Source organism: Dipteris shenzhenensis, chromosome 20 (assembly GCF_047967505.1).
Source record: "Dipteris shenzhenensis isolate YYH24624 ecotype China chromosome 20, Dip_SZ_1.0, whole genome shotgun sequence".
Taxonomy (NCBI): Eukaryota; Viridiplantae; Streptophyta; class Polypodiopsida; order Gleicheniales; family Dipteridaceae; genus Dipteris; species Dipteris shenzhenensis.
The window spans coordinates 31,411,177-31,483,265 of NC_141615.1; the positions used below are offsets into that span (position 1 = coordinate 31,411,177).

The window sequence follows — 72,089 nt, forward strand, 5'->3', positions numbered from 1 at the left end:
GCTAGGCTTTGGATAGGTAACATACAAATAATTATATTTTTTCATTTGATGGGCATCCCAAATCAAAGGCTAAATTTTTGTTTTGGGTTAGATTTGTAACTTGGGCTACTAATTATAATTTAAGGATTTCATCAAGCTTGGGCTATATGATTAGGTGAAGCATAAGCATGTACACTCTTTGTGAGCAAACATGTACACACACACACACATGCTCGTGTGTGTGTGTGTGTGTGTGTGTGTAGAGAGAGAGAGAGAGAGAGAGAGAGAGAGAGAGAGAGAGAGAGAGAGAGAGAGAGAGAGTTGCATATTCAATAGATTAGGAAGGCCACCATGGAGGGTAGGTTTCATTTGTATAATACATCTTACACTAGGACATAAAAAATCAAATGTGCAAAGTCTTCAAATCACATGTTTGCATTTTCCAAGAGTCAAAAAAATCATGCTTGATGATTGTGCAATTTGATCATATAGTCAAATAAAGATCGTCCAAATCATACGAGCATTTTGTGCTTGCAATAAAGATGATGATGGTATTGCAATTAAGTACACTAATATACTACTAAGATGTTAATATATGTTATGATCCAAGTTTTGTTCTATAATTAATAAAATCATATTACAAAAGACTATCATGCAAATAGAATGACGTATCGTCAAGGGCTATAACCTATTAAAAATGCTTTAGAGCAAAACTTGATTTTGCAAAATGCTTGTTTGTGTGCTAGCCCAAAGAAGTCTCTAAAATGGCATACAACAAGTAGTGATACATGGAAACCAATAGTTTAGCCAAAAGAATTCTCCAAAATGGCATAGCAACTTTCCTAGCAAAACAAGTAGTGATACATGGAAATGAATAATTTAGTTTTCTATTTCATACACTTTGTTGCATAAAGGCATCACCATAATGGACAAAACTAGGTGAACTTACATGGATTAAGGATTATTCCATAAAAGATGAATAGGATGCACTTAGGGACAACTTTGATTGACTAACAAAGTGAAACTTCTCTTTGCACCATCCAATAAGGCCATAGTGAAACCTTTCCACCTTGGTCCACTCACTACATGAGCCCTTGGGGTCCTTATTCCACCTTGTGAGGAAATAAAACATAGCAACTATATAAAGCACATTATCCTCAAGCATGAGCAAATTGGGGCCACACTCGCAGACTGGGTCGATCGACCAAAGTCCAGGTCTCATTGCGATCAATGCTCTCAAGCTCCTGTATCATGGCACGATGCCACAAATTTTTGAAGATGATGTCTAGTTTAGAACCTCCATGGTTGCATGATATTAATTGGCATATAAAAAGATGTGGTTAGAGGGGGCCCTCCAATGATGATTGAGATCTAAGCATCCACTTTATGGAATGCCCTTTATATATGCATGCAAGGGGGCAAGCAAAGATTCTATTAGCTTAAGAGGGTGACCTTACCGTCATTGCACGCCCACCATCAGGAGTGCATGTGAGGTGCTTTCCATGAGAATGATGCAAGCAAACACGATGGTGCTAGGGGGGTATGGATGAGATCATAACTATAGAATTCCCACAGCTTATGTAAAAGGTGTGGGGAACATTGATACCAAAAAGAAAGCCTTGTCTAGAACTAGGGTGATCCGATTAGCCTGGCCAAGAGGTTAACCTAAAAACAAGAGGGATCATTGGATGGTGACCCCATTGTACTTGGAACCTCGTGGACATGGTGTTGACATGAGATGGGCATGTAATGGCGATGGAGTCATCATCATGGACTTCTTGTGAGGTTAAGGATGATGATGGATGAGATCATTGTTACCCATGCTATTTGAATTGTGCACAATGCTAGGTGCTTGCAATGATGTACTATCATGGGAGTGTTGAGGGACTAACGTCATCGAGGGAAAAGAGGGGAAATAGATATTTCCTTTTTGCTTTCCAAATGCTAGGGGAAATAGAGGGGACCATGGGAAATAACTCCCTAAGCTCTGAACCTCATGACACTTCTCTACTAATGATTTGACATTTCTTTATAGCTTGAATTGTTGTGCTATGCACAAAGGGAAAAATGTCCAGAATATGCTCATTACATCCAAAATATCCATCCTTATTTCCCTCCCTTTCCCCCTCCATGGCATACTCCCCTACTCACATATCCATGGGCAGTTAACTACAAGAGGCCAAACCACCCGTGGCCTACGTTGATGCTTGCAGAGGAGCTTCCCAAGAGAGTTGAACATGGGCAGCCAATTAAAATGCCCAAACCGCTTGAGCTACCCTTGCTCCGCTAAGTTGAGTCAATAGGACATTCCCACGCTCTTGAAAAAGGCATGCTATGTCTAAGGAGTGCCCCATTCCCACGGGTAGCTCCTCTTTCCTCGCTTGCAAAGTAAGACCTCCAAGAGTGTTTGTAGGCTATGCCTGAGGTTGAACAAAGTTGTAGAAAAACAATTTGGCGACTTTCTCGAGAGCAACAAGCAGAAATCAGGGAGTGGAGGGATCCAAAGACAAGGGGAAGACGAACGAGAATACAGGAGTGTTGGATGACGTCGGGATGTGCAATGTGACATCAAAAGGAGAAAGTTCAAAGGAGTGGAGCCAAAGTTTAGGGAGTGGCTTGGATGTGGGTGTAAAAGGTGCGGTAAACGCAAAGAAAACGCAGTAGAGTGGGGGGGTGTGTGGAGCGTGCGTGTGTAGATGGTACGTGTGGTAAGTTCGTGCAGAAGCACCATCCAATTCCATAGTCGGAGAAAAAGAGAGGGCGATTTCCGGGCTGTCAGCGGTCAGCAGAGCCTCAGAGGCCCAACCTGCGTACGATCCCCTTTTGATCCTCCCTCGATACCCCTCCTCGCTTGCCTGGACTCTTCTTCACACCTCCACGATATCATGAGTTGATTTGGGTTGCCTTTGATGATCCGCAGCACCAGTCGCTGCGTCTCTTTGGCCCGAGTTCTTGATGTGGGTTTGTGGGCGTGACACACAGCGCAAAAGAGAGAGAGAGAGAGAGAGAGAGAGAGAGAGAGAGGGAATTGAAATTTGGAATGCACGAGTGAATGCGAATTTGGCTCTGCGGACGTTTGTTCGAGCATGCGACAAAGGGGACAAAGGGACAGAGAAGCCTGACAGAGGGAAGGTCTCCTGTGTTCTTCTCCGCTTCAATTCCGATCATTCTTGTACCCACAATCAGCCCGGCAATTTGGGTCGCGTGCCTACTTGAGAGAGAGAGAGAGAGAGGGAGAGAGAGAGAGAGAGAGAGAGAGAGAGAGAGGCCAGGGTTCGGAGCTTTGTTCGCAGCTCCGCAAGGATTCAGAAAGCATTCGATTTCGAAGGACGCCTAAGCATGCCCCATTCCCCGTGATTAACGCATGTACTGTAAGGACCCATCTCTTATAACGAACTGTAAGATGAATTCCATGCGTGGTCCCTCCAAAAGCAATGTTTGTGTATGAAAAATGTGCGAACGACCTTGTCCAAGAATGTACGAAAGGAAAGCTCCTTTCGTGCTTTGGGCCAATTTTATCATTCTGGTCTAGGTAGCTGCCACACATTTCTCAATATACTTTCAGCCTTATTACATTGCCCCCCCTTTTGTTGCTTGCAGAATTGATGTGCTAGGCTTGCCACACGATTTATATGCAAGGCGCTGCTGGAAACCATTCGTTTTCACTTCATTAATGCCACTCCTGCTGTCCAGTTGGACAAGTTTTTATTTTCTTCATAGTAATCCAACCTTCAATGGAAGCGTGGCGGTGATTTGTTTTTGTCTCCTTGTTCTTGCCTGTTTTCCTGGGGAAGATACAGATGAGGACGACGATGTTAACTTTAAGCAGACTGGATACAATTTTTAACCATGTACAGGAACTGGAACCGCATTGATCTCTGTGGATAATTCCTGTTTCAAATGAGAGGGATTTGGCAAGTTATGATGTAGGCAAGAGGTTGCCTCTAAGTCGAATCCTTCTATAAAAATTCTTTCCAAAATCGTGTCTGTTACTTTGAATCTTGACATAATCAGCTATGATGGAAACAGCTGGATTTACTTTGGGGGCTAAACAGGGTATTGGTCGGAAGGCAGCAACTCCACCCAAGGATTTATGGGTTGCTGTTAGGAGTGGTACACCCCACGATGTTGATGCTGCATTGATAGTGCTTAGAAAGAACAACGGTAACATAGATGCACGGAATACTTTTGGGTCAACGGCATTGCACATTGCCGTATGGAGGAACCATGTCCCGATAGTCAAGAGGTTGCTAGCAGCAGGAGCTGATGCTGATGTCCGGGTACGCCACGCTTTGACTGTCTTTCCCCTGTTTTTCTTTTCAGTCCTGGGTTTTCTTGGTTCACTCTCGATGACGTTCTGCACTGGTTTGGAAGCTTGGCTTGCTGCTTTATGAGAGGACATGACTGAAAGTAATGAATCATAGCATCAGTAGAAATACTGATTCTCGTATGTTCTGCAGAGTAGTCCGATTTCCGGGGTTTAGTGAGACACTTTTTAGACTCCTAGAAAGGTTCTGGAAAGGTTCACACAGTTGGAAAACTGGTGCTCACATTGGTATACAAGAAAAGTAAGAGGAATTTTTGGGAATGGTTGTTGGAGAGGGAAACGATAAGGAGTTCCATAATAAGATTAGACTCTACCTAAGATTGTGGTGCTCTATAGCAAGCTATGTGGACTGTCGACTTCTGCAAGTGGACGGTTAAGATATCAAGATGCATGCTCTAACTTGATAGGTCGTTGGTTGTAAATGACCATGCTGTGTTCGAGTGTGTTTCAAATATGATCTTTGGGAGCAGATCCTATGTACTCCATTTAACTTTTTGGCTTTTTTTGTCTGGGTGATTTTCATGTTGTGATGGCTTATCTTCTAGAAGACCTTTGTCTGAATGGCAGATTGAAAACTTGTTCATGTGCTGATGACAATACTCCATGCCAACAGGATGGGGAATCAGGTTGGAGTAGCCTTCACAGGGCACTTCATTTTGGTCATTTGACAGTTGCAGGAGTTTTGATTGAAGCAGGTGCTTCACTGCTACTGGAAGATTCCAAAGGTCGAACTTCAATTGACCTTCTTTCTGGGCCAGTGAAGCAAGTAGTTGGTGATCTGAATAACGCAGGTGTGTCTGCTACTTCAAGATTATGATTGATCGGTTATTTCTTGTTCTAGAAACATGGGAGAAAGATGGACTTCTAATCATAGGATTTGGTGTAGTAGTTGCGTTTATTTAGCTTTGTTACACCTGCATTGACTTTATTTCTTTTCTGTAACATATGTTGGAAAAATTCATGTCTGTGAAATCTTTCAAACCTGCCTCTTAAAGTGGTGAATCCTTCAGAAGCCACTCTCTGATGATATTGCGAAGCTACAAGATTGAAAACTCTCCTTGTTTAGTAGCTCTAGTTAAGTCCCCGTTCTTTGAACATTGTCCAAATCTTTTCACAGAGAGAGAGAGAGAGAGAGAGAGAGAGAGAGAGAGAGAGAGGTCAACTGAGGACATGTACAGTTCATCCTTTGAAAGCAAAACAAACAGCCAAAACTTCATGATAGTCACCTTGTCATGATTCATGAATTCATTTCTTTCCTACCTTTGACTTATGGATAGATATGTGGATACTCTTGGGAAAGGGTATTCCTTTTCGGAAGTTGATAACTACAACCCTATGCCATATTAGATAGTGTTGCATTCAATTGAGCACTAAGTGTTATACCAATTTTAGGATCCTAATAATTGGTGTCACTGCCACCTTCTCTCACCCCTTTGAATCTCTTGTGGGCTGTCCTTTTGCAACAAGCACAAGAATAATGACTCCTGTGGGCAGTCTTGTGAGGAGAGTGAAACGCTTTAGTTGCTTGCAACTGCTTGCTTCTTCAGCTGAAAACCAGAAATCAGAGATTTGTCGCGAAGAATCGATGTGACATGGAGCCTACCACAGCAAATTCAAATCGTTTGGGGGCTGAAAACAGAAGAAATCTGCTCCGATTGCATTAATTACCATGCATGGACCCATATAGTATTGCGGACCACTCGCAACAACATTTATTGCTGCTTAGACATGCTGCAATTGCATTTATTGCTGCAAATTCTTGCATCTGAATGACTTTGGAGGTGAAATTTGCAAGTTGCAGATCAGCATGTATCTGAATTCAGCCGGGAACAATGCTGAACTGCATTTATTGCATTAGCTGACCACATGTTGTGTGCCTACAGCAGTATGGATATGCATGCAGCTGTCCTAATAGGATGAAACTGCCTTGAATTGCCATCGAAAGGTCCTGCGAGCTGAATTTGCAAGATATTTCTGAGGAATTTGAAGAAAAATTGTACTTCTGGTCACTTGTATGAATTCCCACACTTTGTTTGCATCCGATACTAAGCAGTTATCTTTGTTTGAAGAAAGACATTTTGATTTATTGGAAAGTAGCTCTTTTGGTGAATTTGGAATAATTTATGGGGGATAGGTACACACATGTGCACAAAAGCACCGTTCCAAGCAAGCACAAGCTAGTGTAAGTGGGAGATGGCATTCATAATGTCAGAAAGTAACTTGAGTCTAACCAGAAGTTGGTTGGTACCAGCTACGACATGTGGAAGTTCAACCCGATTATGCTTTAGCCAGAAGGCTATGGAAGGCAAACAAAAGTAGCTCGTTGAGGGATATGTCTATTGAAATTGAATTGCAAAAGGGGGAGCAGAAAGATGGTGGTGCATTGTCTACAATAGTTTTATCAATGAACAAGTATCTTGCTGTGCATATGAAGAGTGCAAAAACAGCCCATGCTGCCTGGGAAATACTTCAGAAGAAGTATGAACTCTCAAACACACTTAGAATTTGGACTTGAGGAACCAGCTGTATGCCTTGGAGATGCATGAGGGTAATTCATTGAAGACAAAGCTGAACTATATTGTGGAACAGCTTGGAGCTAGCAGGGATGAGATTAAGGATGTAGATCTAATCCTTCCTACCTTAAACAGCTTGATGCTCAATTTTGGGGTTTTGATTGTGAGCTGGAAAGGATCGCAAGCTGATCGATATACCAATGTATCCAGGTGAGAAATTATTGAAATATCAACAGGAATGTCAAGGAAACCTGGACTCATGGATTGAGTACAACAGAAGCAATGATCTTAAAATGTTAGGGTCTATCGATAATGATTGGGCAGGGTAGGTCTACTTTTGGATATTGCTTCAACATTGGATCTGGCCTGATATCGTGGCAGAGTTACCATTGCTTTATCCTCCATGGAAGCCGAATATAATGCATCCACTGACGAAGCTTGTAAGGCTATCTGGTCGAGATCAATCTTAAATGATATTTGGACTTATTAAAAACGAGCTAACTCTATTATTGATAATCAAAGCTCTAGTAAATTGCATTTCATGTACAAAGCACATTTAGGTGCAACATCAATTTATACATGAAAACGTACTAAGCAATGAAATTGAGCTTATCTACTGCTTGACATAAGATTAGGTGGCTGATATCCTAAACAGACCTCCTGCCAAAGTTCCAATCCATTATTCATCAAGGGAGAGTGTTGGAAAAGGTGATGCGTGTTAAGGTTAAACCTTAGTACTGGAATAGGGCATCCAGGATGTCATGTCATGGACAAGGGTCAGAGATTTGTAAGGAGGCACTTGATGTGGCAAACCCCCACAGATATCCATCATGGAGGAAGGGGATGGCTACCACATGGCACCGATCCACTGGTCTCTCTTGTAGCCTTGCCACGTGTCACACAAGCATGCACTCACCACACTCCAAGGCAGCCAATCAGATGCAGGTATTGCATCTATGGCGTGTTCTTGATGCATTTTGATTGGGCATAGTATATCAATGTGCCACATTTGATGGGCTTGAAGCCTTGGCTTTTGTGAGAAGCCACCAAGAAGCTTTTCCCCCTCAGCTTCCCACCTCCTTAACTAGGGCTTGCTAGAGGTGACGTTCATTGGGTGTTTGCTCTAAGTTGCTGCATTTCAGGTTGTATGCTTTTGGCATTTCCATTGCAGCAATTCATGTCTGTGTGTGTGTGCATCTATTCCTACCTGTGCATGTGTGTGGAGGGCACTTCAGTCTAGAAGACCACCTCTTTTGTAAAAAAAAAAGGTTATGCTTTTGTGCCCAAGGAAAGGAGAAGAAAGCTTGATGATACTACAATAAAATGCATGGTGGTTGGATTTACAGTCAATCAAATTCCCAACCATTTCATGACAAGCAAAAGGGTGTTCAGGAATCAAACAGGATTGGCACAACGGTTTTCTGCTTTGTGTGGGTTCTACCTTCCCCTACAAACATGCACGTTGTGCATAGCTAGGTACTTGCAGGACGAGTCCCCAACCGATAGACACGGCTGTTTCACTTATACAATTGAGGTGCAAAAGAAAGAATAGATGCAAATCAAATGGTAAATGAGTTATAAAGATTTGCTATTATATGCACTTGTGGTGGAGTAAAGTGCAAGATTGGGAGAGAGCAAACAAAGACCCTTAGAATGCAGAGGGCATTCAAGGTAGTCAAGACGCTTATGACTTTTAGGGCTTACGTGGCCCATATAGGACTCCAAAGCATGTAAGGCACTTAGGGTAGTTAATGTCAAACCTAAAGAATCTAAGTCTAGAAATTGCAAAATGAAATTAAGGCAAAATGATCATAGACAGATGGCTATAGGAAGTAGCGGGCACAATGGTGAATGACGTACGGCAAGCATCTATTTGCCAATCTGTATGGACAAAGCAAGTTTGGCTGACAAGTTGTTGGGTTTGTATAACAAATTGACTGACAGACGTACAGTTTCACAAATGGTTATGTATGGATATACTTAGTGGCTGATGGATGTATGGCCACGATAGGAGCAGCTTCAACAGATGGGCTGAGTAGGGATGGAACAGGAAACTTGTTGATGGTGTTCCTCTGCTCCTGCTCAAGTGCCTGGTGGGTTTCATCTTGTAATGGAAGCCCTCCTGTGCAACCTGTTTGACAGTGTCCTGTGTGGAAAAAATGAGGAGGTGCTGAAAGAGCCCTTCCTGTAGGCATGTTCCAGCAAGGCCTTGCGAGCGATGATATGATGATTGGGTGAGGCTGAATTTGTGTAGCTGCTTATTGTTAGAAACATGGTGGAGATGGAGGGAGAGAGAAGGTTAGGGTGTGAGGAAATGATACATAAATGAAGACATGATGAAAGGCTATCTTATTCATAATCCTGAGAAGTACAAGCCTTATAGGCTACACACTCACACACTTGCACCAAGTGAGATGGGATAAGTCCCATATTGACACGTGGCACTCACACATGACTCACACACATGAACTAGTACTTGAGCTATTGAGCTCTTTATTATTTCGTTTCAGCTTAGTACTAAGAAGGGTCTTAGCGCGCCCTTTGCTCCAGGCTTGTACGAGTTTTCCCTTTTGGTGTACTTTGCATTTTGTCCCATAGGCCTATGAGGCCCCTCGAAGATGTTAATACATCTTTGTTTCTTTCTTTCTCAGTGCTCTCTAGCTCTTTATTCTAGTTTATGGAAAAGATTCGCAGGCATTTTGTGCATGTGAATGATTGATTGACATATAACTTTGTTTGAAGGCGATGTAAATAGCAGAATGAGAATATGAACTTTGAGTAGGCCATACTTCCATTTGACTACAAAGTCCATATTGTCTGAACCAGGAGAATCATGAATAGTAGATGGATTGATAGCATACCCACAAGCATGACTGAAATGATTTAAATTGAAGATTCATTGTTATGTACACGATTCGTTTTGGTTAACCTCTGTATGAAGATGCCTTGATAGAATGATCTAAATGCATTTCTTCCTTTGTACAGCATATTTTGATATTGGAGTGGTTATCTGCTTGAAAGACCAGCATGAAGAATATGGAAAACAGTCTTTGTGTGGTGTGTTGTGTGCTTAGTCCTCACAAAGCATTGCAAAAATGGTTGTTAGATTTTATTTTCAAAATTATAAATTGTTGCTGACTGTGCCACGAAAGCTAATGTGCAAGGCACAATCCTAGTGAGGGGCATAAACTCCATGGGAAATGAGGATTCTGTTTGAAATGCATGTTCTAATGACACAGCCTTGACGCACAGGCAGTACTGAAGTTTTCAGCTGGGGGAATGGTGCAAACTATCAACTTGGTACTGGCACGGCTGGAATTCAGAAACTGCCTTGCCGAGTGGATGTTCTTCAAGGGCTTAACGTGATCACTACAGCTGCTGCAAAGTTTCATAGTGTGGCTATGACTGCAGATGGGAAGCTGTATTCTTGGGGATTTGGAAGAGGTGGTCGATTAGGGCACTCTGAATTTGATATTCACAGGTTTGTGACTCAACAAGAAAGTACAAAAGTGCTGTTTCAAAGATACTACTCTTGATTGAAGATACTACTCCTGACATCATCCTGTAAAGCTGCGTGTGTCTCTCTTTTCCCTCCCCCAAAAGATTAAAAGAAACGAAGAGGAGCTAGTAAAAGATATGTATGGCGTCATTGAACAAGATAAATTCAAGGAAGGTCTAGTGAGTCTTTTAAATCTTTATAGGAACATAACAAAGGATGTCACCTATCTCATGGCAATGCTTAGGCATAACCTTTTACAAAATTTCAAATGGTAAAGTTTGGAACTGGATATGTGTGTATGCTAGAGCACTTTAATGCTGGATTAGTTTTTATCATACACCTTAATCTGGTTTGTATCACTGATAACACTTTTGATAATTGTCTGCAGTGGCCAAGTTGCGGTTATTACACCTAGGCTTGTTTCACGCGGTTTAGGTACATACCGGGTGAAATCTATTGCTGTGGGTAAACACCATACCGTTGTGGCTACAGATGCGGGAGAGGTGTTTACATGGGGCTCAAATAGGGGTAAGGGGATGATCAACTTTTGGTCATTTGGTCATTGTAACATTTTCCTATGAGTCCTTCAGGAATAACCATTGTTTCGGTGCTTTGTATTCCTGAGATCAACAAATGTGTTCAGTTTTATCATTCGTCTGTGAAGGGCGAGCACTAATTGTTTTGGGAAGTAAGTCCAGGCAAACAGAAAAGAGCGTTTTCAAAGCTGCTGTTGCTTCAATCAAATTGCCCTGATGTGTAAAAGCCCACTGTTCCTGAAAATGAAAAACATAAGTCAATTAACATATGGAAGACTGTATATTGTATTGTGTGGAGTTATTTACATGAAAGGTGGGTGCAGCGCATTGCAGAAAACCTATCAGGGTATCCTTGTAAAGGTTGATGTAAGGAGAACAAATTCTACATCTGTAAGATGTCATAAAGCCAGCTCTTGGTTTTTGTTGTTTAAGAACACTTGGCAATAGTCTTTGAGGGTCTCATGAAACTCCCAGCAAAGCTTGTTCTGCCATGAGGTGTACTCTTATGTGTATTTAATGTGCAGAGGGCATCCACTCAAAGTTCTGCTAAAACTAGGGTGAAGGGGTTACCGAGGGCTTTTTTTTTTGGGGGGGGGGGGGTTGAGGGGTTTTGGGTTTTGGGATGGTCCCTCTCATTACCACATGCACTCAATTGCTAAATGTGCTCCTCTCAGTCTCCCTCTCCATATCATTTCTCCAAACTGCGTCCTTTTGCCTGCGCACAGGTTCTATCAACTCGGATGCTGTGTGACTAGACCCTTGCAAGCTGCCTGGCTCACTGCTTATGAGGACTGAGTTTAGTCTCTATCAATTTGAAGTTTGTATTTTTGCCAAAAAAAAGTGGAAGGTGGGATCACAAGCATCACCTTAATTACTGCAAATGTAAAAGTCCCATTAATCAAAATATTTTCATTTCCATCAAAAGGATTGGATATGATGTAGGACTTTCATTCCCAACAGTGAGTGTCATGACAAGGAAAATGAGTATTTTGGTTAATATTTCTCATTAGAACATTATTACATTAGGTGCCAATTTGATGGGGCGGCATATGCTCGTTTTGTTAAATAAACATTCCTTGTATGAGCGGGGAGAGCTTCATCAAGGAACTTTCGAAGATCTTAAGAAAACATTGGCCACTGCACTAGTGTGAACACTACTTGATATGGACAAGGAATTCTTTGTTGTATGCCCAAGTGAGCCTCTATGATGAGAGCACATAGATTCCTAGATATCTCTCAGCATCCCGAAATCTTCAGCTTTCATAAGCCACTACATGGCCATTCTGATGGTCAGACCAACACATTCCCCACAAGCATCGCAATCCACATCAAAAGACTTGTATGAATTGGGGACTACCAGAATTGGTTCTGTAGTCACCTTGCTTTTGAGTGTATTGAATGCTGTCCTTTGTGGCTCATGCCATTTGGAGGCTGCATTCTTTTTAGTCAAGTCATGAAGTGGGGCAGCTATATCACAAAATTGCCTAATAAACCTTCTGTAGTATGAGAAAGACACAGAAAGCTGCATACTTCATGAACACTTTTCAACTCAGGCCATTCCTGAATAGCTTGAATCTTAGTAGATTCCATCTGAATTCCATTCTTGGAAATGATATGCCCCAAATAGTGGATCTCTTCTAGGAAGAATTCACTCTTCTTGCTATTGGCATAGAGCTGATGGTTACGCGGCTCCTAAAAACAATAGACTTTGAAAATACTATAATGTCATTGAAGGAGGTACCAATGAAATGCCAATACGGTCGGAAGATGTGATCCATCATTGTGTTAAAAGTGGCAGGGGCATTTGTAAGTCCAAATGGCATCACTAAGAGTGGGTAGATGTGTGAGTGCCACGTATCCCCATGGGGCTTATCCCATATGCACTTGGTGTTTGAGTGTGTGTGTGTAGAGCCTATAAATTCTGGTTACTTCACTTGTCATGTCATACTTGATGAATGAATGTGAGCCTTTCCATTATATGTCTTCATTTGAGTATCATTTTCTTCCTCCCTAGTCTCTCTCTCTCTCTCTCACACACACACACACACACACACACACACCCCATGTTTCTAACATGGTATCGGAGCAAGTCAGCCCTGCCCTAACTCATCCTGCCACGTCATCATCTTCACCTAACCCTAATTCTGCTCAGCTCCTTCTTGTGCAGTCGCCTCTAGCTGTCTCTTCCTCTCAGCTCATTTCGGCCTCATTCATCCTTCTTCATTTAGCACCTGTTCTTGACTTCACAGCGTGCCACCTCTACTCCCCTCTTCCTTTCGCCTTCATTCAGGTAATTTTTGAGCTATAGGTGCCTATTGCTTGCTGGTCGGCACCCTGTTCTACAAGTGCCTGCACGTGTGGAGGTTTTCATCGCCAAAAAGCAGCCCTTCCATTGCTGCTGCAACATAGTCAATCACCTGTTTGCATCTTTTGCAAATAGGTGATTGGACTTATTCTAAATTTGCAAACAACAAAAATTCTAAATTTGTATGATTGGACTTATTCTAGTCTTACAAAGGTATATATGTTTGCATCTTTTGCAGAAGTTTGAAGGCATTTCCGAGGTGTTCTGAGGATGCTACTGCATAACTGCCTACCACAGGCATTTTCGAGTAGTTTCCTGGCTTCTAGCATATCTACATCAGCCGCCTTTCACATAGGTAACCTTCTGTTGCACTTCGGAGTGCCTTGGTGAGCCATTTAAGGATTGCGGACCTACTGCAACACTCAGTTCTGCATTTCGGGACATATACTTGTTGCTTTTTGATTTGGGTTCACATTTGGAGCAGTACTAGGCTTCTATTTCTTTCCTCTTGCATACGTGGAGTCTCCTATTGTGTTTTGAAGCCCTACACCTGCCCATTCAGCTTGCTGCTCGCCTCCACGAAGCCATTTGTTCATCATGACTTCCTTGTCTGCTAGCTCCTTGCTCATGGAGAAGTTCAAGGGGGAAGGCTTTCCCACATGGCAAACCAAGATGCAGCTGCTTCTTATGCGTGAAGGAGTTTGGGATGTTGTTGAGGACGACAAAGTTGATATACTTGATGAGCAACAACGCAAGCTTTGGAAGCAGCAGGATGCAAAAGCCATTGCCCTCATTGGTCTTTGCTTGGCCGACTCTCTCTGTTGGGGTAAAGGCACTGGCCACCCTATGTAAATAGTACTTTATGTTGTACTTTAGTGTAGGACACTTAAGTACGCTAAGTACACATTTGTACTTAGCTGTACTTAAGGGTTACTACCTTATCCATAATATAAAAGTGTGTACTTGGGGAGGTACCACTCACTCATTGTGATTATCCCCACAAGTGTGTGTCTACAGTGAGTCACTCCCTACTCCCTACTCTCTCCCTCACAATCTATCAACTGGTATCAGAGCCAACGGGCTCTCTCCCTTCCTTTCATCCTCACGGGCTTTCTCTCTCTCGCAGCCAACGGGCTGGAACAGCGACGTATTCCAGATTCTCTCTCCCTTCCTTTCATCCTCACGGGCTTTCTCTCTCTCGCAGCCAACGGGCTGGAACAGCGACGTATTCCGGATTCTCTCTCTCTCTCAGCCAACGGGCTGGAACAGAGAGCTCCTTCTCTCTCAGCCAACGGGCTGGAACAGAGAGCTCCTTCTCTCTCATCGCGATGGCAAAGGCGCTGGCACACGCGTAGACAGCGCGAGAAAGGAGCGGGAGAGGCGTGGGCGAGCTCGCGTAGACAGCGCGAGTAAAAAGCGGGAGAGGCGTGGGCGAGCTCGCGTAGACAGCGCGAATAGCGAGCGGGTCAGCGCTGCAAGGCTTAGTGGGAGAGGCGTGGGCGAGCTGCAGCACGCGGCCCAGCGAGCACGGCTGCAAGGAGGGGCAGCACAACGCGTGGCCCAGCGAGCACGGCTGCAAGGCCGATAGTCGTCGGCCACCAGGGCCGACACCAAACGGCCAGGCCATCGCCAACTTCAAATCCACCCTCCCTCGTCCTCGATTACAATTTCCAGGCGTCGGCCGACAGGACTGACACCAAGTCAGCCAAACCATCGCCTCCTTCAGCCATACGCCGTACAAGCCCTTTTCCTCCTTTCTTGGTACATCGCTTTTCTTTTTTTTTCGTGACGCAAAGGCACATTGCCGTATCGTGCAAAGGTACGCAGGATAAGCTGTACTTTCTTGCACTTCGACAGCAAATTTTTTTTATTTTTTGTGCTTTCCCGCACGTCGAGGAGGATCTTTGAGTCTCATTGGGCTCATACATTGAGGAGAAATTCTTTCCTGTTTATTCGTTGTCCACGGGACAGCACTGTATTTCGCCATTGGCATATGAGCTAGGTGTTCTACTTAAGGCAGGGCTTACACTCGCACTGAGGCATTATGCCGCAAACAGTGTTGAGACAGGTCTTATCACTTGGCCAGTGATTGTACACAGTGTTGGCACTGGGTATATGCATGGTCAGATCTGTTTAGACACATGCAGTGTATGCCATTGGATGCAGGTCAAACCACATGCAGTCACATGCCTTGTGAGCAGTATCAGTTGATGCCATTTACTGTGTTAATGCATGAAATGTGCCGTCCATTCAAGGGGCTTTTGATGCTATTCTGCGTGGGACATATGCTTTAATTTGTTGCTGCAAGTACATCCACATTTGGTACAGATTTGGTCGATTTTGACCAAGTTTGACTTTCGTCAAATTTGGGGCTTTTGTTGCCTGACCGGCAATCTGTCAAGTGGAAGCACTCTACATACATCAGACTATCTCGTGGAGCACTACTATGCTTTGAAAGTGCAAATTTGACTTACAGTGTTTGGTCAAAGGTCAATCTTTTCAAATTGTATGTTAAATCTCTGATTTTCTTCATGCATTCAAAGGGCTTTTGAGCCACCTCACTTCCAAACTGTAAATTCAGTTGGGGGGGAAGTTTATGAAGCATATGGAGGTCTAAAATCAGGGATTTTCATCAAAAAATCAGAGATTTACAGTTTCTTTTTTTTGACAGTCCGGGACTGTCAAACATCAGGTTTGGCCATCTTTGACTATCAACAAAGTCAAAAATACTGCTGTTTTCTATTATATCAGTTCTGGGATTTTTCTGGAGCGATTTGACGCAGCCGTACCGCACTTTCGCCAGCGAAAAACACAGGAACAGTTTGCTGTACTGTTTCTGCAGCAAGTGGGAGAAAAATATTCAGTTGGTTTTGTGCCACTGAAACAGTACCAAATTCACTTTTGATCGTACTTCCGCTGCGGGGGAATTTTCTTGGAGTGACTAGTGCTTAATTGCACGACTACAGGGAGTCAAACTCTACTTTCTTTACCATGAGTTCCGGCAGCGACGTGTCGTCCTTGTTCCAGATAAAGAAGCTCGAAGGAGCTAAAAACTACGACATATGGAGGACACAATGCTACAATGTGTTGATGCAGAAGGACCAGTACAAGCCTATAAAGGAGAAGGGTGTTAAGCCCTCCAACGTTACTGATGAGCAGTGGGAGAAGATGGACAACTTGGCCATGTCGACCATTATGCTTACAGTTGTTGATTCACTGGTTGTAGGCATCAGGGATGAACCTACTGCGTGGAAGATGTGGAAACGTCTTGAGGATACTTATGCCAAGAAAAGTGCCACGGGAAAAGCTTACTGGCTAAAAAAGCTTGTTGGTCTTCAAATGAAGGAGGGGACACCTATGTCCACTCATATTATTGAGTTTAACAGCATATTCAGCCAGGTGATCAACCAGGGGTTGAAGCTTGATGATGAGCTGAAAGCTACACTCATCCTATGTTCTCTACCTGAGTCATGGGACACATTCAGGACTTCTACCAGCAACTCAAATGCCATTCTGTTATTTGCAGATGTGGAGAGTGCTCTTCTACAGGAAGAGATGAATAGAAAGAACAATGCTGTTGGGAAGTCGAATGCTTTGAATGCACGCAGCAGGTCCAAGACACGTGGAAACTACAAAGAAAGAGAGAGGAGCAAGTCCCGCTCTAAAAGTGATCTTGTATGCAACTATTGCGGCAAAAAGGGACATATTGAGAAAAAGTGTTTTCAAAAGAAGAACGACCTGAGAGCCAAAGAAGGCAAGACTCAAGGCAAGTCTAAGGGCAAGGAAAAAGAGGAGCTGCATGTTACTTATGTTAGTGACAGTGACAGTGGACGTGAGATATGTTTCACCTCTTCACTGGAGGCTCATACACTTCATGCTGGTGATGGATCAGATATGCTTTCCTGGATTATAGATTCAGGTGCTTCCTTTCATGTTACACCCTACAGAGATCTGTTTGTCAGATATGCAGGAGGGCAGAAGGGAGTTGTCTTTCTTGGTGATAACCATGCATGTTCGATCATTGGCATAGGTGATGTAAGGCTTGTTCTTGAAAATGGCCAACAGTTAATGCTCAAAGGAGTCAGGCATGTCCCTCAAGTGAAGAAGAACTTGATTTCCACAGGTTTATTGGATGACGATGGTTATCAGACCACCTTTGGCAGTCAGAAATGGAAAATCAGCAAAGGGGCAATGGCTATTGCCAGGGGTCCTAAGGTTGATACTTTGTACTCACTTCATGCTGGACATTGTCCGCATTCCGATGTAAATGCCGCCGAGCTGCCAAAGATTTCATTGTGGCATAGCCGGCTTGGCCATATGAGTATTAAGGGAATGGAGCAATTGGCTCATTTTGGTTACTTGCCGAGTCTAAAATTTTCAGATTTAAAGAAATGTGAATTTTGTCTCTACGGTCGTCAAGTACAAATACCTCATAAGAAAAGGTCAGATCAGAAATTACAGCTCTTGGAGCTTGTACATACAGATGTGTGTGAGATGCCTACACTCTCTTTAGGAGGTTCTAAGTACATACTGTCATTCATAGATGACGCCACTCGCAAAGTGTGGGTCTACACTCTCAAAAAGAAGAGTGATACGTTCAAGGCTTTCACTAAGTTTGTTGCACTGGTCGAAAATGAGACAGGCAATAAACTGAAAGCTTTACGATCTGACAATGGTGGAGAGTATTTGTCCAAAGAGTTTCAAGAATTCTGTGAGGCAAAAGGTATTCAAAGGGTGTTGTCTGCACCATATGATCCTCCACAGAATGGTACCGCTGAAAAAATGTTCAGGACCATTCAAGAGAAAGTCAGATCCATGTTGTCACATGCTGCATTGCCCCACACATTTTGGGCTGAAGCTGTAAAGACAGCTGTGCACCTTATTAACAGGTCACCAAACAAGAGACTATGTGGCGGTGTGCCTGAACAGGCATGGACGGGTAAGCCTCCGTCTTACAAACACCTACGGGTCTTTGGTTGTGTCGCGTATGTGCATGTACGCAGGGAGGACAGAACTAAACTGGATCCAAAGTCTCTTAAATGCATATTCCTAGGTTACGGTGACAAAGGTGAGATGGGCTACAGGATTTGGGATCCCAAGAACAGAAAACTTATACGCAGCAATGATGTCGTGTTTGATGAAACCATCATGTTCAAGGAACCTGTTGTACAGCAGGGACCTTTAAAAGTAACTATTGATGATGACAGGCATCATGGGCAACACGAACAGGCTGTAAATCAGCCACAACAGCAGCATAACCAGCGATTAAATGATGCTGCAGCAGGTCCTAATGGACAGCCAGGTATGGCAGAAGACATCCCAATGGATGAGGCACAGTTAGGTGATCTTCCTGACATGCAAATGCAGCCAGGAGACATGGGACAGCCACCTTATCTGGGTGATGAACAGGCTGGACAGCCAGCTCAAGACGATGGTCATTGGGTTAGAAGGTCAACTAGACCGACGCGGCAGCCAGAAAGATTTGTTCCAGGCATTGATTATTTGATGCTCACTGATTGTGGAGAGCCTTCATGCTACAGAGAGGCTAGGCAGAGGGCAGACAAGGTTCAATGGGATCTTGCTATGAAGGCTGAAATGGACAGCCTTCACAAGAATGGCACTTGGGAATTGGTATCCTTGCCTACTGGTAAGAAGGTACTGCCATGCAAATGGGTTTATCGACTTAAGGTCACACCTGGTGAAAAGCCAAGGCATAAAGCCAGACTGGTTGCCAAGGGGTTCAAGCAGGAATATGGTGTTGACTTTGATGAGATATTCTCTCCTGTCGTTAAGATGACAACACTCAGAACTGTATTAGCATTGGTTGCATATGCAGATATGGACTTGGTCCAAATGGATGTCAAGACGGCATTTCTTCATGGTGATTTACATGAAGAGATTTTTATGCAGCAGCCAGAAGGCTTTACAGTAAAGGGAAAAGAGAAGCTTGTGTGCAGGCTGAAGAAAAGTCTTTATGGTCTTAAGCAGGCACCCAGAGAATGGTATCATAAGTTTGATACATTCATGCGAATCCAAGGATATAGGAGAAGTGACATTGATCACTGCTTGTATACCAAGAAAGCTTCAGATGGCAGTTTACTGATCCTCATTTTGTATGTGGATGATATGTTGATTGCTGGAAAATCTCATAAGGAGATCAATGCCTTGAAGAAAAGATTGCACCAAACCTTTGATATGAAGGATCTTGGTGATGCCAACCATATACTGGGCATGCGGATACTTCGGGATAGGGAAAAGCGGTTGCTATACTTGTCTCAGAAAGAATACATTGGCAAGGTCTTGCAGAGATTTCACATGGAAGGGGGAAAGAGTATTGGTACTCCATTGCCTCCTTATGTGAAAATCAGTGCTTTGGACAGCCCTCAGACAGATGCTGAGAGAGTTGAGATGTCAAAGATCCCGTATGCATCAGCGTGTGGCAGTCTCATGTATGCTATGGTTGCAACCAGGCCCGATATTGCGTTTGCAGTGGGAGTGGTTAGTAGATACATGGCAAACCCCGGCAAGAAGCATTGGAATGCAGTGAAAGGTATCATGAGATACCTGAAGGGTACACAAGATTTGTGTATATGTTTCGGCAGTCAAGATGCAAAAGTGCAAGGTTATACAGACTCTGATTATGCCGGTCACCCTGATACTCGGAAGTCTACTACCGGATACGTTTTCACTTTCACTGGAGGTGCAGTGTCGTGGGTATCTAGAATGCAGCAATGCGTTGCATTGTCTACCACAGAAGCTGAATATATTGCAGCCACTGACGCATGCAAGGAGGCTATATGGCTATCTCGGTTAGTGGCAGATTTGGGTTATCCATTGGAGATTCCATTGTTGCATTGTGACAGTCAGAGTGCCATACAGTTGGCACGTAATCCTGTCTTTCATGCAAAGACGAAGCACATAGATGTGAAATATCACTTCATCAGGGAGGTGCTTGAAAACAAGCAAATTCAGCTTGTTAAGGTGCATACAGATGACAATCCGGCAGATCTGTTAACCAAAGGGTTAGCTGCAGAGAGGTTTGCACACTGCAGATCTCTTATGGGTATTGGTTGAGGCCAATATTCTTTCTCTCCTTGAGGGCACACTGCCTTTAAGTGGGAGGTTGTTGGGGTAAAGGCACTGGCCACCCTATGTAAATAGTACTTTATGTTGTACTTTAGTGTAGGACACTTAAGTACGCTAAGTACACATTTGTACTTAGCTGTACTTAAGGGTTACTACCTTATCCATAATATAAAAGTGTGTACTTGGGACTCACTCATTGTGATTATCCCCACAAGTGTGTGTCTATAGTGAGTCACTCCCTACTCCCTACTCTCTTCCTCACAATCTATCACTCTCATCCATCATGTGGACTCCGAGTCAACTGCTAAGGAGATTTGGGATCGCCTTGAGACGTTATTTGGTAATAAATTTACCAACTCCAAAGTATTTTTGAAGCTCAAGTTCTATGATTTGAAAATGGAGGAGAGTGATGAGTTGAGTGATCATCTAGCAAGGTTCCAATCTCTTGTTCAACAATTCTTAAGTTTGAAAAGAGCGCTTGATGATGAAGATAAGATGGTTGTCCTCACGAAGAGTATGCACGGGATATCACACAACTCTTGAAGTACTACGCCTTGCCACTACCACGTTTGATGATATGGTGGCTCTACTCATTGAGAAGGACCGTCGTAACAAAGAAGCCATTGTTGCCTCTTCTGGTGATCGAGCATTTGCTTCCACAAGCAAATGGAAGACCAACAAGAATATTATTTGCAGGTTTTGCAAGAGAAAAGGACATATTGAGGCTAATTGCTTCAAGAAGAAGGAACATGAACAAGAGAAGCACCATGCCAATTTGCTTGCTAAAGAACAGACCGAACCTGAAGAGCCCTCTGAGGAGATACATGCAGCCACAGCTGAAGTTCATAGCCTCTCTCTTGAGGAGCCTTATGACTCAGATTGGGCTTTTTAGGCCCCATATGCTATGTGTTTTTGTGTTGAGTCAATAAAGGTTCCGTGCCTTGAGTTGTCCCTCTAAAATAAATGTATTTGGAGTCAATAAGAGGTACTCTGCCGTGGGTTGTCCCCCAAAAATGATTGTATGGTTTTTTACTTTGGTGTGATGGTATTGACCATCCAATTGAGAGTAAGGGGGGGTGACGAGTGATGGTTTACCCTTGCCGGTCTCAAGGTGCGGTCTCAAGTTGACACCTGGTGAAGTTTTCGTCCAAGTTGTGGTCTACTGGTATTGCGATAATTCTTTCTTTATTAAATGGTGCGTTGCCCTATCAGCTAGATTTAGATGCTCGTTTGGGAGAGACTAAAATGAAATCGTTTAGACTTCACAAGAAGTTGTAGCTTGAATGAAGAGATTTTGGACTACCTTTTGATTAGCCTTCTCCTTTAGTGCTAGCCTTCGTCATGGCTGAGTCTGCCCTTCACCTCCGGAGTGCCGATAGAAACTCAGCACGAAGACTTTGTATAAATGGATACTCAAGTATGTGTGGGTGTGTGGATTTGTATGTGTGAGAGCATATTTTTATACCATGGTCTACACCCACTGTTGGGTGCTGATGGCGTCAGGGGGGATGTCATAGTAGCTAGTCCCTGCTATGCGTAATGGAGTTTATGGTTTTCAACCTTGTAAGTGACTATCATGAGATTGAAATTGCACTATGTTGTGTTTTTAGAGGATGAGTTTGGGAATGTTCCTGGATTCATCTAGGTATATGAGCCTTTCTATTGTATCTTCATTTGAGTATCATTTCCTTCCTCCCTAGTCTATCTCTCTCTCTCATAAGCCATGTTTCTAATAGTTGTATGCGAACTTGGTGGTAACCACTTTTCAAATTTATCCTGCTGAAAACTGAAGCTTCATTGAGTTAATCCAGCACATCATCTATGCGCGGAATTAATAATCTATTCTTCTTGTTTAGTGCGCGATAATCAACACACATACAAAATGAAACATCTTTCTTCTGTATAGCAAGTCTTGTACTTGGTTAAGCCTTTGGACAGCAAGGCCTGTACTTGAGCCATAATGTCATTTCTCTGGGTAACTTTGACCCTATAAGGCAGTCTATTGGGTGGCTCACTACTAGGCATCAGCTCTATACAATGGTCTTCTGGTCTCTCAGGGGGTAACTCCCCTAGCAATGCATCTGGGAAGCAATCTTTAAATTTTCAAGAATGTGAGTTTTCTCTATCAACATAATTCAAATCAGCATGCATTTTGAAATCTCTTTCTTTAATGAAGACCATGTACGTTGAAACTGTAGACTTAGAGACAATGGGGGTGGTCTGCCCTTTTTTTATGGCAACATTACGTTGCACTTTACCCTTGTGTACGAACCAAGCTCTCTTTCAAGAAGAGAGAACGCCAATACCTTACGATGAAACTAAGGCATTCCTAGAGCTACATCATGATGCTTACGAGGGGTAATGGAGAAGTCCTGATCTACGTAATTCTGTACATGGACACGAGGTTTCCCAATCAAGGGAGTAACAGGCACATGATCTCCATGAAACATTTGATCGGCATCTAGGGCCTTGCCCAACTCTTCGGTCTTTATTCCCAGTCTCAGGGCTAAGTCTTCTGATATGGAGTTATCAGTAGCATCTGGATCAAACAGAATAATTGCTTGCTGGTCTCTTATCTTGCCTTATGAAAGTAATAGCTCTCTTTCCTCCCGATTTGACACTCTTTCCAAAACATCAGGAATTCCACCTGCAACGGGTCTGGGCGGTACTTGGGGCTTACTTTGCTCCTTTGAGCCCGAAGTCTTCTCAGGGCACTTGGCAACCACATGCCCATCCTTGCCATGCCTAAAGCATCTGCCCTCTTTTCGCATAATGGCAATCTGTTAAACTACGGTTAAGCATTTTGCGCTTGGTTTCCCCTCAGCTTCTAAATCTGAAATTCCCTCTTTTGAGCCTTGGAAAAATCTTTTTTCTCAAACTGGGGAGTGGCTGACATGTTCTTCTCTGCTGTCCTGGCCTGCAAGGAAGGTACAGTGGTGGGATCTTGCATATGCATTAAGCTGGCCACAGAGACTGACTGTCTTGAATGCTTTTGATGTGCTGGGTGTTTACGACAACCTGGATCTTGGGAGTCAGGACAGCCCTATATTTTTTGAGTTGGGTCTTCTTGGAGCCCTTAAAAGTAGATATGCACTGAAAACTTCTGATTATAAGTCTCCACGAGTCCCCTTCATCCATGTGCAGACTCTCCCAACTGAGGAGGACTCTTGCTTTGGCACAAATTGCTTGTAAAAAGCTTTCTTAAGTCCTTCCACTGCCTAGGAGCTGAACCTTCTGTGATCTGCGCACTTCACCATGCACCGGCTGTACCTGTCAGATGGAGGCTGACCATATGCAATTTTGATGACTCATGGAAGTTCTTGTGACAAAGGCGGCATCAAACTGCCTTATGAATTGCATAACCTTTTCACTATGGCCATATTGGCGATTGAAAGTCGAAAACTTTACAGACTTTCCACCTTCCTTCAATTCCCGAGGCTTTGCATGCCTTCCTTTGGATGATCTCTCCTTTCTGGTCCTATGAGTGGATGTTCCAGAAGAAGAAGATGAAGAAGTGGAACTGGAAGAAGAGGAGGAAGAACTCAGAGATCTATGATGATGCGTGGATGTTCCTAGAACGAGTCTTCTCTTCATGGACATCTGTTTTTCTCTTTTTCTTGCCCTCATGACGAGGCTTCTTACTCTTCCTGGATGCATCATTTGAGGAAAGAGTAGGAGTTGAACCCAGGGATCTCTTCCTGCCAATCTCCCCCTCCCTCTGTGTTGCTCCAGAAGGGGCTTATTCTGGCCCTTCCTCTGCACGAGGATTTTCCAAATTGCAAAATGGGGGATCTCTCCTAGCCTGTGCTAGCTGTGCAAGCAACTTTTTGTAGGAGTTCTTAACATTGAACTGTAGGCCCTCTTTCTGCCTGACCCTGGCAGTGTCTGCAATCCCCTCATGGGGTGAATTGCATGATCCTGTGAAGCCATCACTGCAATCTTGGCCTGAGATTTGTCAACCCTTACACAGAGAGTTTGATACCAAGGCACACAGCAAAAATCCGTCAACAAGAGGTATATTGCTAAGCTGCAACTTTGTCCTGACTTGTGCCAATAGCTGGCTGTCTGCTCAAGGCTTTTCCCCCCCAAATTTTGATGTCTGTCAGTCTGTCTTCAAAAAAAAAGAAGCAAATGACGGGCTGTTTAACTAATTGTAGTTTGTTTAAACTAACCAGGCTGAAGGTGTCTGGGGAGCTATGAGAGATTATGACTTTGGTTTTGTTAAGGTTGACCGTAAGGTCTTACTGCATGGAGTACTCTTGCAAAGCATCCAGATGCCTCTGTAACCCTCTGAGATACGCACTATGTCATTGTCGAGTTTAGGGCTTTAGAACAACAAAATCTGAATTTGTACGATTTGATATATTCTAGTCTTACAAAGGTATATCTATACTACAAGAGTAGGGATCGAGGTGTCACTCGGACTCCTCTTGGGTCCATAACCTGTCCAGTGATGAACTTGTACAATGCTGTGATACTCCATGTCCTTTCTGATTGGTACTAGGTCCTGTAATCGCCATAGAAGCCGTGCTCGAGGCATGGTCTCGAATGACAATGACTATGATGATGATCATTGTGTTAACACCCATTGGAAGCTGAATACACCATTCAGGACGAAAAACAGCATTACAAAAGTAGTAAAATGTGATGATGAGATGTGAGAGCTACCCTTGTGGGTATTGCTAGTGGTGGGTGTGATGCCATGGTATTTCTCAAGATGTATTCTGGCCTCCATGACCTGGGCGGTATATGCTGCTAGTATTTGTGCATCCTGCTACAAGAGGAGGTGGCTAATGTTGTCGTGTCCATATAGAATGTGTCTGAAACTGTCCCATACAACTGATTATGCTGTACACTCCAAAAGGGCATGTTGCTCAAGCTCAATCGATGCCTAGTTGCAGAAAAGACCAAGCCACTTTTCCCACTGTATTTGGTGCTGCCTTGGACATCGGTATCAAACGGGGATCTCTGCTGAAGCAGAGTTAGGGATACAGTTATGTTTCTATTTTTTTAATATTCTCCATTTATCGTGAAGTTGGGTATACACAAGTCAATGCTTATCCAATTGGTCCATTACAAAACATTTACGGATGAAATTAAGGATGCATATTTGGAAAGTTCAAACCTTCTAATCACAAAAAGAATTACCTTAGAGGGATATGTCTAGATGAACAGATTTGCTGGCAAACTCAATAATCAAAGTGTCTGTTTTATGTCAGACTTGTGATTTAATGAACTAAGAGTATGGTACTGATTCTTTCTCATGTGTGATTAGAGGGCCAACTTGGCTATACCTCCGTTGATACACAGCCAACACCTCGCCGTGTAACATCTCTGAAGGCCAGAGTGGTGGCAGTTGCAGCAGCCAACAAACACAGTGCAATTTTAACTGATTTTGGAGAAATTTATACATGGGGGTGCAACAAAGAAGGGCAGCTTGGTTATGGTACTTCAAACTCTGCCTCCAATTACATCCCGCGTGCTGTAGAATATTTGAAAGGGAAGAACTTTTTGTCCATCTCAGCAGCAAAATATCATACAGTGGCGCTTGGCGTGGAGGGAGAGGTATGTTGTTAAAGTTGATCTGTAATTATGATCCTGTAGTACATGAACCTTTTTTTTTTGGAACTACACAAAAGCACAGTACAGCTTATGCTTGGGTCTGAGGGATATAGTGTGGTTTTCTGTGTACTAAATATCTCCTTTGTGAGTACTCTTTGCTTGTTCTATAAAAAAATAATAATTTGTAAGATTGGATATATTCTAGTCTGATGAAGGTATATATATATATATATATACTCTTGGTTGTGTGACCCCCCCCCCCCCCCCCCCCTTCTCTCTCTCTCTATCTCAGATTTGAGTATTAGCTTTGAGCTTTGAGCTTTGAGTTTTTTTGCTTAGCTTAAAATATTACTTAGCAAAGGGCCTTAATGAGCTCTTTGCCTCAGCCCACAGAGGCTTGTATGAGTTACTTTGATGTTGTGCTTTGTCTCATAGGCCGTGAGGCCTCCCGAAGAGAGTAATACATCTCTCTGTCTCTGTCTGTCTGTCTGTTTGTCTCTCTCGCGTGCTCACTCGTTTTTTGTCTCTCTTGCTTGCTCTCGCTCTCTTTCACATCCTACTTTCCTTCGTCTGTGGACATTCAAGTGCCCCGAATTTTTATATACTTTGATATCCTAATAGGGATAAAAGGTTCTCAGTTTGTAGATAACTTATTTGTTTCTGTGATAGTTTTGTGGAGCAGTAATGTGCTTGTGTGGCTTTGTGTTTATCTGCAAGCAAATGACTGTATTTTTATATTGATGCTTTATATAGATTTGCTTTCAATAATTGCTAGGTGTTCACATGGGGATACAAAATGGTAATGCCAAGGCGCGTTGTGATCGTGAGAAACACAAGAAAGGGTGGTAATGTGCCTGTTAAATTTCATCAAGCAGAGCGTCTCCATATATTTGCTGTAGCAGCTGGAACGACACACAGCACTGCTTTATCTAAGGATGGACTTATATTCTACTGGGTTTCTGCTGATCCTCATCTTCGGTGCCACCAGGTCTGTACATCTTCAAAGTTTGGCCTTCGTTTTATGTGTAATATCTATAAACGTACATTGTAGAGAGGCTTTTGTCAGAATTATCTGGGAGCTTTTCTGTACATCTTCAAAGTTTGGTCTTCGTTTTATGTTTAATATCTATAAACGTACATTGTAGAGAGGCTTTTGTCTGAGTTATCTGGGAGCTTTTCTGAAGCAGGAAATGATTCACAAGTCTTGAAAATGTTGGCTCTCTGTTTATGTTCAAAAGCATAAAGCATAGCCTTTAAACATTTTATGTTTCCCCCCTACAACGCTCGTCCTCTAATAATTAAAATAGAAGAAAGGTAAAAAAGAAATGAAATTCAGGATGTGTTGGCAGGGGAAATTGAAATGGTTTGATTTGTGTGCTGGATTTCAGCTTTTGTCCATGGCAGGACATCAGGCTGTTGCAGTTGCAGCGGGCAAGTACAGGACTGCAGTGGTCACCGCTGTTGGTAATGTCTATGCATGGGATGGGGAAAAGACAAAAGCAGATATGCCACCTGTTCCATTTCGTATACATGGAGTAAAGCATGCCAGCCATGTTGCTGTTGGTGAAAACCACTCTCTGGTTATTGTTTCTGTTTACATACCAAAGTATCCCCCTCAGTCTGCTACAGGGATATGTCCTCCAGTTGATGACGTTGCTAGAGATCTAGAAGATGGTGAGGAGGAACTTGACATGGATGAGATGAGACTTGAGCACGTTGCAAAGAGCAGATACTGTATACAAGTAGAGAGGCAACTGTGTGATGTCCCTAGCTTAAAGGACCTTTGCCAAAAAGTTGTGGCTCAATCTATTGTGGAGCCCAAAAATGCTTTGCAACTCCTTGAGATTGCAGACTCCCTTGGGGCCTTGGAACTGAGGAAGCACTGTGAGGTGAGTGGTCACAACATACATGCTGAGGAATTAGTGGATTTGTGACTGTCTTCTGTTTTTCTGCGAGGTCTTGCTGGTTAATTGGGAGAATTGCATTTAATCCAGGCTTCAATTATAAAACTTGTCTCTGAAGCATTGCGTATACCATTTTGGGCATACAGATTTCTTTTAGATGAATGCCTGCATAGGGGCCAAATGGCGAAGTCAATTGCGTTCTAGTACTTGTGACAGTCTCAGAGCAGTCACACTGTAAAACAATGCTATATTTAATCAATAGTACATACGGTTGCTTTTTTCTCATATTGTTGGCTTAATGTGTGCGACAGGACCTGGTGTTGCACAATCTGGACTACATACTTACAATAGCTCCTATGGCATTTGCACATGTGACTCCAGTTTTATTGGCAGAAGTAGAGAAAGCTTTGGATGCAAGCTCTTCTCAGCCCTGGAGCAATCGACGCCTTCCGACACCTACTGCAGTGTTTCCGGCAGTCGTGGACAGTGAGGAGGATGAATCTGAAGCTAGTTATGTTTCTCGAATGCGTGCACTTTCTTTTATAGACACCAAAAAGTCAATTGCTGATGTGCAGAGGGCTACTGAAGGCTTTTTCCATCAGGAAAGTGAAGTAGAACAAGAAGTTGTGAAGCAACTAAGAGCGCTTAAGAAGAAGCTTCAGCAGATTGAAGCACTCGAAGCAAAGCATGCCAGAGGTCATTCTCTAGATGACCAACAACAAGCTAAGCTTAAAAAAAAACAGGCTATTATTGATGTAATTGTTGCACTTGAATCTGGAGATGTGTCTAGAGAAATTGGAGGGGCAGATAATTTAGAGCTCTCGACTGAAGAAAGCTTGCAAGGAAAGGCAATAGCTTCTCGTCGAAGCCACAGTGCAAGGAAAAAGGATAACAAGGTTGTGGAGCAGACCCTGTCTGAAGAATTGCACAGCAAAAAATCAAGGAATGGGCGAACAAACAAAGCTGTTATTAAAAAGGCACAGAGTGTTTCTACTGACTTAAATGAACAAACTGATAAGGAAGTTGAGAAGGTATGTTGTTGTGTGCTTTTTGTTCGGTCTTCCATAAGTGTGCATATAGTTTCACCTTTTGTAGTAACACTGCAATCAATTAATAAGCTATTGTACTGCAACGTGAGAGCTCAATCTATTAAATTAATTCACTCCTTGAGTTTTCTCAATGTTGTGTTTCTGTCACTTAATGCTATAACATCTATATGGCAAATTTAAGGACAGTGGTTGGACAGCAGACAAGGGCAGATGATCAGTAGAGATTATAAAACCTACGTATGCATGGCTCCCGGTGTGGCAGGACTAAGATATGTGTTCCAGGTATTTCAAAAATGGTTGGCTTTGGCTGAAAATCAATTTTGCTGCATGGTAACCCCAACCTGATGCACCGGCTGCGTTTGGGTAAAAGTGTTCACTGTCATAGCCATAGAAGCATGCATCCCTGGCTGAGTCTGCCTCCCAAAGGCATCTGTAGTAAAAGCCTGAGAGAAGGACTGACCTCACTCCTAGCTGCTCTGCAACCCAAAACCAGATCTAGGCATACTCACTGGTGTGGATGCATACTTGTAGGTCGGCCCAGTATAGATGGCTCAGCTTGTGTAGAAACATAAAATTGTGAGCCAAAAGGTGGCATGGCTTCCACAATAAAGTGCTCTACGGCACAGAAAAGGCATCACCCAAATCAATATAATCCCCATGCTAGGGTACATGCAAGGGTCCAAAAAACGGGTGCTCATAGGCACGGCATGCATCAGCCATAAACCCTCTACGTGGGTCCAAAAACTCATCATTTCTATCTGATTGATCCCCATATTGGGGTGCGGGCTGCTTACCTATCTTGCATAACAATGGCAGATGTGATCTGCTGATCAATTTGCTGTCCCATCTGGCAAGAGCAGTATCCTGCATAACCATGGCCATGGTAAGCTACTGGGGCTGAATTTTGGCGGAAAGCACCTTGGAGCATAGAAGTAAGGGCATCCAAAAACTGTGCCTACGTTGCCTGTGCTTCTTGAGATGCAGGAGAGAGAGGCTGAGTAGTAGGGATCTCTGTACCACCAACGGATGCACCCACTGTGGAACGCAATTGCTCATGCTGAGCAACCTCATCATTGTCATGAAGTGACTCATGAGGGGCACGCTTGGGTGCCATGGTGAGTGTCACGGGAGAGAGAAAGCTCGAACGTGTGGCTTCCCCTGCAAAGAAATTCCCAATGTGATATAGTGTGTAGAACCACGAAAAGGACGATGGAGAAGCTTGAGAGGAAAGGTTGATGACGAGGCATTCAAAATGGGACTCGAACGAGCCCAAATGGGACTGTGGAAAGCCTTCAAAAGAGGTTGTGAAAAGGGCCTCTCTTTTTATCCTCCTTTTTTGGGTTTTTTTTCGGGCTAAGAACCTAGGACAGTTAGTACACACCAAGCTAGGACTGTTAGGACATTGACTTAGGCTAGCCTAAGCCAATCTTTAACCCTAGTTAGCACTAACCTAACATTAGTTAATTGACCCAACTAACTACACCTAACCTAACCTAGCTAACCTCGGTTAGTCTAACCTAGGGAGTAAAACTTTGTAGGCTAAGGTTTGTAGGGCAAGGCGAAGGGTAGTGTAGCATCAGTGGCAACGAACTCATATTGCGGTGGCAAACTTGTATCGGGCGCGGCACGGCGTTGCATCGTTGCACGGGCTGGGTCGTTGGGCCGTCCAGGTGGAAAAAACGAGGAAATCGTGGATTGACGAGGTGTGGCAGAGACCCAGTTCATTGTTTGGTCGTCAAGCTCGTTGGTTCGTCAGGTAATGCGTTGGAGTGCGCTTTGTAGTTTGAAGTCGTGTTGCATTTGTGTAGGGATTCGGAATGTGAAGCTTAAATCTTTGTTCAGGCTAGTGAGCGTCATCCGCTTGATCCTGCAGTTGTAACCTGGTAATAGTTTGTCTGGCTAGCGCCCACGTATGTTAGTTGATAGACACCGATTTATTCAAGTCCCGGTCATCAACGAGCCCACAACGAATTTGTGCATGCATCGTAGGAGCCCTTGAACAATGGGTTCTTTCCCTTGAATTCTACTGCCCGTTGCTAACCAAGTTTGTTTGTCTGATTAGTGGGGAATGACCTTGGTCTTGTCGCTGTAGCCATTCCTACTGGTACGTTGAGTCTCCTTTTGTGTGCTGTGTTGTGTCACGGCCGTCCGAGTCCTCGGCGAGGGAAAGGTATAAAGCCTAAGGAACGAGGTTGGCGCTCGAAGAATGCAGGATGAAGAGTGAAAGGAAACAAAACCAAGTGTGCAAGAGTTGGGGCTCTGTTACCAATGTAGAGGAGGAGGTAGGGGCAGATTGGAGGGAGGAGATAGAAGTGGTAGGAGGGAGAGAGAGGAAGGGGGAGAAGGAGTGAGAAGTGAGGAAAGGGGGTAGAGGGAAAGGAAGAGAGAGAAGGGTGACGGGAAGAGAGAGATAGAAAGATTGGGAGAGAGAGTCTAGGCAGCACGTAGGAGTAAGGAGGGGGGAGTATATATGATTAGATGTAACATCAATAGTGTACAATGTGTGGTGGAGGAGACTCATATAGTCCCTCCACATTGCCCACTTAAAAGGCCTCTAAAGGACCCTCTAAAATAGCCCCTTTTCCATGCATGGCCTTTTCCATCTTTTATTGGGCATTCTATTTAAGAAGCTTTCTATGCCATCATGAACTGAAATGTTGGAATTCCTCCTGGCACATCGAGAATAACTCTTATGATACCACATTCAGACTTAGTTTTCACACCACCTGCTGCATCTAATGCAACCTCTCTTGTATTTTCCTAGGAATGGTTGATTTAGTACTTTTGTTATGTTGGTTGATATATGTAGCAGGATACATGCAAATACTCTTAGACCAATCTGCACTCGTGAAGGAACCCTGCGTACCTTTCAAGAGATAGAACTATGTTGCTGCTAGCAGTCTTAATTGATGTTGTTGATCATTGTGATGTTCTCCCCAATGTTGTTGATCAATGAGATGTGCCCTCCCCTCTCCCCCCACCCTCTTTTCCTTCTCTCCAGAAAAGGAGATAAAAATAAAGAAATAAAGGAGAAAAGAATGGAAAAAAAATTGTGTTTCAGATACTGGTGTCATGATAATGTCCTAGAGGGCAGTAAGCAAGCTAGAAAGCATATCTCAAACTTTTGTGTTTTTCAAGCTCTTTTAGTGGAAAATAGTAGTAATGGCAAATAGTCATCTGTGGCTTTGAGCAGATCCAGTTTTACAAAGAAGGGCATACAACTGCTGCAAATGATGCATGGGGCTCTGATTTTGCTGTAGTTCCCGAAAAAGTTGATTTGATTGTGGATTCAGTGAAGCCAAACAGCCAGGTTGGAATTCATGATTTTGTAGCAGGTGTCTCTGAGGACTCATTGCACAACTGCTCTTTGGAATCTGCACAACAGCTGCACAAAAAGAAGAACAAAAAAGGTGGACTGTCAATGTTCCTGAGGGGAGCCCTCGATGATGTTCCAAAGCTACCCCCAGAGGCACCTACTGTAGCAAAGGTTGATGTTCCTGCGTGGGGTGGAGTGCAAGTAAACAAAGGTTTAGCATCGCTTCGTGAAATTCAAAGCCAGCAAACAGCAGAAGCAAGCAATGCATCAGCAGAAAACTTATTGGTACACAAACAATCTTCTTTGAAACTTGGAAAAACCAAACAGGTTGATGGAGACGGGACCAAGGGACGAAGAACTCAGGTTGATATACCGGAGACAGTATTCGATGATTTAGAGACTGGTGGATCCCGCATTCCTCTTAGTCAGTTTATGCGTAGCTCAGCTCCAATTGCTGTCACACCGCTGAAAGCCCCAAAGGTGGCTTCCAGTGTGAGTTCTGACAGCAGCCCGACCCCATGGGCAGGAACATCTCCTCTCACATCAGCATCTTCTTTCAAAGAAATTCAAATGCAGCAGGTCAGCCACTATTTTCTGTCTTTGACAGGTTCCTTGTTTGATTACTAATTTAAGCTAGTTGAATAGACTATCAAGAATTGATGCAGCCAATGCATCCTTACATGTTCTGAAACCCAGTTGAGCATCCTTACATGTTCTGAAAGCCAGTTGAGCAGGCTATCACAAGTATTAAGTATTTAACTCTAGAATTACTAGGCTTTATGCTATATTTGAAATTCTGAAACTATGCTACATTTGAAAATCCTTCAGTAAGGAAATGTTGGGGGAGTGTGTAGCTTTAGTACCAGCAGCTCCTCGGAGCATTCGGTACATCCACAATCAACTTCAAGCTCAGGGTTCAAGGCATGGTAGTACTTTGGAATAGATTGACTCTTGAATCATGAGATTCAAGAAGGCAATGTCTTCGAAATCACTTTAGCTATATTTTGAAAATGTATGATAAAAATCTACAATATGCATCATCCATAGATGATGCAAATCCCCTTCCGAAAAAGAGAGGTCACTATACAGTTTAATGGTAGCTATTTGTCTAAATTCTATTGCACCTTGCCTGCTGACACATCATGAAATTGATTGCCACATTGAGCTTGATTATATATGGTAAGCAGCCCAGTGGTCAAAGTGCTTCTTTGGATCATTAAACCCCATCCTTCAAATATTTCACTGTGCTCGTTACAATAACAATGAAGGAATCCACAGGCCACAATCCAAGACTAAGACCAAAGATAGCAAGGCTGAAGTCTAGACATATCTGAGTGGTGTTATTCTTGGGAGGCTCATGTCCCAGTAAGATTGAAGTTAGTACTTTAAGGTAGGCTAGCCTTGAAGCAGGTGGTCCACAATGATGATGAGGCCTTGTGGTGTGGGTATGGTATTGTCCTGGCTATCTTAGCCATTGTTAAATGATAAATCCCAAGCTCGAGGGAGGCCTGATGTGACCTCCTGAGCTAAACCCAGTTACCTTGTACCTAACCTATGCTTACATCTTAATGTAGGCATGATAGGTGTTAGCTAGGTCTATTAACCCACGAGGCTAAGGACTGTTGGTCTAACCCTGTAAGAGCTGGGCTTTGGGGTGAGACCAAGATCTGTACTAATTTGGGCACACGAGCGTAGTCCAACTTGGATCTAGGAATAACCCCCTCTCTGCAGGCCATCTCAACCAAGGAAAGAACCCAAAGCTATGATATACATATGCAATGCTGTTCCAGGTCTTCTAATATTACCATGTCAACGGCACACTGCTTGCCACTCCTTTTCCAGGGGGTACAGCTATTCTTTCTATTATGCACAGACATCAACACAGAAATTACAAATGCCTTGACTAAACAGGCTTTACAATACATTTTTAGGGTGCAAAATATTTTTAGAAACATATGCATCTGATAGGAAACTATTTTTTCTCATCTAGGTGAAACACAAAAATCAGCAGAGACATGGTGGCACGCAGGGCAGCCCAAAACCTTCGAGTCCTATTGGTTCACTTAATTTTCCTGCAACCTCCAGTTCTGTGGAGCGTAGAATTGGGGAAAAGACTACAAGCCGCTGGTACAAACCGGATACAGATGCTCCGTCATCACTTCGCTGCATTCAGATTGAGGAGGAAGCAATGAGAGAGCTGCGTCGAATCTATAAAAATGTTAAAGTGGTAAGAGGTGACGATCTTTGAAAGTTGTGGTTGGAAGGATAAACAGCCTTTGTTATTTGAAGGTTTGTAAAGTACTCGTTAGATTTTATGAAGTTAGTCAACTTGGAGAACCTTCATGAGAATCTTCAACAGCTCGTTTGGTCAGTGGTCAACTTTGTATCTGGCTGCTCATTGGTTGGTTGCCCATGTTGGGGTATTGAATAAGACATTGTATCACTCCTGGCATGCCTTGAATAGCTTCATTTGCAAGACACAATTGATGTCTTTAGCAACATCTTTACTGGATAAAAGGCAGGCGTGAATAAACTCACAGAAATACAGGGTTTCTCATTTTACAGCTACTGTCGCAAGCATCAACTTGTACTCATAATATCCAGCTCATGTGTGATGATAGAGGCTCTTTTTTGGCTTGAATTAGTAGCATGTCTGCACTGTTCCTTGATCATAGACAAGAAGGTATATCTTGCGTCACTCCAGTCTTGTATGCTCATGCTTTGTTTATTTTTTGATTCAGCAATTCCAGTTGTTGTATGCCATGCACGCATGCACATCCATGCTCGCACACATACATGCACATGCATGCACATGCGCATGCATGGCGCATGCATGCACGCACAAAACCAGTCTGTAGTTTATCTTGTTGAACACTTGTTTGGTAACAAGATTGTCTTGTCAAATGAGCAAATTCCTAGAATTTTATTGACACATTGAAGATGTCTTCTACATGCATCTCTTTTGGATCATGAGCACTGCATACGAAATAACGCCAATAAAATTTTCTCTAGCACAATTGACTCGTCCATGATGCTCAATTCAATGCCAAGCTTGCTTGTCAATCTCAAAGAGGGATAAAAAGGATGGTATGTTTGTTTCCCATTTTTTCCAAGAGAATGAACAACTATTTTGAGTCCTTGATCCACTAAAGTCGAATATGGTGTGGTCCATGGATGTTTGTTCATGTGCTTTTTTTTTTGGTGTAGAAATTTGTAGCAGGTAGAATTGTTTTCGAGTAGTCCATGTAAGTTATGTACATGTTGACATCGTTTGTAGGGGTTTTAAAGAAAAAGATAGTTTTGAATTTACTAACTTACAAATAGAAGTTTGGTACGTTGGGAATGTAGGTAGCTTGGATTGATAAAGAGGCATCATGTTTTGAAACATGAGAAATGAAATCTTGTTGAGATACCTTGCAATAGCTAAGTCTAGGAAAGGTGGGCTTACACAATGATTTGTGTATATAATATGTCATGTTTGAGTTAACATTGCTCTAAATGGAAATATTATTGATGACTTGATTGACACAGCGAACAATAATTTTTGCATTCTGCTTATAGTTGATTCGGTAGGTGCTCTCTCTAGTTTTCCGTTGGAGAGTAGAAGCAAGAAGCGCGCTCCATGACTCCTCAAGATGTTGGATGTTGCATTTGTAAAGATGAAGCCTTTTTTGAAGTAATTAGTGTTTGTACATGCCGAAGTTGTATTTGTAGTTCTATGAGTTGCGAATTATCTTTTTATGCCTGTTAACATTGCTTTAAGTGAAGTATTAATGGATGCACGAACGATAAGCACATAGATATATTTGTGAAATTCATTGAAGTATTTTGAATGACTCGATTGACACAGTGAACATGAACTTGTTCACTTCGGTTATAGTTGATTTGGTAGGTGTTTTACTATGTGTTTTTGCTTGTGAGTAGGAGTAAGAGGCGTGTTTCATAGTTCGTGATGATGTGGATGTTACGTTTGGAAAGATGAATCCTTTTCTGAAGTTGAGAATGTTAATATCATTTGTTGTTAAGTAGTGAAGAAGGCTAGGTGGAGTAATGTTTTTTGCTATGCACGTATGTAGGTTATAGAATGATTTGTTCGATATGCATATGTAGATCCACAGTTGGTATTTATGGTAGGTATGTTAGTCCAAATATGATAGTATTGTGTTTCGTATATAGTTGTGATGTGATGACATTGTAGTGTGTAGCCGTAACTGCTGATAATCTCATCTGATTTTTTCGACGCTTTTGTTTGTTGAAGCATGTCAATATTGAAGTCTCCTATGAGAATGACATTGTCTATGGTAGTAGCTATGGGAATTGTTTTGTATAGTAATTGAAAGAATATTTTCATCTATTTAATGCCACTGTCATAGTTATATTCTGCTGCGAATGTTGCAAGGCAGATGTTGTCCATGTGTTTTCTTCGTGTGTATTTATTAATAATTGTTTTGCATGTTATGTTGGTTGAGTCACCAGGGAGGCGTTGCAGTTGTTGTTTTCACTTAAGGATGAGTGCCCTGTTCTTTTGTTTGTTTGTATTTATAAAGTAGAAGGTCCTTCTTGTTCTATGTAATGGTAAAGACAAAGTAATGAAAGATGCCGATTGTGCACTCATTTGTTGCACATGTAAAAATGTATTTTCCATTCTACGTAGCCTATCATATGCATTGCTCTTATCTTGTATACAAGATTTAATTGTTTGTTGGAGACTGCTTGTTATTGTCATCCATTTTTGTGATGTATCAAGTGTAGTACATTGTAGTTGAGTATGGATCCATAATGTAATGTATGTCCATATTAGATTCCCATAAGAAGATGATCTTTGGATTAAAAGCGTTGGTGAAAATATCCTTTGGTTCTCTTTTCAGGAATAGGGTCGTTTTTGTATTTGTAATCATAGTGCTAGTGTGTATGTTGGTATGTTTATGCCAATACTATCGAACCACTCGTCAAATGCCATATTAATGTCAACTTCTATGTTCTGTATATGTGAAACAATTGCTATGTATACTTGTTTATAAATGTGAAGATTATTGTCTTGTAGAGATGTGAGAACCATGGTTTCATTTAGTGGAGGTTTAGGGTAGTGAAATCTACAAATGTTGTTTGTTTCCTTGTGGCATGTAGATGCATGTCTATGTGTTTGGATGTCCTTGATATTTGGTGCTAATAAGTTTTTGTCACATGTTATATACTTATCAACAAAAGACACGACGTCGCTAGTCTCATGAATACCATACATTGGAGCATTTTCTATCCACACGATGCCATGTTCATGTTGGCTTTCTTTATTTTGGAATTTTGTGACGAAGAAGTAATCGAGTATATTTCCTAATATATATTTGTCCCTCATTATTAGATTGAGGAATCGTTGGAGCTTGAGTATAATATCTCACACAAATTGTTGGATTGCTGCTTATTAATTCTCTTGTTTTAGCGGCGGTTGTATTGTCTCTGAGGATGTGTTCTGTGTTGTTGTCCAAGTATACACCATGCAAACATTTTGTTAAGGGTTCCCACAGTCTCTTTGCACATGACAATGTTACAAAAAGGGTTGGTGATCCTAATTGCCTTATAATTGCAAATGTGTCTTTTCTGAGTTTTTCTTTGTGGTCTAGAGAAGTACATAGATTTTTGACGTCCCTGCATCCGATTTTTGACTTGAGAATGGCTTCAATGTTAGTATCGTTGGTAACGTCTTTTGCGTGTAGTATTCTATCCTGTAGTGCAACTTTGTGTAATTGGACCCAAATGGATTGCATCACTTGATTGATGAGGACCCTAATTGATTTGAAGAAAAGATTCGGTATATTTTGTGAGAACTTTAGGGATGCATGTGTGAATTCCCATTTTGCAATGTCTTGATATGCCAGTTTGGGATTTTGAATATGTTGTTCTGAGCCAAAGAAAATTGTAGGAAATTTTAACTCCTCACAATTTTTGTCTTGAAATAGACCCAATGGTTTGTTGTTCTCACAAGGAGCTACATATTTGATATCTGTTTTGTAATCTATGACTTGTTCAGTTGTGATGAGGCTGTGTATTAAAGTGTTGGTGTAAGTCTCATCAATGTCATTTGTACCAAATTCTTGGTTGTCCACTTCTTCTCCATTCTTTTTTGAATATAACATTCGTTCCAAATGTTCAATCCATTGCGGGTTAATTTCTACGTTGTTGGATTTGTAAAGTGGAGTTTGAATAAGCATGTGCAGCGCCTACATTAGGATAGTTGGACGGGCTTTTCTGAGTAAGTATGTGCTCTTGTATTGTAGCTTTTTATAAATTCCAAGGATTATTGATGATTCATCATTAATAAATTGTGGCAAGATGTGTTGTACTTTACTTGTGTCAGCCACACTACATTCACAATGCTACCTTGCACCCCATACTATCCACCACTATGCGAGAATTCTCTTATTTGAGTAAATGCTATTCTTGGAGCAACCAATCATTCTTCAATTTCATTGAGGATTATCACGTTCGCTAACTCGGTGTTTTGATGTAGGACAAAGTATTTCGGCATGTTGTTTGTTTTTATGGCTATCTTACATTCTTTGCAAATACGTAACGTTTTTATTATAAAAGGGAAGGTGTGTTGTCTTTTGCTCATTATCCAAGAGTGTGTACTTTCTTTTAAGTATGTTGTTTGTTTTTTAAATAGTAGACGCTCGTAGATATGCATTCGTGTATTGCAATATCTTAAATTGTGCCGATATCTTTTTCTACAAACTTTGATGGAGTTCCGAACGTTGTCGAATATTTGTGAGACATTATACACTCATCTATTATATGTGTTTGTTTCCTTTTTCATTTCGCTATTGCTACTAACCTTGAGTTTTGTTCTAGTGTGGTTAGTGTTGGCGTGTTCTTGTATTGCCGTGTCTGATTGTGTTGGCCACTGATTTTATTATTGCAAGTGTCTTGGTATGCTATTATTGTGGTTGTCTTCCTTTCCTTAATGTTGACATTTTGTGTCTAGTAGTGTCCATATGAAATAATGCTGATGGGAATTTTTCTTTCAAGATGTGCATCACATCGTTGTAGAAATGAGCGTGTTTTTGGTAATGATGTCTTCCAAGGTATTGACCATGTCTCCTATCTAACAAGATTTTTTTTGCCTAGCAATTTTGATTGTATGTGGGAAAATAAACATTTCGGGATACTTCATGATGAATTATAGCTTCTGTGGCTTTCGTGTGAGTTGCATTGTTTCAAAAGGGTTATTGTTAGTTTTGGTTTGTGAATGATGTATTTTGAATTCAAACCCGAATGTTTAGAAGAGGACATGTTGTAAGAATAAGTATTGAATGTAGTCGCAATAGTTTTTATCTAAAAATGCTTACAAGTATTGGGTAATGGTACTGAAGTTTGGATAAAGTTCTTTAAAGAGGTTGGATTCAAAGAACTGCCGACCCCATTGCATATGTTGAAAACTAGGCATTTGCGAAAACTTTGTACATTGTAAGAACGGTGTTTTCCTTAATGCTTCTGGCGTGATATGGAATTCTAGCATATAAGATATGCATATGAACATGCATATGTGGATACAGTTCAATAAACTTTGGGTCGACACTTGTTTCTTTGAAATGGTATTTGCTTACAATCTCCATGACGTTACTTTACATGTCCATGTGAATGTTGAAAGGTTTGCGAAAGATTATGTTTGTGAAAGTAAGATATTAAGTCAAGAAGATATGTCCACGTTATTCTTTTATTATAGTTAATGGGATGCTTTGATTTGCAAGTGAAAAATACAGTTAATTATTTCTAAGTAGGAAAATGTTGAGATAATGAAGATGTTGAAGTATGTAGATATACATGCTATTGGATGAGTTTGTTGAGTGTGTTGTAAAATTTTGGATTCTTCCACAATAAATATGAGTTGTTTTAGTATTGCATCGTATGTCGCATTACTATGGGGATAAGTACTGGAATGATAACATAGCTTTTGTCCAGTAATTATATTTTTTTACTTTACCTACATTAGGAAAAAAGGGAGCTCATTTTGGGGCCCTGTAAGAAATTCGCTATTTTCTCTTTTATCTCTCCTCTAAAATGTGGAGAAAGCAATAAAATACGGATATATGCCAGTTCAGGACTACAGGTGTGCCAATCTAGGGAGGAATAAAGAAGCCCTTTCAAATAATTGAGAAGACGTTGCATTAAACTCTCCATATAGATTCTCTCTCCATATAGATTCCACATCTCTTTCGACGACGTTCCGGTTGCCTCTCATAAAGAACCCATCACTAACCTATTTTTTTTCAAATATTTGAATGGTTACTGCAAAAGATTAACGATGAGTTTTATAAAAAGCAGACGATATGAAGAACCAACCCTCACAAAATGGTTGCGTGCAACCAAACTACTGAAGAAGAACCTCAAAAGAAGCGACTACACCATTTGTAAATTGATCTGGAAGAACAATATGCACCACTACAGAAAAGAGGAAAGGTTTTACTTGTAAATGCTAAGCGAAAGGAAAACATGAGAAGAGCAAGCTCCTAGCATATCGACTTATGGTGCATCGAAAAGATTTACCCAAATGTCAATTGAGAAATTCGAGCCCTCCATTTTCTAATCCGACTTTCTAATCCGACAACGCTATTGAGGTTTGTGTGGGTGATGGGAACAATGGAATGTATGGATACATTTTGACTCAACATTCAACTACGAAAATGTACAAGACATTGTATGTCCGAGAAAGAATGGATAAGGCACAAGAAATGTCAATAAATTTAGACTCGAAAGAGCAGCTACAAAGGTAGGTCAAAGAGCATTCAAAGACAAAGAACGAGTTACAAAGAGCAAGAATGAAGAGAACGGTTCTTGGAGACAGACAACTAAGCAAGAGAATTCGAAACATTGCGGAGTTGAAAGATGGCACTAGAGGATATAAGTGTAGAGTACAGAAAGCAAGGTAAGAGCACATCTTGTTAGCCATTGTATTTGTATATGTGTGTCTTTCTTGCAAGCAGATCTGTGATATTGCAAAGAGTACTTGTTGCAGGGAAAGTTTGAGACCTCAGAAAGAAAACGTTGATCCTAATTTAATTCCTGTCAAACAAATGAAGGGTTTAGTCTCCACTGTTGTCGCAAAGAACATGATGGAGGAAAAAAAGTTTAAGAAGGTAAACCATGAAGTTCTTGATGACTTTGTATCAGAAAGTAAAGTTGATATCATGAAAATTCTCAAGAGGCTCTTGATGTGAGTGGAGTGAGCAGAAGGTGATATACTTTAATATTTAATGTTGTGTCATCAACATTAAAGGATCAATGGATAAAATGTGTGTTGTTACCAACACCAGCACATGTGGAAGGAATGAGGTCATTTCAACTAAGAAATTGATAAGTTCATTGGATAGTATTTTCATATCGAAAGTGTTATGAAAGTGAAAAGGGAAGCACGACATATAATGCTTAGACTAATATTTTTGTAGATCTTAAACAATTACAGAGACTAATGGTTGAGTTCTACAGTATCACATTTGAAGAATGTAAAGGAGTTTTGAAGTTTGTTGTGAAGCTCGATGAGTGTGAAATTGTCAAGGAAAAAAAGTTAGAGTTTCTATCACTTTCATGAATCGAGCACTTTAAAAAAAAACTCTAGCTCAAAGTACTTCAATGTCCAATCGAAAAAGCATGTATGGTGGTTGAGCTCATTTGAGGTATGTAAACTATCACCTTTCAAATTAGTCTTTGCCCAAAATGTTATAAATTTTATATCACATATCTTGCAGACCTGTGGTTTTAAATTACAAGTGAAGACTGAGGACCATGCAATACTTTATTGGGTATTTCATCAAATAGATATACCATCAATTATAAAGAGTCAAGTCGAAGGACGTCATCTTCATGTTCCAGGGAAGGGTGATTTTCAAATTGAATGGCATATGACAGGTGACCTGAAGACATTGAAGTGTATGTGTTGGGATATTTGTGATCAAGGGCTTGCTAGGTGCATGTGTGCATCCACTAGCAGTCATATGGTTGTGCACGTGTGTGTGTAGAAGAGGCACACTTAGTGCCATAGACCATGACACAGGTGATGATGTAATGCAAAGGCCCCCACATGGGGTGGTGCCTATGATTGTGGAGTTCCTATGATTTAGGAGTTACCTCCTTTGATGTAGGAGGGGTGCCATTGATTTAGGACACCCTCTCTCCATTTCTATAAAAGAGGGACTTCCCTCTCACAATGAATAGAACACATGATTGCTACATCTTTTGTGTTCTCACTCTTGCCACAATGCATCTATTCTCCCCCACATTCCAACATTTGGTATCACAGCCTCCTTGAGTCTCTAGCCCATTGTAGCTTCAATATGCCACCTCATCATCTTCTTCTCCACCCTCCATCTTCTTCTTCATTTCGGCCCTCTTTCTCTCTAGATTTTGCTTAGCTCCATTCTCCTCCACTAAGCGACCATTCCTAGAGCCCTCTGAGCTAAAGTTTCGTCTCTTGGGGCGCACCTTTGACACCAAGAAATTAGAGAGAGAGGCCCTCTACAGCCCATTCAGACAGCCCATTCAGACACGATCTCTACTCACCAAACTTTTAAGCAATTATGCCTATTGACATGATATTTTGCCAATTTCTCTTAGACACGGGTGGGTGACACTATGAGCTTGTTGTTCATGAAATTTGAGCTCACATGATTGCTAGAATAAGGAGAAATAAGTAAAAGATCAGTCGGAGAAGGCACTATCGTCATGAGCAATGCTGCACATTTTTTTGGCAATCCTCTCTATTGGAAAGAGTCCTCAGTAAGAGCTTCCATTTTCCTTTGAAATTCGTCTCAAAGGTTTTCTCTTCAGCTTCAATTACACCCTTTAATTTTAGACTACTCAATTTGGGGGTAACAGTGACAGCTGCTTCTAAGATGAACCATTGAATATGGTTAAGTGCTAGAAAGTTTCATTAATATCTCAGTTATCTTTGGTCTTTTGGATGTTTGACCATTGGAGGTGATCTGAGGCATTTTTTAGTCTTATCTTTGGAGCACTGCCCTCCGGTTTGACAATTTGGTAAATGCTCATGATGCATTTATGATATATTTTAAATTGAATATGTTTGAATGCTATTTTGTGAAGGAATAGACACTTCCTTGTAAGTGGTAAGACCTTCCTTATGGATAACATGAGTAAGATAGATGGTCATTCTTTCCATACTTGGCAGACCAAATTCATTCTCATGAAGAAAGGTCTATGGGATATTGCTTGTGGAAAGAAGAAGAAACCTTTAGAAAGAAAAGGTGAAATAGCATGGATAGTAAAATATGAAAAGGCCCTTGCTATCATAGCATTGGGACTTAGTGACTCATACATTCATCAAATAGATTGGTGTGAGACTTCACATGAAGTTTGGGTGCAACTTGGAAAGGTCTTTGGTGCACAAGTTTTTCTCAAAAGTCTTCTAGATGAAGAGTATAGCAACACTTTTACATCCAACTTGGTGGATATTGAAGCTTCTCTTTTGGAAGAGGAGAGAAATGACTCCTACTATAACTCTAAGGAAAGTGAAGCATATCTTGTAAAGAAGGGCTACATCAACAACAAAGCAAATCTAGTTGAAGGAAGAACTCCATCAGCAAATGAAGAATCAAATTTTATGGTAGATGCAGATTGGGATTTCTAGAGTCCAATATTTTGAACATTGGTCATCACTTGGTCATGTAGTCAGTTTTGAGGTTCTCTTCCTAGATTAGTACTCCAAAAAGAATGTTATGGTTTTGCTTTAGTCCATATAGTCTTTGTAAATCACCTCTGGTCACCATATGATATAGGCCATGTGATGTGTGTTTGCTCCCATGTTACCTCTTGCAGACATGAGAAACTAGGTCCACACAAAGGCCTATGATTAATCCTTGTTCATGCAAGGGAGATAACCATTTGGGGGGGTCTATCCCATTTTTGTAAACCTTGACCCTTGGGCACCTTTGCTAGCATGAGATCCTAGCCATAGATGCAGATTGGGATTTCTAGAGTCCAATATTTTGAACTTTGGTCATCACTTGGTCATGTTGTTAGTTTTGAGGTTCTCTTCCTGGATTAGTACTCTAAAAAGAATGTTATGGTTTTGCTTTAGTCCATATAGTCTTTGTAAATCACCTCTGGTCACCATATGATATAGGCCATGTGATGTGTGTTTGCTCTGATGGTACCTCTTGTAGACATGAGAAACTAGGTCCACACAAAGGCCTATGGTTAATCCTTGTTCATGCAAGGGAGATAACCATTTGGGGGGGTCTATCCCATTTTTGTAAACCTTGACCCTTGGGCACCTTTGCTAGCATGAGATCCTGGCCATAGATTTATCCTTGACCACAATGAGATGGCATGAGAAACTATGTGACTAGATGTATCCTTGACATAGCAAGAGCCAAACCCTTGAGGGGGGGTATGTTGGGATATTTGTGATCAAGGGCTTGCTAGGTGCATGTGTGCATCCATTAGCAGTCATATGGTTGTGTGTGTGTGTGTAGAAGAGGCACACTTAGTGCCATAGACCATGACACAAGTGATGATGTAATGCAAAGGGCCCCACATAGGGTGGTGCCTATGATTGTGGAGTTCCTATGATTTAGGAGTTACCTCCTTTGATGTAGGAGAGGTGCCATTAATTTAGGACACCCTCTCTCCATTTCTATAAAAGAGGGACTTCCCTCTCACAATGAATAGAACACCCATTGCTACATCTTTTGTGTTCTCACTCCTCTTGCCACAATGCATCTATTCTCCCCCACATTCCAACAGTATATTCAATATAAGAAAAGGGGGTAACCCAAAGTATCCTTGCTTGGAACCAGTGCATGTCTTAGATTCTAACTGGTGGAAAAGAGAACCCAATAGAGATAAGGTAGATAAACGTTTCAAAGAAGTTCTTGAGATTCCATTATGCAATGTTCACATTTGTACATTGCATGCATTATATGTAGGATCATTGAGAAACTAGTTTTCCTATGGATTAGATTTGCATGGAAAATTCACCTTGAGAGCAGAAGAAAAGAGGCACTACAATAATTAGAATGAGTGCTATCAAAAATTGGTCTCCATGGAGGAGATGTACATATTACAAAGGATCTTAAAAAGTCTACAAATGGAAAAGATATCCCTATCAAGCCACCTATTGGTGGAGTAAAGGCTAGAATATTTTTGTCTCATCCAGAGAAATGAAAAATAAATGGCAGTAAAACAACATACGTGTCAAGGATAAAGTATAACTTAGGGAGAAAAGTACACAATGCTATCAAAGATCATCAGGCAGATGGATTGGCAAGAGATGTCAAGGTAGAAGTATGGAAATGCTTAGATAAGGTTTTTGTTTTTTGTGACCAAGCTACCTTTAGCAAAAATGATCAACAAGCATTTGAAGAAGCGGTAAAGAGTTTTGGAAAGGCAATGAAAGAGGCTTGGACAACATGTAACATCACTCATTACATGGTAAGAACAATATCTAGTTTTTGTGCATGTTTTTTTTCAAAGCAAACAATATTAGTTTTATATATTCTAATGCCTACTTGCCTGTGTAACAAAACATCATATAATCTACAATCACCTTCCTTTCTTTGTAAAAAAATACGGATGCCCTGCAATTTGGTCCACACAGGGAATGGAGAAATCACACTACATGGCCCAAAAAGCATTCTTTAGACATACACAACATTTTGGAGGAAAATAGAAAGCCAATAGTTTAAAAGAAGTCTTTTAGTGGTTCTATCGAGGAATACTACAAAGGCTTCAAGCCAAGAAGAAAGTCAATACATCACAGGTTAAGCTAGCTTTCAGATTCGCTCAAAAGGAAAGGAGTCAGTTTTTAGAGAACTCAAATGTAGCACAAAGACATACTCAGTGGAGGCACTCAAATATATTTGTAAATCACATATGGTAGATAGATGCTAAGTGCTAAATCTTGTTCATCAATAGGTGTCATTTAATGTAACAATTTTTTTTTGCAATGAACAATGACTTGGATCTTTCATTCATAAGAAGTCATTGTATGAAACCATTGAAATATTTGAAATGTACTACATATATTTCTATTTCAAAATGTACATTGTTCTACACATAAACATAACTAAGACATTCTAAAATGACAGTTTCTCACAATTCAACTCTACTTCCATCTTGTAAAATATACAATGACATATGCCTGGCTATTCTTCCAATGGTTTTCTAACTTTGCTTGGAATCCTTCTTGTGACTTTGATTGGAGACCTTATTTTCTTGAGCTGAGGAGCAACTGAACTCGTCTCATCTTGTGCAAGAGTTGTTGTTGTCATAGTTTGTCCTTCATCTATTTTGTCAGGAAGGGCCACCAAAGAAGGCTCTCGATTCCTTATGAGCTTATGCTTTCCATAACCCTCCAAGGAGAGGGGACCCTTTACACCACAAGATATCCTACAATTGCCCTTGTGTACAGTGTAGATTCCCTTGTGGCAATCTTCAAAACTATCAAAGAGCTTGTGCATTTGATACCTGATCATGTCATTTCTGACAATGTCCTTGATATGTACAAAAGTTTTATTTTTGACAACTTTAGATCATTCAACCGTCAGCTTATTGAAGGACTCATACACCTCTTCAAAAAAATCCTTGTGATGTGCTAGAAGAGATTGCAAATCCATCTCCTTATTGAACATCTCATGGTATTTGTGATACTGCATTTGACATTCAGACTTTTGTAAAAATTCAAAGAGCTGCAGTTGAGGCGATTTCTTTTCCTCCTTCTCCTTTTCCTTAGCAACTGCTTGTCCACCTTTGTCTAAACCCTTCTCATTGGGCTTTCTTCTCTTGATTGCATCATACAAAATTAAATTTGAGTCCTGCTCATGTAGCTAAATGAAACATAAGCACTCAAAAAGCAATTCTCACCAAGAGATTCCTCCTCCCTTACAGCATAAGCTGACAAGTCAATGGTCTTCCTGAATGGTCTTGTTGCATCACCTGCATCACTTGAATGGTTAGGTCCTCCTCCTCTTTGAAAATTTGCACATAAACGCGATATGAAGATTTTTCTAACTAAATACACTGAAATTGCATTTTCTAGCAAATACTTCTGTTTATGTAAATGTTTATGTAAATACTACTATGTACCCAAACATTGGATCAATCAAATGCATGGGACTAGGTGCAATAGAAACATATTTTGCCCATAAACATGCTATGGGGCATTCCTCATCTATATATGCTCAAATCGCGTTTTCAAGAAAACACCTTGGCCTTAAAGTATTAATCTCCAAGTTCCACATGAAACATCAGGTCCATAAAAATTCAGGTAAATCTTAAAGAAAATGGCCTTAGATCATGCAAAAGCATGACCAATGATGAACTCTTAAATCCTAGTAATGTTTATGACAAGACATGCATATGACCACAAGGCTATGAACCAACCAAAGAGTCTTTAAAGCCTAAATATATGCATAATCCTACTAAATAGCTATGCATCCAATCTAATAAAGCAAAAATTTTCATTGATTTACTAAAGTACTACTCAAGAAGAAGAAAGAATCTTATATTGATGGTATCTCAAAATGTATATTTTCTTCCTTCTCACTTTTCTCTTATATTTTGCATATATTATTAATAAAATCCCACATCAACATAACTTAAAAGCTTTAAGTAGTGTCCTCACCATCAATGTATTTTTTTTGGGCAAAATTTGTGAACCCTAAGGAATTTTTGGCAAAAATATGGCTCCAAAATTAAAAATATAGACAAAGATTTGACTAAAATGCAATTTCATATCATGTTTTAGCAAGTTATCACAAAAAACAAAACTAGACCACATTATACTAGTCACAAGTATATGGAAATTTGTAAAATGTCATTATACTTCCTTCAAATATGTATAGGTTGTTGCCAAATGTTCAAAATTTTCCACAGAGCCACCTTGAAAAAAGACATGTTGCTCACCATTGTCACAATTCTTTGCTTCTAAGAGTGGGAGTTTTAGTTCAAAGATTGACAATTTGTATGTTTTAAAAGTGATAATCCTCAGTCACATGAAATCTAGGGGTACTTAGTGACAACTGAGGGTGCCCTACATTGATGGGTCTAAGCTTCAACATATAAAATATGTATTCCTTGAATACAGGGATGTGTCTGTATGGAACTACATAAATCTCCAAAGCATGTCCCCTAAGATCTCCAAATACTCTGCCATTTGTACATTGCTTCTCAATTCAATTTTTGGTCAAATCTACATGCCATGTTGAGATACTCACGTAGGAGATTGCAAGCCACTTCATTTTACCATTTCAATTCATGCCATTGGACCAAGCTTCAGTGGCCTAGATCTCCAATCTACTTGCAACAAAAGCATGAAGACACAAGGCTAGATCCATACCTAAAGCAGACGCAAGCAGACAGTTAACTATACACATGATAAGATGTAATAACCCAAGAGAAACAAGTACCAAGACCAAGGAAGTCATAAGCATGAATGCATAAGAGAACAAAATGGAAGCAACATGGAGGGGAACTGCCTAAGACTCATAACTATTGAAGGAATTGATGAAGTTACAAAAGAGGCACAAGTCAATTTGTAGCAGTGGCTTCCTTCATTGAGCTTTGCAGAGCATATAAGACAAAAGAAATCAAATTATAGGTCGTAGACCTTAGGGGAAAAAGCAAAACAATGCCCATGTCATTTTTTTATAAGACCCCTCTTTCTCTAAGGTTTTTGAAAGAAGCCATGGCACTTGTTTTTGTTTCCCTCTCTTCTGCTGGTAGCACCCTTGATCCCCATAACTATTAAGGTTCTCCTTTCCCCAGATGATAAGCAATAGTGATGCAGGCAATGCACTCACTTTAGAATAGGGTGGTAGTGGATAGAACCATCGGTCTCACGCCCACAAGGAGGGAGGTAAGAGATTGGATCTAGGCAAGCTTGGCACTAGAAGGGGGCACCGCATCCAAGAGTTCACCATCTATGGGTGAGGCTTCTTTCTCCTCCAACTGAGCTCCTTAGTCATCACCACCCAGGCACTTGTGGATTAGAGTATCATTCTCCTTGGACCCCACTTGGCTTATCTCTTTCCCTAGTACCACGATTACAGTGGAGGACATGGACTCAACCCACTATGTCCCTTCCTTTCCAGTGATGCTTAGGTTCTCGAGATTCCCACAGGAGTATAAAGCCATCCTTCCCTCCATCAGCTAGGCTTTTGGTACAATACTAGAGTCTCCATGGAGATATAGCTTCAATTGTGGTAGATGTGGGGTCCCACAATGCAGGATGGTTGTAGAGCATCTAGATCTCTTCTAGAGGTTATTCTTCTCCTTGACCTTCTTTCATCATTTTTGGGAGTACATATGCACTCCACTTCATTTGGCTTGCTACTAGGAGATTTTTACTCAAGCTCCCTCTCACCACAGTCCTTGAGCCAAGGCTAGATTTACCTAATTCCAAAGGGGGCATTGGATATCAGGAAGTGGAGATCAATCACCTTACTAGACATGCCGTATAAGATCTTGACCAAGGTATTGACTTGCGGTTAAGACCCCACTTGTCGGAGATAGATTGGATATCAAGAAATGGAGATAGATTGGATATTAGGCATTGGAGACTGATCACCTTACTAAACATGGCATACAAGATGTTGGCCAAGGTCTTTAGCTTGCGGTTGAGACCTCACTTATCGGACATAATTCATGACATGTGAACAAGTTTTGTTTAGCTACACAGTATCCTAAACAACATCTTCCTATTTTGGGAGGTAGTGGATTGGGCCAAAGAGGAGTCACAGCCTATTGAGAGTTGTGGTGCCATGAGCACATAATTAAAGGCTAAGGTATGGTATAGGAAAGAATCAAAGAGCCACCCTAGGATGTGGAGATGTGGATTGAGGATATCCACAAGGAGAGGTGTGGATCAGAGGATCCCACATGTGTTGACTATTTAAAGGGATCTCTCTATATAAGAAGCCTATTATGTATTGTTGATGATAGAGATTGCAATAGATTGATTGTTGTCTACCTTATGTCTCTCTCATGGTGTTACGTTCCTCCTTGATCCCTCACTTTCTCATGGTATCAGAGCTTAGGTCTAGATCTCCCAGATTAGTTGTAGGCACACCTTAGGTGCTCATGTTTTTCTCTTAGATGTAGATTTTAGACTGAGAAAGAGTGATCTTCACTTAAGCTCTTCATTTTGTTCATGCTGTCTTATGACAGTATTCTTTGACACAGAGAGAGGTAGACTATCTTCAAAGTCCTATCCTTATTACAAGCCCATGGACCTCTACAGCAGTTACATACGCCCACCTTCAACTAACCTCTATAGCCTTCTAAAGCCTAAGCTTAAAAATGCAAGAGGGATAGATTTTTGTTTCCAGCGTCGATGCATAGTCTGCTGATTAGGTCATCTCTGCATCTGAAGGTTGTGAAGCAAAGGTCAAAGCTAGTGATGGCAATGATAGAATGGAAGCTTGGGTGGAATTGTAGATGATGAAGGTGGTGATGGTGGTGAGCAATATGCTACAGCCGTCTCTAATGAAGCATCTACAACATGACTCAATAGCACAAAGCAACACTACAATAACTCCTATGAGCAACCAACATCTACGAGCTAGCCTCTACACAAATGAGGTATCTTCTGATGCATCAAAAGCTTTGGAAGATTGTAAAAGAAGTTATACCTACTACACAAAATGATGCTTGGAAGGAAAAAGATGAAGCATCACTATCACTCATTTGTTTGCACCTGGGTCCAAACATAATTCATCATATAGACTCCAAGGATCATGCCAAGGATGCATGGGATGAGTTGAACACAATGTTTGGTGCAAAAGCCAAAAACCAAGAAATCCATCTTAAGATTGAATTCTATGGTATGCACATGGGCTTCAATGAATCCATGGCACAATTTGTCAACAAAATCAAAAGCATTATGACCCAACTAGAATGCATAAATGCAAAAGTAGGGGAAAAAGATGCACTTGCAATTCTCCTTAAAAGCATGCCTGCAGAGTACAATACACTGACAACCATTTTGATGAATTTGCCAGATCCAAAGTTTGAGGAATGTGTATCCTCTCTTCTTGAAAAAGAAAGAGAGTTAAAGGCATTGACATTGACATCGACATCGAATCTACATCAACATGCAACAACTATAATGAAGAACAAGCACTATTCAGTAAAACATCAACGAAGTGCTACCATTGCGGAAGGATGGGTCACTATCAAAGTGACTGTAGACTGAAGAACAAACCAAAGTGTCACCATTGCAAGAAGCTGGGACACAAGGAAGAAGATTGCAGATTGAAGAACCAGCAGGTCAACTACATAGCATCATCATCATCAAGCCATGAGCCAAAAGGCGACATCAATGGAATGTATTGAGAAACAAAAACCTTGCCAACCTTGCCTATATTTTGTAAATCAAACCTGACCACCTGAGAATAGCCATGTAAGCACTGAGGGGAGGATTTGATCTTGTAACTCACATCTGACCACCTTGCAGTAGCCAAAGGATCATGGCACCAAGGGGAGGTGTTGAGAGTTGCGGTGCCATGAGCACATAATTAGAGGCTAAGGTATGGTATAGGAAAGAATCAAAGTAGCCACCCTAGGATGTGGACTACATGATGTGGAGATGTGGATTGAGGATATCCACAAGGAGAGATGTGGATCAAAGGATCCCACATGTGTTGACTATTCAAAGGGCTCTCTCTATATAAGAAGCCTATTATGTATTGTTGATTATAGAGATTGCAATAGATCCAATGTTGTCTACCTTATGTCTCTCTCATGGTGTTATGATCCTCCTTGATCCCTCACTGTCACAACCCCTTGTCATCCTTATCTTAAATTTTAAGAAGGCACATGGTAGAGTGGAGTGGCCCCTTTTGGAGAGCACCATGCAGAGACTAGAATTCTTGGAGGAGTTGGATCAGAGGGGTCTCATCCCTTTATGTAGGGAGTGCTAGGCAAGTGATCATTGGGGGGGTCAAGGGTGAGGCCTTTTCTCTTTCTCTCTCAGTTTGGCAAGGTTGCCCCCTCACTCCCTTTCTCTTCCTTTTTGTAGCAAAGGCACTGGGCTATTTTCTATGATCTCAAGCCATCGACATCACATGGATGAGGTCGCCTCCTCTTAGATTCATAGTTTGCAAACGATACTACCTTGTATGTGGAGGGATCAACAATAAGCCTTAAGGTAGACAGGGGGCCTTGGCTATCTATTGTGAGTTCTCTGAGGCACGCATCAACTTGGACCAAATCAATTGGATTCTTCACAAGCATAGAGAAGGTTTAGGAGGTCCGAGACTGTGTGGGGGGCTAATTTTGGATTTCATTGGATCCTATAGGAATAGATAGCAGGATACCTTGGTTGTTAGGTGGGCATGTATATTTTAGCAAAGAAGTAGATAGCCCTGGTTCTAGATATCATTCAACACAAGCTCTTGTAAAGTCTTCGAAAGAGTGATGGGTTTATGAGACTTTGAAGAACCTAGTACAAATGAGCTGTGGTAGTAGAGCTACTAAAAGAGCATCCACACCAATGCAAAATGCAAAAAATGCAGAATGGTAGTACTAAGTCCTAAGTACAACATAGTCATGTCGATGGTCGACTATATATCAATCTAAGCATCATCATCAACATCATCATCAGCAGCAGCAGCACAGCAACAAGACATCAGGGTGGATGAGGCAATGGAGGCATGAAGTGGGCAATAGAGTGCTATCAGCCACTCAAAGGTGCACTCCTGGCATGTCTCCTGGTCATAGCTCTATGCCTAACTAGGGCTACTGTGACCCTTGTTGGTCAGGCTCTGACTCTAAACAAGGAGGAGATGTCCCCAAGTGTGATTTGTGTATCAACACTTTGTTTGACCTGTTAGGTCACAGGCTCTGGGTCATGATCATGTCAAGGCCTCATCTCATGGGGGTCCATGTGATCTAATTGAAAGGACTCCGTGATAGAGCTCTGAGAGGGATCAACCAGGGAAAAAGTATGCTCCTGTTTTCATTCTCGGAGTATCCTCTCGTGGTGTCTAAGTACCTCATGAATGAAACCAGCCAAACACCACTGGACTTGGTAGGAGAGGAATCTGGCCAAAATCCCATAGCTATCTTTGAAGAGGCAATAGAAACTCCCTCGGATTTCATAGTAAACAGGACACCTGAAGATGAAATGCTCCTCTATCTCAACCTCATGCATGTCACACAATGTGCATATGTGCCTCTCCTTGGGTAGTCACTCTACTCTGCCACTCTCGATACGAAGTCTATGTGAAGAGACTGGGAGCTGTCCAAGAGATATCCTCAATGAGTGGGGTAGGTGAATCTGCATGTATCCTGGTGGATCAATGGAACTTTTTGTTGTGATATGTAAGAAGTGATCTCTATAGAAGCTAAGCTTCACTGGGAGTTCACTCAGTCCCAACTAGGTCCGAAGTGTGTGTAGCTATAATAGATCCTCATGGATAACTTGGTTGACCTTATGTGATAGGAGGGGAGAAAATGGAGCATCCATGCTATATTGGAAGGGAGGTAGTCTATCCATGTGGAGCCCCAGTCACTCAAACCATCTCTCTGTGCATGCATACTAGCACCTCTGGTCCTCTCTTGCTATGCAAGTGCCATAGAAAAGGACAAAGCTAGCCATGGTAGCCTGCTATGCCCAGAGGTGTAATCCCCATACTTTGTGACTCGATATAGATATGTGATGACCTAAAATGTAGCATCTAGCTATGAAGGGGTTGACACAAACTCAGCTTGAATGATCTGGTGAGGAACGAATGGTTTACCATGAATCATCCATGATAACATTAGAACTGTAGTAGCCGCTCCACATGGGCCCACTCTCTATCCGACAAGTTTGACCCCAAACATGGGCTGCCGTACATCCTCGCTGGGTAGACCAAGGAGTCAAAAAGCAACCCCTTGGTCTGTGGATCCTGAAAGTGCAAGCAGAAGAACTGCCTCTCTAGTCTGGCCAATGAAGCATATCCTCTGCTCAAGCGTGCATGCATCGTGGGTCTCATAATGAAGATGGGTCTGAAAAAGACAACCCCAAGATAAGTGTATGATGAAACTATCTCAACAGGTGACCCATCAAATGTGAATTGCTCTTAATGCATGATGGCTTGAGATGTATTAAAGATCATGACCTTGGTTTTACCCAAGTTGAACTTCAAATCATGAGACTCACAAAATGATTGGTGCATCAAGGTGTCTCTAGAGCCCCTCTGCTAAGGAAGACAAGAGAGCCATGTCATCTGTGTAAAGCAATATCCAAATCAGTGTGCTATGTCTGCATCACTGTCTCAAGCTCGTCAATGTAGAGGCCAAACAAGGTAAGCCTTGTTTGACCATTGATAGTGCTCATGATCTTGTATGTCCACCCAGATCTTGCCCGAACTCTGCCTAAAACTCTCTCGTAAAGTGCCATGACAGACCAAATGATCTCCTAGTCATAACCCAAGTCCTGTAGGCGCTGTATGAGGTGATCTCTCAGAACCGTGTCAAATACCTTGTGGAAATCCACAAAGGAACAATAAACCCTCTACTTCCATGCCCTTGCCTCTTCAATGATACATTTGAGTGTGAGAATGTGGTCCATGGTTTCATGATCACGTTGGAATCCAACTTGTCCTATTTTTCTAAGTCCTTGACACTTTGTAAATCTGCTGACCTCGAAATCAAGTACTGATGCATAAACCTTGGACATGACATGTCCAATCATAATGGTCCTATAGTTCTCCAGGCTCATGGGATCTCCTGCTTTGTGGATGGGTGAGATAGTGTTAATGGTCTAAGTGCATGGAAACCCAAACAAACAACTTCATTAAGCTTCATTAAAGAGCTTTGCTAAGATCGGGGCTAGGAGGTTAATCCCATATGCAATGAACTCAGTGCATAGCCCCTCATGATCCTTCACTTGGCCATTATGAAGTTTCATTACAGCATCCTTTACCCCCCCGCCTAGTGAAGAGGGTGTAGGATGTGAGGCATGGCATGTGTAAGAGGTTAGGGACTGGATGATTTGGGATGTCATAAAGTGTGTGTGCATAATCAAACCAGACCTAAGTGTCAGTGAGTGGTGAGGGGTACCGTCCTAGAAATCTCTGCCAAAAGTCCTTAGAGTTGTTACTAAACAAAATGTTCAGTAGCTTCTCCTTGTTTTGATGAAGAAGTCTAGTTTCTTTCTGCATATCAGTCTACGATACTCGTGTAGAGCCTCTGGTTCGTGGCATAAAGCCTTACACTCATCATCGCACCAGCTATTACAAGGTACGGCCCCAAGGGGTGGTGGGAGGGTGGTGGGGAGGAAAGTGTGAAGGGTAGCCTCATATAGTGAGTGGGTAACCAGGCCAGCAAGATCCTTTAAATGGGGTATGAAGTCAATATAAGTGAGGAGTATGTACAGACGGCCAGAGTAAGTAGGTGAGTGATAGCGGTCAAATCGTATATCATGGTAGGTGGAGTAAGAACTCAGTGGGGTGGAAGGTGCTATGCGACATGGAGTGGAGATGCTAAAGAAAATATAGGTATGATCAACAGCCCATGGAGGGAGAGGTGCTATAGTGAAGTCAGTGATGCAAGATGTGAAGGTAGGGGATCCCATGATATAATTAGCAACACTGGAGCCTCCCCCATGTGGGAAGCACATGAAACCACCTGAGGTGGGCCATCTATCAAGACCATTATAGATAATGAGATCATGCATCCTACCGATGTCTAATAGGGCCTTCCCATAAGATGTGAATGGACCTCATCTATCAATCGAAACCCGTAGCATACCTGCCTCCTCAAGGTCAATGTCTGGCAGTAAAGTGGAATCATCCCTGAAGTCGAGGAGTGGTACCTATTGGGCGCCTATCCTTGCATTGAAGTCACCCACTAGGAGGACTTCTCTGTGGCTAGAGAAGTCAACAATGGATTGATGAAGAGCAGCAAATGGAGATGTCTCATCCTCACCTTGGATATCTCTAGTAAAGTGGGAGGTCTCAGGGGGGAAGTAGCAAACTGCAACAAACAGATCCCAGTTGTCCATGTGCCGAATTCGGATCCAAAGAAACCTGGAATGTGCATCTCTCTGCTCTACTGAAATGAGCCCCAAAAGTGTGGATCTGAAAAGGACTGCAACTCCACCTGACCCTCGAACTCCCCCTGTATCCCTCATCTCATCTCTGTAGGCAGACTCCCATGTATATCCTCGCTGACTACTAGAAGTGGGCGCTCTAGACTCGGATGTGTCTTTGTATAAAAGACTATGTTGTGACCTATATAGGATTCCAAGAAGCTCCCTAATTTTGACCATAAGGTACCATTATAGTTCTAAATGGTGTAGGATAGGGTATCAGATATCTGAGTCTCATAGACCCCGCTTCCCTACATAGGGGAGGGGGTTGGTGCCTGTAAGAAGTCATCCCTCTCATACCACTACCCACTTCCCCTCCTTCTGGGCCTGATCTCACTGTTGCAACAAAGAGTGTCTCTCCTCAACCTGTAGAGGGGTGAGGTCCTCATCCATGGAGATTGCTGGTGGCTGATCTCGAAGGACTAACCTACGTCGTAGAGCTGAAAGTCGTGCCTGAGCATCATGGAATCGTATGATCAGGGCTTGCTCTAGGTTGGGGTCTCTCCCCACCGACCATGCCCTCTCTATCCTGTGCTTAGCCACACCTAGAGTAGCAACCACGAAAGTAGTTGCATCTGCCACCATCGGTGTAGCCTCAGTGCATGGGATCCCGCATACTCCTATCTTGCGAGCCTTACTGGCTCTCTGCTATTGCTCCAAGAGGGTAGCCAAAATGGTTACCCTTGCGGGTTCCCGTTTGGTCACGTCAACCCATCTAGATGTCTCCTCAATAGCAAATTGCATGCTTGCAATATGTGCCTCGACAATCGGGGTACTCCCTAGGACTGTGTGTATGGGTGTGACCTCCTGCCAAAGCTATAAGATATCCTATCTGAGTCCCTGAATGAGACAAACCTACTCCCAAATGGCCCAAGCCTGCACCTATATGATGCGGCTCTACTCTTGGTTGAAGCAGACCTACTCCTATGTGAAGTGTGTCAGCTCCATCTCATGCTCACGGAAACTATGTACCTCCATGAGCAAGGTCTCCCAAGCCTCTGGTGTATTAGCCCACCCATGTCCTAGCTGAAACTATGATGGCTGAGACATGACATTGTGGGGATGAGTCTGGAAGCTAGGAGGTGACAGGGTGAATTGGGTGGCATACGAAGATGACAGTGGAATGGATGATGTAGTCCGAAAGGGATGTGGGAGCTGACTGAGAGGGAGAGGGGAGAGTGAAGCATAATGCGGAGCAATGTATGACACCTTCGAAGTAGGTGTCATAAGTGGTGTGAGAGCTATAACAGGAGAAGGGAAGGAAACAACCAGCACCACAGGCACAAGTATGTCACTGATATTGGCTGTAGCTATAGTTGGGGATGTGGAGGGTGTAGCTGAAACTAGTGCTAAAGTGGAAGTTGAAGTTGAAGTTGAAGTTGAAGTTGTATCATTTGGGCATCCACATCTAGCAACATTAGATGTGTTGTTTTACAATTATCTATTGTAGCCAACGTCTGTATCCAATTATTGATGTCACTTTGTGTATCCCCTTCTATGGGCTTGCCCTGTTCCTAGATTTATCGACATTGTTTTCTCTATTTTGGATAGTGATTCTATCAGTGGAGTACCGATGCTGCCATGGTCTTCCCAACAATATTTGGTATGCTGTGGCTCCCTTGGGAAGATCCAAGATAGCAAACTAGAGCATGAACCTTACTCCAGCAATTTTTGTTAACACATTGTCAACAATACCTAATGGCTTCATTTTTGTATGGTCAGCTAGACGGATGTTAAATGTGGCCTTCTGCGTTGGAGGTAGGCCCCATTCTTCATATAGCTCTCTTACCAGAATGTTTACTTCGACTCTGCCATCTACTATTGCTGTGGGTATTGACCAAAGGCTTTATGCTCCAGCAGGATGGTTACATTTTTTATGTCAACCCTAGCACCAAAATTTACTGAAATTACCTTTTTCTCTTCTTCAGGTGGGGGGGAGTATTGTGAAGATTTGATCCATCCTTTGAAACTCTCCCACATTGTAGGGCAATTTCTTAATAAGGTCCCAATTGGCATTGTGACAGGACAACTTATCAAGCTTGCTAGTGCGGTGCCATCTAATTGGGGATGTTTTGCATGTTGCTCTATTACCCATTGGAAGTTGTTGGGATCAATCACTGTGTCAATGCTGGGTGCTGATGGTGCTCTGAACTCTACTTTTGCCATCCTATCTACCTCAAATTTTTCTTGCTCTTATTGTACCCATTACTTCAAGGCGTGGTAATGTGCCTTTTTAGTTTCAGCATGGGGGTATGCTTCCTTAGCTCCTTGGGTGGCACTTTCCTTGGATGTGCTAGGCACTATGTTGTGGGATCGGCATGGCTTGTTTTGCTAGAGGACTCTTTGCTTTTTGAGAGGAAAGGAGTTTTTGCTGTTCTGCTTCTTTCCATTGTCTTGTAATGATTAAGACTAGTTGTGATGCCACACTTTGTGTTGCCACACTATGATTTTCCACACTTATCATCCACAGGGGTACATTAGGTTTTACTTCTATGGTTGGTTGAGGCTTTGTTCTTAGTGGGAATCCATGCAAGCATGCCCAACTCTTCATTCCCTACACATAGGTTGGAATGTAATGGGATTACCCTTGTGTGGGCATTTTGCTATGCGGTGGTTTTCTCCACAACCAAAACACTTGATGGGTGTTTGATATGTGGTGGATCTTACTTGATTAGCATACACCAGGATGAGTCCTTTAGCACAGGTTCGGCACTATCCATGTAGTACATAGGGTATTCTATTTCATACTCAGGTTGGAGTTGTTGCATCGAAACTATTGGAGCAAGATTGGGAGCCCATGGGTATTACAAAGGATTGGGATTCCTCATTAGTTGAGGTACTTGCATTCTCACTGGGAGTGGGTTGAGACGTGGCACTTGTGCATTAGGTGCCAGTGTCGGTTGTTTGTACATTGGGATTGGTGACTGTTGGTATTGTTGGGGCCGGGGTTATCCTACCCTCATATTGTAGAAATAGGTATTTACATCATGCCCTACAATATTGCAAATGGGACACCATAACCATGGGGGCTGAGCCACTTCTGGTGGGTTTAGTCTGTTCCTTAAGATTGGGCATTGATTGGCTGTATGGTTGGCCATACAGTGTGGGCACCAAAACATTTTCTCTTCTAGGTACTGTGGTGGCTAAGAGACATGCAGCTTTTGCTCAATGGCCTACATAATTTCATCTTTTACTCTTAGGGCCATGGCTTCTAGTCTGTTCTCGGTGGTGCGATACTTGTTGGAAGTGCTTCCCTTCTTCAAAGATTTCTTGTCACATTGACTTGATTTATAACCATCACTATTGCTGTCAGAATCTATCATGCCATCCTCAATGCCAATTACAGCTTCATGAGCGTCGCTAAAATGTGCATAGCTACTGCTGACTTTTTTCATGTCCTTGCAAATGGATTTTTTCAAGCCAAAGATTATCCATGCTATGAGGTACTTGTCGTCTGAATGGGGATCACACTTTGCTATTAACCTTTTCATTCTTCCTAAGTGTGTTGTGACCTTTTCTTTCTTTTTTTTTTGGGTAGAAAAAAGTTTTTGTTATATTAGAACATCATCATCATCATAAATATTTACATGTTCTTTGGTAAAGAACCACCAGCCCCTAAGGGGAGAGTTTCTTCATCAAAACATTTTTGAGAAATAGTCCTAGGGCCATCGGGAACAAGGCGGCTTTGGTTTCATTTGACTTATCGCCTCCAATACAACATGCTATGTCGAAGAGTTGAAGGAACCTAGTGGGATCCCCTCGTCCATTGTACCTTGATATTTCCAATTTACCAAAGTGTCATTTGCCATTGTTGTTGTGGTTGTGATTGCATTGTTCTCCAAGGGGATCTGCAGGATGCAGATTATCGTTACCTATTTCTTCTTCAACTGTTAGGTCCTCCATGTTGCTTATTGATGGTGAGAGGTTGAATTCTTGAAGAGCATCGAGGGCCGAAGAAAGCTTGCAAAAGTATGTAGGTGCTAGTCTTTCTCCAGATCTGAGGCGCATACACAATGCTTAAGTGTATCCTTTAAGTGAGTGCCTTTGACTTTGAAATTCACAATTGATTTCGACCTTCATAGCTTGATAATGGCAAAAAATATGCAATCAATGAGTCAAAATTAGTGCCTACATAACTGTGACCACTGAGATTGAAAATGATGGTAAAAAGACTTGAAAATTGTCGTTTGAGATTGTATGTTGCGTGAGTGGATCTTGGCGTCAGACTAGGTGCGATTTGGTCTTCAAACAGCCAAGATACGACGAGCTCCCAAAGGAATAAAAAATGTTAGGGGGGTTAGAGATGTGTTAGTGTAGTAGGGACACCTATGTTAAAAATGTGCCTAGTATTACTCCATGTGAGTGGGAAAATGTGCCGATGCAGATGGATTGTCAATCGGAGGTCACAGTGGAATCTTATGAGTGAAATAGTGTGAAAAAGGGGCCCACATTGGGGTCCAATTTGACGAGTGTTATGGATGCCTAAAATGGTGTGGGATTGGATGGAAAAAGTTTATGTAGCTCAATGGTTTCATGTGTGAATTTGTGGCTCACCAATTCGTGTCCAAAATAAGCAAGTTATAGACCCTCAAAGTTAGGGGAATTTAGTGGCCTTTTGGTCTTTAGGTCCAAGTGTGAATGGACCTAGACATTTGGCCTAACTAAGGTTGTGAGCTAACTGCTAGTTAGTTGGGACTCAGTTACTATAATTGGTCCTTAGCCTAACCTAGTTAATCTAACTATATTAGTTAGTGTGACTATAGTAGTTAGTCCAACTAACTATAGTTAGTTACTAAGATTCACGGTTATCTTCAATCTAACCTCAAGCTAGTCTAACCTATGGTCAACTAATCTAACCGATGGTCATCTAACCTAACCTAGGTTTCTCTAACCTAACTAAGGTTAATAAATTAGGGTTAGTTATTTTCCTTTTTTTGGGTTTTTTTTTTGGGGGGGGGGTTTTGGGCAGCAGTGGGCAACGGCGGAGGTTTAGGGGGGGGGGTTGGAGATGTAGGAGGTGGGCGGGAGGGCTGTGGGGCAGGAAGGGGGGGAGAGGAGGCCTTTAAGGCCTTGGTGGCTAAGGGCACTGAGTAGGTGCCACTGTCGGGCGTCGAACATCGCAGGCGGGCATCGGGCATTGTAGGCAGGCACCACTACCCTTGCAGGCAGACGCCGCTATGTGGCACATGGGCCAAGGCCCCAAGGGCCTCGTCCCCCCTTATAGGTAATGTTAGAGAGTGGGGGGTGAGGGGGTGGGGGGAAGGGGGGGCGAGGAGGGAGGAAAGAAAAAGGAGGGGGGGGAGGGGGTGGGGGGGGAGGAGGAGGAGGAGGGAAATAAGAATTAAAAAAAAGGGGGGGGAGAAGGAAGGGGGGTGGGGGGTGTTTTGGGTAGAAAGGGAAAAAAGGGGGGGTGGTGGTGGAGGTGGAGGGGGGGAGGAGATAGGGGGGTGGAGGTGGAGATGGGGCAGTGGGAAGGAGATGGGGGGTGGAGGAGGAAAAGGAGAGATGGGGTGTAGAAAGAGGTAGAGAGATGGTAGAGTGGAGGGTGATGGGGGTGTAGAGAGAGGTAGAGACATGGTGGACTGGAGGGTGATGGGGGTGTACAGAGAGTTAGAGAGATGGTGGAGGGGAAAAGGATGGTCACCTTGAGTGGGGGAGATGGGGGATGGACAGAAAAAGTGGAGGTGGTGGGGAGGAAGATGATGGGAGGTGGAAATGGAGATGGAAGGGGGGGTGATGGAAAAAGTGGTGGTGGAGGGGGGTTTGACAGAAAAAGTGGTGGTGGAAATGGTGGACAAAAGTTGGACGGAAAATAGAGATAGACGAAAAATATGGAGGCTTAATGGAATTTGGAGAAGGAAGTGGCTAGCAAAAGTGTAAGGAAAGAAGTGAGGGGGGTTGGTGTTGCTTTTATAGGATGTGGGAGATTAAGGGTTAATTTTGGGTGTTTAGTGTATCAATGTGATTTTGTAAGTCAACATGATTTTGCGCATGCAACATATGGGGAGGGAGGTCTAATGCCCCCTCCTTTAACCCCTTTAACCTTAAGGGAGGTCATTAGCCCTCCCCCCCCACCTGTTGCACGTGCAACAGTAGGTGGGGGGAGGGCTAATAACCCCCCTTTAACCCCTTTAACCTTAAGAAAGGATGGTATTAGCCCTCCCCCCCACCTGTTGCACATAGGTGGGGGGAGGGCTAATGCCCCCCCTTTAACCCCTTTAACCTTAAGAAGGGATGGTATTAGCCCTCCCCCCCACCTGTTGCACATGCAACAGGCTAGCCCAGGAGGGCATTAGCCCTCCCCCCACCTATTACATGTGCAATAGGCCAGCCCGTGGGGGGGAGGGCTAATGCCCCCCCTTTAACCCCCTTGAACACCGCATCGCCCGACCCCTTTGAACGACCTTGAATGATGCCGACAAAGAGCCGCGTTGCTGAGGGGAGACAGAGAGAGAGAGAGAGAGAGAGAGAGAGAGAGAGAGAGAGAGAGAGAGGGGGGGGGGAGGGTGGCGGCCAAGAGGAAGGGAGCGGGAGAGAGGAGGGAGGGCGGCGGTCAAGCAAAGGGGAGAGAGGGAGAGAGGAGGGAGGGCGGCAGCCGAGTGAAGGGAGAGAGGGAGAGGGAGAGAGGGAGAGGAGGGAGGGGCAGCCAAGCAGAAGGGAGGGGGACAGAGGGGGGAGAGAGGGAGGGAGGAGCGAGGGGCGACGTTCGAGCAAAAGGGAGGGGGAGAGAGGGAGAAAGGAGGGAGGGTGGCAGCCGAGCGGAGGGAGAGAGGGAGAAAGAGGGAGAAAGTAGGGAGGGATGGCCAAGCGGGAGAGAGGAAGAGAGGGACAGGAGGGAGGGGTGGCCGAGCGGAGGAGAGAGGGAGAGGGAGAGGGAGAGAGGGAGAGGAGTGGAGGAGGAGAGGAGGGATGAGGGGGAATACCTCAAGAGGAGAAGAGGAGTCCGATGGAGAGAGAAGGATTTGAAAAAAGGAGGGAGAATGAGAGAATGAGGAAGGTTGAGATTTTATGGGGAAGTGGGTTATAATTAGGGTTAGGGCAGCTTTTTTAGGCTTTTAAGCATAAGTATAAGTATAAGCCATTCTTTCATTCCGAGCTCATTCTTCATTTTTCTTGGTTCTCTCTTCATCTCAACTTACTGCACGAATCAATAAAATTTTTCAAATCATGCAATAGGTGAAGAGCTTTCCAACCTGTAATGTATTTATCTATAATATAATATATTAAAAATTATATTAAAATATATTATCTGTAATGTAATATAATAAAATATTAAAATTTATATAAAAATATATTAAAACATAGTATAGTCTATACCATTATATCAATATGATATATTTATAAGATATTATTTTTAAAAATTATTATTATTTATATAAAATAAAAATTGATTATAACTATTAATTAAATAAAAAATAATTAACATATATGTTAGAGATATATTAAGCTAACTGATTTAAAATTTATATTATTGATATAAAATAAGAATGATAGTCCAATATATTTTTATTTGAAAAATTTTAACATATTTAAAAATTAATTTGCGAATAAAACAATATTCTTTCAAACAATTGAAGAATACAAGTACATCATAAATTAATTGGTATGTACAGAGGCCTTAGATTTTCTTAGTTTAAGGCTTGTGCAGAGTTTCATACCCATAGGATATCATTTGAGTTGTTTGGAATGTGTACTTTTTTGTTTTGTACCGTGCATCATGCATGAGTGTTCAAAAACATTGCGCACTCAGTTTGCTTTTAGATTATGTGTCCATCTCCAATGGATATAATGATACTTTGCATAAGATTTACACTATGTTAGTGTAGGACTGAGTCTGTAAATTATCATACCTAAATGGTATAATTTAGTATATGGTTTAAAATGCATCTTTCTCATTTCTTAGCATGCATGTGACATGCAAGAGTGTCGAGAATGTGCTTCTTAGCCTATGTACTTGTTTTCGACATTGGGTATAATACTTTGTACAAAGGTTAAACTTAAGGCTTGTGCAAAGTATCAAACCATTCTTTGGCATGATTTGGAATGTAGATTTTACTTATTTTTAACTCTATGAAATTATCCTTAACCCTGCACCTTACATCCTAAATTCTAAACCTAAACCCTTGAACCTAGACCCTTAATCATTCAACCCATATTCTACATTCTAAACTCTTTACCTATTAAGATGCTGGGGATTTCCATTTTCCGAGCAAAAACCCCCGAGCGATGAGCGGACAAAAGCTGGGAGGGGTCAAAATATATAGGCTCAAGTCATTTTTGGGAAGCAAAAAATTCCAAATTATTTTAAGGAATATGTAAGTAAATATGAAATATTGATAAATAGATATAGATATAAATATTGATAAATAGATATAGATATAAATATACCTTTATATAATATACATATATAATGTCCAAGTGGTGACTTATTTTATGACTTTCAAAAATCCTTTCTTTTCCTTTCACCATTGGTTGGATCATGAAACTTTGAGCAAATATCCTCTTTACAGTTCCTTAGGATAACCTAAGAAAATATATAATGCCTTTTTAATAGACCCTCTAAGTGTATTTTGCCAAAGGAATATGGTTTGAAGAGCTTGCCCATTGAGGACAAGACACTATAAACCCAAATTGAAACCCATGGTTAATGGGACATCTATATGTAATCAAGGATATCAATGGACTATTGCATGGTACATATTGGACCATCTAGGTAGAGGTAAAAGACAAAGTGGTTCATAAAATTCATGTAAATGCCTACAAGCTTAAAGGAAAAAGAAGCACTAGAAATGTAACTACAACATTAAAGAAAGTCCTTAATGATCATGCATTACCACAACCTCATCTTCCACAAACAATGCTGGATGGAAGTGTGGAATGCCAACATCATCTTCCTTTGGGAATAACAAAGAAGGCTATGCTAGAATCAATCAATAGGAATTTACAAGATAGAGAAGAGAGCATGATTTCAACGGCAACCTTTTTTAAAATTTGGCGTGGACAGTTTTTCCATATGAAGACACCATCAAAGAAAAGGATGTCAAAATGCAAGACATGTGATGAATTGAAAAATGCCATTGAACATAGTAAATGTGAGCACAAGCGAGGAAAATATATAAGCTGGCGAACAATCCATTTAACTCATGTGCAAGATGCTAGATTGTTGTATGCCTCTTGAAGAGAGGAAGCTATTGTGCATGTCAAAAAGTCCATGTGCATTACCATTGATGGCATGGATCAGAATACAACAACATTACCAAGGTATAGACATACCCCACCACCATTGGAGGGTAAACGTGGACTAAAAACACATTTATGTGGAGTATTAGTGCATGGATTTCGACTCTTTGGCAATGTATGGATTGATTGCTTGCATAAACACGATAGTAACCAAGTTGCAACATCCATCATGAAAGCAATACGAAAGGTCAGAGATGCACATAGATGTTTACCTTGCACCTTGCATATACAGGCTGATAACTGCTAGAGAGAAAATAAGAATAGATATATATTTGGATTATGCTCTATGCTAGTTGGTTTGAAAATATTTAAAGAAGTGGAAGTTGTTTTTCTTCTTGTTGGTCATACACATGAAGACATAGATCAAATATTAGTGTTATCTCTGGGGAGTTAAAGTCAAGGGATATTCTGACATTGGAGGATATGATGTCTCAAATTGGAAAAAAAATTGGAGGCTCTCGAAAGGAGGAATCAAAAGTGGCTATCTTGGAGAGAATGGTAGATAGGAGGGCATTCATAGAGCCACATTTACAAGGGGGAGATGAAGCATTATTAGGGCACACAAATCCACACTATTTCCAATTTAGCATGCATAACGATATTCCAGTGATGCAATGGAAGCACTACTCATTAGATGGGGATCATTTATGGAGCAAGCCATATGCTTTATTATAGAGAATAACTCCATTGGAGAAACTAGATTTGTTCTTGCAAAGAACAAAGCACTTCATGTAGATGAAACAAAAGGCTTGGATGCCTTTATTAAACATCTTCAAAGTATGATGTAAAAATATCTTGAGCAGGCAATAAAGAATGGGAAGATAATCAAGTCAGTTTAGGCACTTGTTAAATCTTTACAAAAACAAGAAAATTTAATGAGCATTGAATACTCTGAATCTTTTTGGCCAGAAGAAGCTATGTCACCAAGATCCACATTGGATACAAATACGGCAATAGATGAGGAAGAAGCTGAGCAATGCCTTTTACCTCAAAAATATTGTGGTAGGAAGGGAGATAAACCCTTACCAGAGTTTGTACCATCCGATGAGATTGAAGATGGTATGTTTGTTGTAGTTTGGGCATCTGATGCAGATTCAGAGTTGGATGAACAAGGTGGCCTGATTTGGGTGGCAAAGGTTGCTCATATAGCAAGGGATCAGAAGGAAATGCCTACAACATTCATAGCTTTATGGTATGAACCAAAGCCTTTGAAAAGTCTCCCCAAAAAATACACAGTAAAACAATTGTATGAGGGTTGCTTGCAAAAGAAACGTGAATGGATTCCAAATAAAGAGGGTTTGATAGAGGTGGAAGTGAGTTGCATTATTCATTGCTAGAAATCAAGGACTCGAAGTTACAAAAATAAGCATGGCTATGATGTTGATAAATGTATCACAAAGATGACTCTAAATGAGATTCAAAAGGATAGGATAATATATTGTATGCCTTGTTCTTGGAAAATAATATATCTATACAAATGGTATTCAATCAAATGGTGTATCTATACCCCCCCTACATATTGAATTTGACAAACTCTTTTCCATACAATCAAATGGTGTATCTATACACCCCCTATATATTTAATTGAACCATTGACATTTTCCATTTATTGCATATTGAGTGGAGGTGCATAACATTTTAAGCTTTATTAGACCATATTTGTGACAGCGGGTGATCCATTTTTTTGTAAATTTACCCATGATGTATCGAGTAGAGGTCACAACTTATAACCTTGGGGATTTTTTAGGTCTATCATGTGGAACTTACACATCTAGTGTTCCCAAAATACCCAATTTATGAGTCTACTAAGTGATATTGGAGCATAGGTGACCAGTTCAGAAAAAAAGTCCAAACGAAGAGAGAAAGTCCAAAATTTTTGAATATAGTGTTGACCCATTTTCTTTTCTAGTTTGTTTTTCCATCATGCCTAGGGCTTCTTTTGACCATTTGCCAACCACCTCTATTGGCTCTTGTAGTGTATTGGCATTTTGTTGCTCCTTCTGACATGGATGGTTTGCTAGTACATGTCCCTACTCCTAGCATTCAAAACAAGCATGTTCTCCAAGCCTTGTCAAGAAAGACAAGAAACAAGACTTGCATGAGCACAAAAATTTGATATCTTTATTTGTATTGATATAACTTTTATGTATGTTTGATAAGAGTGTGAACATCAAGCAATAGCCTAGTGCTTTTATTCTTATAAAGATATTGTAGGGGGTTGAGAGGTTGAGTGGAATGGATCATTGCTCTATTTAATTGGTGTGCTAGGCCATAACTGTTATATTTAATTGGTGTAATAAGCCATAAATTCATGCAAAACTAGTCGAGTAATGGTGAGCATAGATAAGGCTTCCCACCGATCAACTATATCCAATAACATTTCATCTTTAAAGTACTACAATCTAAGAATTCAATGCTACACTCCATGGGGGAAAAAATTACTTGCATATTCTTTGTCTTCTTGCTTTATGCTCATCAATTCAACCTTCATTATTGAGTTTAAATGTTCAAACATTTGCTTAAAGTACTCATATTCTATATTAAGGGTAGATATTGTAGCTTCCATGTCCCTTACTCCTATGCTTTTCTATCCATGATGGCATTAAGGTAGGATTATGGTTCTCACCCATGGCTATGTTATATAGCTTTTACATTTGCTATTGAACATTATAAAACCAAGACTTTTACCATGAAAGAAAATAGTTTTCTAGAACTCATTTGTGAGGATCTTTTTGTTCTTGTGGGTCTTCTATATTGTAATGATGAGATATTTGCTTCATTGTTGTCTTATTATTGTTTTGAACACTACTTGCAACTTCTTGCACTATGTTTTTGTGCCTCTTTTTGTTAAGACAATTCCACATGTTGTTGTAAATGGTACATGTGAGTCTTTAATATACCAAATCATTATGTGCCAATATGAGTTAACAACAGTTTGAGACTCTACATCTGCTAAATATCCCAAAAATTTTTAAATTGTTAACCCTTTAATTTAATTTTTTGAGTCCTCAATAAACTTTTATTAATGCTTGAGAAACCAAACATACAAATAACAAGAGGCATTGATCCTGGGAAAAGTGTGAAAATTAGGCTATTTTAAAAGAATGTGTTGAGTCCTCTTTTCATTATCATGAATTCTAGGGACTTTGTAATGGTTTTCTCAGCTTTATCACTATCTTAAGATGTGTAATAGTGTGTCCATTGCCTTAAATTTTCTTCCACCACAAATTTTTAGTACCACTGCAAAATGTGAGTGTCTTGATTTATAGTAATAGATTTAAGTCTTTTCAAACTTGTCCCTATTTGACATTAGCATAAACTCAAATACCATTGTCGATTATTGATAAGTCATATTTGGATCATCCTGATGATGCAGGTTACTCTCTCTCGATTTTTAAATAAATACTAATGAAAACTTCAACAAAATCTAGTGTGGTAGCCCTTGTACCATATTCTATTTTTAGAAAATTAGTTATAGTTTGCATTGTGAAGATAGTGGGAGAGAAGGAAGGAGTCTCACTTGCGACTTTCTCACATACACAATGGGGGAATACACACAAAGGTGGAGGCTGAAAATAGTTTTCCTCTTCTTAGTTGTGAAAGCCAAAAGAACTCTCGTACAAACGAATAAAAGAAACCTATATGTGGGTCTCAAACCAAACTCAGGTAACTAAGGTGGCATACTAACTGAGCCACGAACTAGAGTACATAAGGATAGCTGTCATCCAGCTATTATTCATGGGTGGTGTACCAACCGCATCTGTAGCTAACAAATCGATGACATAAATGCACAACGGTCACCCTGGCATATCACGAGTGGAGCTCGATATTTCAACACTTTCCCTCGAGCTCAATCCCAATTCCTGCACACCAAGCAGGTCTCTGAACTTGCGCAGCTTCTGCGCACCCAATGCCTTCGTGAATTTGTCAGCTACTTGATCCTCTGTGCTGACATAAACTAGATCAATAAGACCTAGTAAAACCTTCTCCTGCACATAGTGATAATGCACCTCAATGTGCTTTGTTCTAGCATGATAGACTGGGTTATTTGCCAAGTGTATATTGCTCATGTTGTCACAATAAATGACAACTGGCCAATCTGTAGACTGATGCATATCATAAAGTAGCTTATGCAACCAAGCTACCTCACATGCAGCCATTGCTGAACCCCTGTACTCAGCCTCTGTGCTCGACAAGGTAGCTGTAGGCTATTTCTTGCTGCTCCAAGTGACTGTAGCACTCCCAAAAGAGAACACATATTCACTGGTAGATCGTCTATCAGAAATACTACCAGCCCAATCAGCATCAATGTATCCATGTGACTGTATCTGAACCACTGTTAGAGGACACTGCAGGTCCACTAATATTTTGTGATTGTTGCTGTGAATTCTGTGCAACATTAGCATTTTGTGCATCTACATCATCAATCACATATACTCGTTTATACCAGCTGCTCATCTCATCAAAAACAACATTTTTGCTCACTGTAAACTTACGAGTAGAAGGGTTATAGCATCAATACCATTTCTGCTGTAGAGAATAACCAATAAAGATGCACTTCTCAGCTTTTGGATCCAACTTCGACCTCAACTCATCTGGCACATGAACATAGGCAATGCAACCAAAAATTTTCAAATGAGAAATATCTGGTTTCCTACCAGTATACATCTCCTCTGGTGTCATGCCATGTATTGCTGTAGTGGGAGTCATGTTCATTATGTAAACTGCTATAGCAACTGCTTCAGCCCAATAATAATCTGGTAGGTCTTTTTCATTTAGCATGGCCCGAGATACCTCTCCAATATGCCTGTTTTTCCTTTCTGCAAGTCCATTTTGCTGTGGGGTATGACTGCATGAATATTGCTGCTTTATGCCATGCTCCTGCAAGAACCTTGCAAACTCATTTGAGAGGTACTCTCCCCCTCCATCTGACCTTAGGCATTTTATTTGCAGGCCTGTTTCTTTTTCAACCATAGCTTTAAAAGCTTTGAAATTCCCAAACATTTCACTTTTCTTTTTCATAAAGTACACCCAAACTTTTCTACTATAGTCATCAATAAAAGTGACAAAATAATGACAGCCTCCAATAGATGCAGCTTTAGTAGTCCACACATCAGAGTGGATTAATTCCAATGGCTTCTTACTCTCTTGAACATGTCTAGGAAATGGTTTCCTTGCCTGTTTTCCAAATTGATAGGCTTCACATACCTTATGCATTTCTGCAACCTTGAATTTAGGCAATCCTGCAATAATATTTTGGGCCTGCATTGATTTAAGTCACTGTACATTAACATGACCAATGCAGTTATGCCAGATATCAATATTTGCAACTACACCGGTCCAACGTGCAAACATTGTTGCACTCAATTCACGCATGTCCACATCCAATGTAAACATCCTGCCCTTCTTCTTTCCTTTTGCTATCAAGCGACCGTTATTTTTCATATCCTCAACAAAGCATCCATGAGGATTAAATCTGACCTACAAGCCCTGCTCAACTATTTGACCACAGAAACTAGGTTCTTGGTGATATTCAGGACATGAAATACATCAGATACGTATTTCTTTTTCCCATCCTACATAGACAAAGGAATTTTACCAATTTGCACAATAGGATGTACAGTATCATCACCAGATCCTAGTCTTTCCATTTTCCTTACATCCTACATCCATTCTGCATGACCTGTCATGTGGTTTGATGCACCTGAGTCAACATACCATACATCATTGCTTTCTTTTGCACTTGTCACAGAATTGGTCATGTGTTGCACCATAAAAAGATGCTCATTTCTGTCATCACCCTATCTACTAGGAGATGCATAATTCCCTTGCTGCAATTTTCCATTTATGATGTCATTCTACTTTTTATAGTAGTCTTTAGCCATATGACCCATTTTACCACAGTAGTAGCATTCTACATTGATGTTTGCATTTTGGCCTCTCTGCCATCCACCACGACCTCTTTGGCTCCCCTTGCCTCTAGAGTTACCACGTCCTCCTCATAGGACTGGTTTTCTTGAGTTTGCTGCATATTCTGATTTCTACCACGGCCTCCAAATCGACCTACTCTACCTCTGCCTCTACCTCTTCTAGCATTTGAGTAGAAGACAGTTTCTTTTGAAGTTCCTCCTGAAGCAGATGCACCACCATTTCTCTACTCTTCAAAAATTAGAAGAGCAAACAACTCCTCAAAGTCAGGAAATTTTTCACGGACGGCAATGGATGTCTGGAACTGTGCATAATCCTTTCCTAGACCATTCAAGGTCACAGAAACTAAATCATTATCTTCCACTGGCGACCCAATGGAAGCAAGTACATTTGCAATTTTCTTCACCTTCATGTGGTAGTCATTGATGCTCATATTTTCTCTCTATACATTGTGCAACTCCTGCTTGAGCTATATTTTCCTGGCTTGCATATTTGTGCTATACATTTTTGCCAAAGTATCCCATGCCTCCTTTGGTGTACTTGCATCCTAAATATGCACAATCATAGAATCTGAAATACTGATAGACAGCCAGTACATAACTTTTCTGGCTCTCTCATGCCATCCTTTAAATGCCTGCATTTCCTGTTGATTGGGAACATTAGGAAGTTCTTCTTCATTTCCTGTAATGAACTCCCAATAGCCTTTTCCCATAAGGAAATTCGTCATTCTAAACTTCCATGCTTGGAAGTTGTTCTT

The 72,089-nt window shown here is 41.5% G+C and overlaps 1 protein-coding gene across 2 annotated transcripts; it reads left to right on the plus strand.

Moving 5' to 3' along the window:
* Nucleotides 1-2,727: 2,727 nt before the first annotated feature.
* LOC147889538 (ankyrin repeat family protein / regulator of chromosome condensation (RCC1) family protein) lies at nucleotides 2,728-34,642 on the plus strand. 2 transcript variants are annotated; one of them, XM_087391188.1, is made up of 11 exons: nucleotides 2,728-3,350; nucleotides 3,580-4,259; nucleotides 4,920-5,097; nucleotides 10,072-10,300; nucleotides 10,707-10,846; nucleotides 25,521-25,810; nucleotides 26,583-26,795; nucleotides 27,196-27,696; nucleotides 28,023-28,742; nucleotides 31,954-32,655; nucleotides 34,067-34,642. In XM_087391188.1, the coding sequence occupies exons 2-11, from the start codon at nucleotides 3,996-3,998 to the stop codon at nucleotides 34,322-34,324; spliced, it is 3,495 nt and encodes a 1,164-aa protein (XP_087247314.1). In that variant the 5' UTR covers nucleotides 2,728-3,350; nucleotides 3,580-3,995; the 3' UTR covers nucleotides 34,325-34,642. The 2 variants fall into 2 exon arrangements, with proteins under 2 accessions (XP_087247314.1, XP_087247315.1); XM_087391189.1 differs by having other exon boundaries at nucleotides 2,728-3,345.
* Nucleotides 34,643-72,089: the final 37,447 nt, after the last annotated feature.

Bases quoted from the DNA above. Each gene is read 5' to 3' on its own strand.
- LOC147889538 (XM_087391188.1), top strand. From the start codon at position 3,996: ATGATGGAAACAGCTGGATTTACTTTGGGGGCTAAACAGGGTATTGGT. The intron at 5,098-10,071 runs GTGTGTCTGCTA...CTTGACGCACAG, and splicing joins TGGTGATCTGAATAACGCAG to GCAGTACTGAAGTTTTCAGC. The intron at 28,743-31,953 runs GTATGTTGTTGT...GGCTTTGAGCAG, and splicing joins CTGATAAGGAAGTTGAGAAG to ATCCAGTTTTACAAAGAAGG.